This window comes from Xiphias gladius, chromosome 18 (assembly GCF_016859285.1).
Source record: "Xiphias gladius isolate SHS-SW01 ecotype Sanya breed wild chromosome 18, ASM1685928v1, whole genome shotgun sequence".
Taxonomy (NCBI): Eukaryota; Metazoa; Chordata; class Actinopteri; order Istiophoriformes; family Xiphiidae; genus Xiphias; species Xiphias gladius.
In genome coordinates this window covers 8,360,477-8,432,565 of record NC_053417.1, presented here as the reverse complement: position 1 = coordinate 8,432,565, position 72,089 = coordinate 8,360,477, and the positions used below count along the sequence as shown (strand labels likewise).

Sequence of the window (72,089 nt, the reverse complement as noted above, 5' to 3'; positions counted from 1 at the left end):
GTGGATGACATTAAGTAGATGAGATGGTCTTAACCCCTGCAAACTGCTAGGATTGGCAATTAATGTTCTAACCAGATGCCACTCATGAAACCTGCTGAAATGACTTTGAAAGCTCAAACTTTCCAACATTACTGACACTGGAACTCTCGGTTTATCTATTACAGGGAAAAACTGTGTATTTATGCACTCACATCATATCTAAGTGTTACTCATGTTCTTTTCTGAGTTGGCTCACTACAACAATTGAAAGTATTTATGCCTCCATACTACTTATTTAAAAAGCAACAGTTTAATTTACTGAACAGTGATTCACTGCATCAAATTATTTCCATCTACTTAAACAGTTAAAAAAAAACTCAGCCTCTCACTTGTTGCTCCTTGAAGCCTATTACTGTCTGGTTTTTATGGCTCAAAATCTTATTTTAAGACACTGGTTTGCACTCACCGTGTTCACATGGACACAAGAAATAAAGTTGTTTGGAGAAATCAGACAAAGCCAATACATGGGGTTTGCCATTGGTGCCTTGCAATCTGGTACTTTTTTGCTCTTTCTTTTTTACCCAACACACATAAATAATGAATTTCAAGTCTGTAGCTCTTATTATTTATAGTCAAGATCATTCAGAAAAAAAATGTATTAATTTTTAAATTTCATTATTAGATTAGTGGTTTCTGGGAAAAGGTCATCCTGTAAGAAAAGTCGAACCGGGGGGAAGCAAGTGACATATCCATTCCACCAGCACCATTTTCAGTCATCACAGAGCTGTGGTACCAGTTGATGGAGGCAGTTAATGTTTTCGCATGAATCAATGAAGTTTTAGACTTCGGGCAGTGATTCAGAGCTCCAGAACCAGGCTATTATAGTGCTGCAATACCAGCTACAACATGCCAACATGAGAATTGATGGTCATAAAAAGCTGATCTGATGCCCCTATCGGCAGGATGATATCATTTTTCAGTGTCTTCCAAAACCATGACCATTAGCAATCATCGTTAAAAATAAAACTGTGATATCACGTGACATGCTACGGTTAAGGTTTGGTTAGGTTTAGAGAGACATTGTGATTTGGGTCAGTATAAGTACTTTGTTAAAGTTAGGGGACCTTTGTCATCATGGTTACAATAATAAACAGGTGGTTAAGGTCAGGGAATGAACGTGGTCCTGCTTTAAAAAAAACAATGTTGACTGTTGGTTCGAAACAGGAAACAAACAGCGGTCTCACGTGTTAAAGTCTCGTTCTGCTGATCCATCCATCCACCCAGACCTTCTCTCCACATGGGCTTTGTCGCTTGTCACCTGATTTCCTCATTATTTCTAATAATCCTCTTAGCTACTACAGCCACTTGAGGCCTTTGTCACTTAGATGTTTTTTGGGGACGTTTGCTGAAACGACCGATACTGTCGTACTTTAGGGGCAGACAGTCTCAGTCTTTTTAAAATTCTGACCACACAGACCATATATTAGAGTTTTTAGTTACTCTTTAATGCCAGCAATTCATGTATGACAATGCATGACAACATGAATGGAAGCGTAAAATCACACACAAACACAGACACTATTGTTTGTTAGGTTCGAGAAAATATAAAGGTAACAAAATCCAAGGCAAAACATAGTCTGAAGTAATTTTACTATATTTCAGCACTAATAGAATGGAAGGGCAGTGCTGGCTGGAGTTGTCATGATAATAGGTTATCATGACAACACTGTTTACTCTGACATTTTTGACCACAATAAATGGACTATGAAAATGTGATAACTGCACATCATTGGTGGGACCACAAACTGCCTCAGGCCAGACACCTGTTTTGTGGAGATCAAGTAGCCATGTTGAATCAGGGAGTGAAAACATTGTGTGAGTGATGTCTTTTCACAAACATGAAATGATCAAGTCTTCTGTAATCAGCTGATCACAGTTGATGCCCGGTTAATAAGAGCATCCACAGTACACTATGTGTGTACTTTTTTAGGCAAAACAATAGCTCTCACATTACATAAAAAAATGGAAATGCATTAGAGGCATGGTCTGGTTAATTTCAGAAAACACAGAGCCATCTAACAAACACTAAACCTACAGTAACTGTAAGAGCCAGTCTGACTGTAATGATGAGGCTGTAGGTGACTGTGAAAGACATGAAGGATTCTGAGCACAGGGTCCGATCCTCAGAAGGGCAACGGCTGTATTGATCATAAACAGGGCAGTCCCATGAACACAGCTGAAAGGTCAAGGCGGCGGGACACTGTCTGCAAAATATGAAAATCTCCAATTTATCTGTGATTATAATCCCACCGGGGCCACCTTATGTGCAGTCAGTTAGCATCTGGATGGAAATATGTCAGACAGGGTAAATTAATTTCATAAGGGAACAATATATGTGGTGAAATAATTGCTCTCAGAGACATGCAGTGGAATTACAGAGAAAATTGTGTATTTTGACTATTAACTGCATAGTCATACATGTAAAGCTGTATAAAACATCATTATTGATCATAAAAACACCTCTAAATTGAGCTGTAATGTTTCATTTGATCTGATTTCCTGAAGACAATGTGAGCATTTGCATCTTCACATGATTTCCTCTTAACTCCCCTCATCTGCTCAAAATGCTTGCACACACACGCAATGTTGAAAATTTGTTGCATCGAATCGTATAAGTTCAGTTCGCTTAATTCAGTCATTCCCCAGTGGCTAACATTGGCTCTCATCAGGAGCCAACGTTACAATGAACAAAACCGACATGAAAGTTTTCAGCTCATAGCGAAGTGCAATTTCTCTTCCCGGCTCTTGCTAAAACATTAACGCCAGAACCAGCTTTGATCTCGTTTGACCACCTCAAGTTGACACTGGGGTCAAATATGTATGTTGTTTTTTTTTCGAATAAATTACCTGTAGAGTTTGTTAGTTAGGGAAGTTTTGTTGATTTTAAAAGTCGATCCTTTTGAGTGTGTATTTACATTTCTGTAAAACTTTAAGAAGATATAGAATATCAATGTATCTTTCATCTGCTGTGATGCATGCTGAAGATTCATTTTCAGTTCATGGACTAATGCAGAGAAAACAGTTAATACAATCAGATGGCTGTGAAATTTGCTGTCCTAACCTGTCTGCTTAAATAATGACAGGGAAAATTAAATAAGAAACATGTATAAAGTATGCTATGTATAAACTCATTTAAGTATAAATCCAAAAATGAGCTTCATTCTTGCTGTCATTTCTGGCTCTTTGATCTTCTCCCGCCTGGTTGAAAGAGAACGCAGCCAGAGAGAAAGGAGTCATCTTCTATCAGCTGAAAGAAAACAAGTCACAGATGGCGTACAGTAAATCTAGCTGCAGCTCTCTCAGTCGGCCCCATTCTTCCCCTGCTCGCTGTATTTTTAGTTGGACTCCTGACCCGCTGGTCTAGCCATTCAGAGTCACTGGGGTGAGAGAAGGTAATCAAAGTTCTGTGTGGAGAAAAGGGACATCAGGGCAATGAAGAAAGCAAGCCGTAGCCCGGAGATAGATAGGAAAAGGCGGATCCTGGATATCCTACAGTCAATCTGTGTTAGTTCAAAGGGAGAGAATGAAGTGGTGGTGGGGGAGAGAAAGGGAGGGGGGAGAGTACTCAGTGAGAGAAGAGGATATCACCTCAGGGCACCCCGCCTCTCGCCCGCCACTGCTGAACTCTTTTAATAAACATTTAACATTCACAGGGAGAAAAAAATCAATGCCCACAGGAGGTGACTTCCCTGTGTTCCCATGACTTGCGGCTAACTGCTACGAACATGCCTGACAGGTTGTGTGAGCAGGTTAGCAGTGTGGGGATGTTAGACTGACAAAGGAATTGTCTCTGAATTACATAGGGTACAGATTTATTACAGAATATTCATCTGCCTTTTATCTGCTAAACAAAGAAAAACTCAACTCTCTGTTGTACTGTCATGTTTTATGTATTATGAAAAACAGCAGTCCCTGTATATTGATGTGACATAACACAGCCCCTGGTAGCCATATTGGATGCCCAACAACCGTTACTGCCTAAGGCAACAACAGCTGATTGCATTGTTCAACTGGCATTTGTAAACCTCTCGCCACGATGAACAAGACACTGTTGATTTCTGCGCTCTTTTTGCTGTTTTAGTAATGAAAAGGCCTGGGGATAATTATGTCACCACATGCTTATAACTTGATAACTACTGGCCAGGAAGCTCCAACGTCTATGACACCACAAGTTAATATATATCCAGATCCATCTGATGCGCATTCATTACAAAATGTGACTACAAAAGTTCAAAATTAAATAAAGATTGCCAACAATGAAACTAATTTCACATAAATTCTGTAATTACTTTTTCAGACCTTCAAGCTTAATTAAGAAGCTTTTAAATAACCAATTTTTAAAACACCTAGTTGTGTGCAAATAATATCACATGGGCAGCGACGGTTTGCGCTAGCATGAGATAAACGCTTTTGTTTTTAATAACCTTATGACCCCCCCATGATCTTCCTCTAAAACCACCTTCAGGACAAACTTTACATTTCTCATACCTTCTTAATAGTCACCTTGTTAGTATTATGTTGGTTCCATCCTATGCATTCCTATTATTTACTGTAATGAAACCCTGTAGCCTATAGGGGCCACTACATGAAGTTTTAGACTTTCAGACTTGATCATTGATAGCTGATCAACTCACCACTAACACATTTGACTTAGTTTGCGTAATGACTGTATGTTGCCTTTACACATGTAAACATTAAGGATTCAATTTGCATGGCATGTATGATGCATACAAGTCAAGTGCACTTTTTTTTTTTGCCTTTTTTTCTTGCCGGTGTTCTTTTGGTATTTTGGTGACTCAACATGAACGTGGCTGAACCTGACTGTGGTCGGAGCTGCAGCTCTTCCTCAGTATAGAAAATGAAGATTTAGCGTTTTGCATGACATGATGTGGATACAGCAGGCATGGTGGAAAAAAAAATAGCAGCATATTTGCTATTGGCAGCTACACTGTAAAGATAGTATCATCCTTCAAAGTCCAGTCTCACTGTCACATAGATGTAGATTTTCTGTCCCTTTCACATCATCCAGATCCGCTTTTGGCCATCATATACTGTATACTGTATGTCCAAGACAGGTTTAATATCTGGACGTCCAGTCAGTATCATTCCCAATTGTTTATGGACATTCAGAACAGTTAAGACCACCTCTAAACCGCAGTAGATGCTCAGAATAAGGTCAAAATTTTGAGAGTACTATTGAACACCCGTGGGCACATACACATGCTCAGTATTGGATGTTCCGTTAGCCCTCTTTTAAGAGGACGTTGACAGCAGAGTCCAAGTATGGACGTATTCATGAAACATCCTATGGCTAAACGTAGCTCCTAACTGGCCGATATAGCAGATTACCTAATAAAATGGGTGCCACACAGTATGTAGAATTACCTCATTAACCCAGTCTAATTTAATTTAATTTCTTTCTTGCACTATCGTTGTAAGATTTATTTCACATTCACTAACACAGACTTGCCCACCTGCCAAGGAGTCAATCTAAGTTCACTCAAAAATATTCAAAGCACCAGGGTCAACCATGTGCCTTCTCTTATTTTAGGATTTCACTCAGTTTCTTATAATGCTTTCACACATGCACTGCAACCCTGAACTTATGTAGACATTACCCAGAGGAGCTGTCTGTGAGAATGCAAATGTCCGAATCAGTTGGACTGGACATTAAATGGACTTTGCTCCGCCAGCTCCCTAGTACCAAGTTCGTGTAATGTCCGATTGAGCCCATGTGTGAACAGAGCTGGTCATTTTCCGGGGAGAATTCACAGCAAGCAGGGGGGCGTGTTTATGACGTCTCTGTCATGCAACTGGCACAAAACCGGAAGGATACAAACATCCGAGGGTGAAGAGGGAGGGCTCATTTACACAAAGACGCCAATGAAAATGTCTAACTGGACAGACAACGAGATTCCAGAACTTCTGTCGGTGCAGGCTGAAACCAAAATCGCTGACAAATTCAAGGAACGGCACGAGACTTGTAGCCAAATTACAAACCAGCCACATGATTGCCGTGTTCCACAGCATTCTTTTTGCGTCTTGTCCTGCCTCCGATATTCTCCTTTTGTGTACTACATGTGTGAAAAGGCAACTTCGGACAATGTCCAGACATGATTCTCGGGACAATCGCCTGGACATTGTCTGGAGTTCATATGAGAAAAATGATTTTCGTAAAGGTTGCTCTCAGGAGCTTACTAGAAAGGTCTTAAACGGAAACTCAAAGTGAGGAACTTGTTTCATTTAGGAGGACCCCTAATGATAAAAAAATACATTTATTAATAAAAAAGACCTTTCAAAACATTAAAAGGTTTAACTTTATGTTAATATGCATGTCAGTGTTTCATGCATTGTCATACAGGGGGTGGAAAAAATAAAGGGCCATCTTGCAGTATAATGCAATACAACACCACCACAAACCATGACCTCAAACACAAACTGAACAAACTTTTAACACAGTGGTTACTCATATCTCAGTTTGCAGGTGTGTCTTAATACCTCAGCCCCTGAGCAATTCATATCTGGAGTGACTGAGTCACCTTAAACTGTTGAGTCTGAACTCTGCTGGATTTAGCTTCTCAATATGATCACCAGTAATGGAAATCAAGAGTGACAATAGAATTCATGCTGCTATCGTCAGACCTTTCAGCTTGTTAATTGTCATTTCATCATGAGTGATTATTTTTTAGTTTTACTGACTAACTACTATGTTACTTGAGGCAAGAACACACCTGCAAATGTCAGAGAATGATAAGAATCCTAGATGAATTCTTTTAGAGCACTCCAGCTAAAATATTCAGGCTTCTGAAACCAGGACATTATGTGTATATGCACGTAATAAGATATAATTGGGATACTCTGAAACCCTGATAGTGACCTGGATACTCTTGCCCATGTAAACACACTCAGTGTAAACACAAAATGAACAAAGGTAGGATTTTTTTTACATGGTTATTGTTTTGGATTGCATCAGATTGGTTGGAGTTCATCTAACTTTGTCCACCCACGCCCTGTATGCTCAACCACTGGATATATTTTTGACACGGCAACAAAGAATACATTGATTCATACATTTATTGGTCCCTACATTCATCTATTTCTACCAGCATGTGACTTGGGTTATCTCTCTAGCAGCACTGGCCACATTCTCAGCCAAGAGCCGAGGCAAATTCAGATAAGAAGCTCTGCCAAACAGCAGGGCTGGGCAGCTGCTGGGAAGTGTTCAGTGTCACTTATTATTACTAGCCACACAACACACACACACACAAACACACACACAGAAAGAGAGAAAGCTTAACTATTGCTTAATGCAAATTGAAATTACTATATTTTGACTTGGTTGCTGTAAAACTAACAGCATTGTCATTGTCATGTATATAACTGTCTCTTATTCAGCATTTTTGTGTGTGTTTGTATATTTATATCTGTGTGTGTGTGTGTGTGTGTGTGTGTGTGTGTGTGTGTGAAAATACCAGAAAGGCAGAATACCCCAGCTCAACAGCGCAAGTAGTGTGTGATAAAGCTATTCTATCAGGCAGCCAGTCAGTGGTTATTGCATCCGTTCCGCATCTGTGGGCTCTCTCCTTAAACTCAGCAAAGAAGCTCTGGGAGAAGCCCATTTGCGAGGAATTGAAATCACTCTTTGGAACACAGAGTTGCCTGGCCCAACAAGTATAAAAAACAAAAATCTTAAGTTGCTTCACTTCAGTTGGGAAATTGTGCATATACTGGGTCACTGTATCATATGCAGGTAGTGTTTAAGAGGCTGCCACACAGACGAAGAAGGCGTGAGCTCATGAATGTTTAATCAACATTTTCAACATGCAGTCAAAACAAGCATTTATTTTCCTCGAGTCAATATCTAGTGTGGATGGGTGGAGGATGAACTATGTTTAGCCATGTAAATGTAAGGATTAAAACTTCAGGCTAGTCTTGAGCATGGAGACGCACTCGCTGCTAAATTAATCATTCCCAGAGAAATGCATTCACAGGCACGTGTGCACACACACTCACCAATTTGCTCAAACTGAGACCCAGTTTTTTGTTGCTGGTCGCTGACAGAATGTAATGTAAAATCACTTCAACAAAGTGTTTGATGTCAAGAATAAACTGTGAATCTACAGACTTGCCATGTTTCGATGACAAGCCATCCAGCATGCTGAGTGATGGCCTGTGGATCTGACAAACGTCCGCCATCCCGGAGACATCGCCTATCCACTTCAGCATCAATCATCCCGAGGCACAAAAATTGCCCCAAAAAAGCCCATTTGGGTCTGTTCATTGATGTGTTTCCCTCAAAGGTGAGTCATTTGTTCCACAACCAGACACACTCTAATTGGATTGTAAATCTTTGGTGACGATTAATCATACGACCAGCTTCAGAGGTGCTAATGAGGAGCTATTTTAGCTGGATGACATCACCACAAATCACCTCTGGCAACTCCAAGCTCTGGGTTTTAACCCATTTTGGAGTCTTTCCTCCAGTTGCAAAAGGAATTAAATTGTCTTTTTTCTGTGGCCCCCTCTGGTTACAAGTTTTTCTGACGGAATGGTAAAAGTCCTAACTCCCACATCTGTGCTAGTCTGTGTCTGTCTGTCTGTCTGTCTCTCTGTCTGCCCCCCCCCTCGGCATCTCACTGCTCCTCTAAGTGACAGACATTAAGTTACTCTGTCACCCGAAAAATGTTTTGCCATTTGCAGACTCAATGCATAACTGGGGGTGCTAAGGATGACTGTGTTTTTACAGCATGGCATTTGACCATAAGCGCTGCGTAATATTGCGGTTCCCCTTTGCCCCTTTTTAGCTCATTATCAGTGTAATAAAATATCTTTTTGTTCTGGAGGATTAAATTCTAATCATAGATTGTAGAAAACGAAAGTTAGCATCTGTGACATCACCTCTAGGTTTTTCAAGAGGCATTATCAAGCTTGGATTTTGATTTACCAGTTAACATTTCTTGAAGGCAGAAAATCCAAAACTGGTCTAACAGTGGAGGCAGGATGGGGCTGAGGTGTGACAGTAAAAAAGTGAAAAGTACCAATCACCCAGCTGAATCTGAAAGGGTAAGACATCTGTCAATCTAGAGCACTTATTAATCACAAATGAATAATGACTAAGTTTCAGGATCAAATTATTACTTTGCAGCTGATGAATACTTTACAGTATCATCTAGCTGATAAGTTGTTTTAGGGTTCATGCTCTATATAGCACAATTCATAACCGCTACTGATATATCCATACATTTTAGCATCCATGTCCCCTAAATATTATGTTCATCAAAATTAGCATTAGAAAATACAATTTTGAAGGAAAGGTAATGGTGCTCAGATTAAGTTTTGTTTTTTTTTTAAATCATATATTAATACTGAACATAAGGATATAAATACTGAAACGTGAAGTATGAAACAGGAACAAACTGACTTACAGCATACTGTATGACTTACATTATAAATTAAATACACCCCAAACCAAGAGTCCCTCCCAAATTTTAAGTTTTTTTTTTTTTTTAGGGGCCCTAATTTAACAACACATAGCACACAGAATGTGTACCCAGATCTCCAGTGTCAAAATCCTGTGTTTTGTTTTCCCACCATCCACTCTGACCCCATCCCCATATCTACTCAGGAAATGGTAATAATGTCAAACTTCCAGGATTGGAAAGCCTGTATTTGTGAACACATTTAACCAACAAGCCCTTCAAATGATTTGAGAAAACATGTTGTTACTCAGTGATCGCCAGAACCACACATAAGCTTTTTCTTATTTGATACCACTATCAGCCTCACTTTGTAGCTGTTTCAAAAATAAAACAATTTTATAAACTGACACCTCTTTTGTTAAGGTTTGGTTAGGGTTAAGGCACAAAAACAACTTGGTTAGGGTCAAAGAAAGAGCTTGCTTTGGGTTAAAATAACTACATGGTTAAGGCTGGGCGACATTCATTGTCAACACTGACAATTTGAAACAGGAAACAAACTGATCTGTCATGTCTAGTGTTTGATGTTGTCTGATCAATCCATCCCAACCTCCTCCCTACACAGACTTTGTAGTTCTGTAATGTCACGCTACTCCCTCCTTTACTCCTAGTGGATAAGTCATAATTCCTACAGCTGCTAGAGGACTTTGTCAGTTGACGGTAAATGTAATTTTTGACCATTGGTTTAAATGACTGATACTCTAATTTTTCTTTGGTTAGCAGTCTAACAAATGAAGTGTTCTCACTTTTCCACATTCAATGGCTGCCTTTTTTCTTTGTTTGGTGTTGGTTAATGTTGCCACCCAAACATATTTGACATTACAAATTAGTAGTAGATGTATTTTGTGGGAGACTGTTGATTTTTATGTGCTCTGCTGCTTAATTTCAGCTTCATATTATAATTGTTGTCTCAGTTATATCAACCTGTGGTTTAAACTTGTTTTGTCCCAGGGTGGGTTTGGCAGATTTGATACAGCAGAGTGCAGCCTCCATTTCCTTATTGTTCAGCTCTGTATGGCCATTGGTTTAAGGATGGTATCCAGAAGAGAGTCTGACAGTGGGCCCCCGGGCGGTGCAGAATGCCTTCCATACCTAGGTGGTGAACTGGGGGGCCTCTGTCGGATGCTACATCTACTCGTAACCCATGCAGACAAGATGTGTTCCACCAGCATGTCTGTGGTCTCTTTAGCTGAGGGAAGTTTGGGCAGAGTGAGAGAGTGAGCAGCTTTGGAAGAACGATCTATGATGGCGAGTATGACCATTTTTCCTTCAGATGGAGTGAGACCGGTGACAGAGTCCAAGGTGATAGGGGACCAAGGACAGCTGGGAACTGGCAGAGGACAGAGAAGACCAGTGCTGGGTTTTGTTGGAGGTTGAGTGTGAGTGCGAGAGATCGAGAGAGAGAGCTAGCTGTAGTACCCCAGGAAACACTGCCGCTGCTTTAAGTTGGAGGATATTGGCAGCGCACACACACGGGTGACCTTGGTGGGTCCATTTGCACCTGGCCTCTTGCAATTAATTACACAGGGAAAGACACTGGAGACATGAAATTCACATTTAGCCTTGACATACAATTTATTCTTCATGATGTGTTAGAGTACTAGGCATATATGTTGCTCATGTTCAGTGAGGGATTGGGAGAAGGACCAGGATGTCGTCAAGATGTCTTGGAGGATGCCATTGATCAGTGCCTGGAGCACAGCAGGAGCATTAGTCAAACCAAAGGGCATAACCAAGTACATGAATTGACTCAGGGGAGTTTTAAAAGCCATCTTCTATCCCTCTCCTTCACGGGTGCAGACTAGGAGGTATGCATTGCGGAAGTGTGGTTTGGAGAAGACAGTGGCTCCATTGAGGTGAGAAAAAGCAGAAGTGATTAGAGAGAGATTTACTTGTTTTTGATAGTGAGGATTTTTAGGGCCAAAAAAACCCCTGCAACCATCAGAGAAGAAGGTCTAATGATTCTTGTGACAAAGGCGTCCCATAAGTACTTTTCCATTGCCACACGCTTGGGTTGGGAGGTTGTAGAGCTGACTGCTGGGGAGAGCAGCACCTGCCAGAGGGTACACACACGGATACAGTCGTATGGGCAGTGAGGTGACAGACAATGCCTGATGTTTGCTTAAGACTAGAGCAAGGTCATGACAAAAACTCCAGCACAGAGTACAGGTAAGGAGGCCCTGGCTGGGGCTGTGGCACTGAAGAAACAGGGCCAAGGGCAAAATGCAAACAGCTTGAATGACAGTAAACACTCCAAGAAACAATCTTACCCAAGTTCAAGTCGATATGTGGGCTGTGAGTCTACAGCCAAGGATAAACAAGCAACAGCAGAGTGTGAGGACTGAATAATGTAAAAACTGATTACCTAGCGATGGTTACCTGACAACAGAAGGGTCACCAGAACTGTTATTAGGTCCACCCAAGCTAACAGCAAGCCATTGAGGGCTTTAGCTTCCAGGGAGGAGTCAAGGGGGTTAGTCAGTTCCCATTTGTCGAGCCCCTAAACTATCAATTAGACTTTCATCAGCTAAAGAATATATGAGTACAGAGAGGGGCAATGACTGGGAGCACCACACACGGGTGGATCAAGCTGTGGCCAAGAAGTGCTGGCTGCTTGTTTCATCAGTATTTCTCATACTACTGATGAGCTGGCTCTTTTTTACTGGGTGTGATTGGCAGGTGACGAGAAGTGGCCAGCTTGGCCACAATGCAGACAGAACTTTGAGTTTATGCAGCGAGCCCTTTCCTCTGGGGTTAAATGGACTTGGTCTTACTGCATGGGATCAGGCTCGGTGATGTTTGCGATTTGCTGGCGGGCCTCTGGATTACTAGGGGGTTGACTATGGGAAGTTGCTGGAGAGATAGGGAAAGACACCTGTTTTCTAGAGGACCTCTCCCTACGGCACTGGTTGTCCACCTGGCTGGGGAGATTACTTTGTTGAGATCAGAGGGTTCCTCCTGGCAGACTATTTCGTCTTTTACGTTGTCATTAAGGGATTTCTAGAATATTCCTTGGAGTCCCTCGTTGTTCCAACTACTCTTCACAGTGAGAGTCCAGAACTCAATGGCAAGCTCCATCACAACACAGGAGCCCTGGCGGAGTGAGACAAGTGGGTGTGTCCTTACCTTGGACAGGATGGTCGAACAACTTGCGCAACTTTCAGGTGAAGGCTGCGTAGAAGTTGCAGACTGCTGGTAGTCTCTCACACACAAGATCGGCTCCCTTCAGTAAGTCAGTAACAGATGCAAGTACAATTAGAGGCATGTGTGGGGCTACTGCTCAAACACCGGGTACCATTGAACCAGAAAGGCACAGCAGGAACTTAGATTGCTGTCATAATGTTATGGTGTGGGAACAAAAAGCTCACTGAGGGAAAGAGGAAGAGCTGGGGGCTGGGGTAGGACCTGCGTGGGGGGCCTGGGAAGATAACTGGTCTCGTACACTGCTGAGGTTTGCTGAATTATCTTTTAGGCAAGCCATAATCTCCTTAAGAGCCTAGGCTTGTTGTCTAATGAGGATGTCTTGTTTGGCCAGGGCTTGGTGGAGATTGTCTACTTCATCTTGGCTGCCAGATCCTACTTTTGGGGCGAGGCTAGTGAACCCAAGTACAAAAACAGCAAGGCGAGGAGACTGGAATAGAATAGAAGAGTATTTGTTGCAGGATAAAGGGAATGGGACTTGAGCTGAGGATAAGCAGGGCAGAGGGGTTAGCAGAGAGTATGGAGACAATGCTGGTGGCTGGTTGAGCTGAGCCAGGGAGGAAGCCGGGCCGAGCAGAGTGTCCAGAGTGACGGAAGGTGAGCCAAGTGGGGTCCATGGCAGAATAGAAGGGTAGACGAGATGAAGGGCTGGATACAGGGGCCAGAGCAGAGCAAACAGGACTGCAAGAAAAGGAGAACAGGTTTAGTTAACTGGTAACAGGCATTGATTAAAATCTCTATAGAGTGGCTTGAACATAGACTGACAGAGCACGGGATGCAGTTGGTGGGAACTCTGCTTTAACTCCAGCTGTCTCCACTCAGGCACTCACACTCAAACTCACATAGACACACAGGGAGAGATGGGAGAGGGGGAGAGACTGCAGACCAGGCAGAGGTGGAGGGTGTGACACCAGTTCTCAGCAGTTAATACTTTAGGTAAAGGTATGGCTGAAAATTTAGAGGGCATCCTGACCAGCTGCAATCAGAGGTAGAAGTATGAAGATGCTGTGTGTTTAAGTCTGTCAAGACATTTTCCAATGGTTTCCAAACCAACTGGTGACCAGCGATCCTATCGCTCCCTTGAAAAGAACATTATTTTATGACACGAAGCAGGACACGTGTCAATTTTTCCAGCAGAAATAGAACACAGGGAAACAGCCTCTTTCCGTCAGGAAGAAGCAGCTATTTTGGAGAGGCAATAACATTAAGAATTCCAAGACCTGGATAGAGACTAACAATCACCTCCATCATGGCTGTACAATTCCATGAGAAACAGAACTTTGAGTAGGGTGGTTTGGTAGTCTTCTTAGCCCTGCCCTCACCTGTCTCAGCTACCAGTCAGAAGTAGCCAGGTCCAACCACTCCACACCGGACAACCAAGGAGCTAATCAACTTTGACTGCGCTGTCTGGGCTTGGTGGAGGCAGAGTCTCTGACAGGTGCAGGTTTGCAGCAGGGATCAATCTCACCACACTAAAGTAGCCTATCTTACTGGCAGCTGTTGGCACGTGCTGTTCACCCCATTGATTGGGCCCGTCTGTGCAGGCAGGGCTGGATAATTCTATTTAATGTATGAGGAGCGAGGGGGGCTCCAGGCTTGTCACAGTCAGTGCAGACTGATCCAACCGGCCTCATGCTAATGCGGCCTGGCAGGCCTCCCCGAGGACAGAGACAGGCTTTAGGGAGCACAGAGGAGGACTCATTCTGCCTATGCCGATTCGTCAAACAGGAGAGGAGAACTGTATCTCCAGGTGATCCCAAAAACCCAGACAGCATGAGAGAGAAAGCAAGAGAGGGACAGAAAGAAAACAACAACCCAGAGACTGAGAGAAGAAGACACAAGAGAAAGAGAGAGATGCCTCTGATCAAAAGATAGGTTGTTAAATGGAAAAACACTAACTGGCTGCTTGGGGAAATTAACATTTATTGTCTCATCAATGGAATCAGCTGTGCGTTTGTGTGTTAGGAACTGTCTCTTTCCATTTGTCTGTTTGTCCCTGTGTCACAAATCACTGATTGCATTTTGCTAAAACTTGGGCAACACGCCTGTGCTCCAGCATTTCAAAATTACAGGAATTAGTAATATAGTAAAATTAATATAACAAGTGTTATGCTATTATTCCAGATTAAAACAAGTAATATAAAGTGAAACTGCATCATTCATACTGAACAAGAATTATTGGCTTGAATGTCTTCTATGAAATATTAATCGTTCAAAGCACTACGGCAATCTACGAGAAAACCATTCTCTCATTCTTACATGATACTTTCACATGAAATGTTAACTGAAAGTGCATGGATTGAACTGAGTTCTTGTTAGAATTGACCACAATTGCCACCATGAGTCAAACTACAGTAATATTTGCTATAATATCTATTTGTACTTTTAACAATTCCCTAGCAACTTTTAGTCCATATCATATAGTATCTCATATGAACACTTTATTCAGGATAATTATGGTTTATTACAACTTGGCTCTTATTTTCATAGTTTCTTTTTCTGACATCCTCATAGCATTGTTGCCATTTTCACAGATCTCACCAGTTACTTCGGTGAATACAATGATGTCTCGAAAATAGTAAACCAAAATCGTTCAATCAGGTATTATCACACTGATCAATCAAAACCAAATTTGACACTGCTTATAGCATAAATGTGGCCCTAAAAATCCTACTAACTAAGATGACTGAGAATAGCAGTTGTACATATCTGTATTAATAGTATAAAACAGGACACTCAGCACTTTTGGACATAAAAATATATTGGCATTGACAAATCAGTAATGTCATATTTCGGCTAAACCCTGGCTTCAAAATATACATGTCAAACTTAAATACAGTCTTTGTAAATGTACCAGTCCTGTGGATTATGGTATAAACTAGAATGAAGTTATGATCTATTCTGTGATAGGCAACAGCTGTTTGCTTTTCACAAAATAGACAAAAACTAAATGCTAACATCAGCATGCTAACACTCACAATAACAATGCTACATACTGATGTTTAGCAGGTAATATCTACAAGGTTCATCATCTTAGTTTATCATGTTTGCATGTTAAAATTTCGTAATTAGCATCAAATAAAAAGTACAGCAGGAAAAGTTTTGCAGGTATTTATTCATACAACAGTATGGGAAACATTAATTCTAAATTAAAACATTTCAACAAAGTTATTGTACATTATCATCTGGGGACCTTGAATATCTGTAACAAATTTAACAGAAATCCAGCCAAGAGTTGTCAAGATACGTCTCTCTGAATTTACCAATGGCAACCACATGGCAGCACTGAAGGAAAAGTCAATTGGATTCATCGACTTAGAACCATGAATGTCTGTACAAAGATTAGAGGCAACCAATCCAGTAGTTGTTGAGATATTTCAGTTTGGATCGCAGTGGTGGACTGGCAGACCAACACTGCCATTCCTACAGGCATGCCACCAGAGTGGCTAAAAATTTATCACAAATGAGACAAATAACAGAGTTATGACAATATGAAAGAAATATAATGGCGCCAGTATTTGATGATGTCAGTGGCTTTTTCATTTAAGCTGCTGAGGTTATAACTTTGGACGAATGTTAACAGGATTCTCCTCCGAGCCTGCAAAACCATTGTGAAGGGAATACTACAGGGGTAGTGCTCACAAAGCTGTAATCAGTGCTATTATTAATGGTTGACTGCTCTAGATAGGAAGAAAAGCCAGCTGAGAAGACATTTCAGACGTTAATCAAGTAGAAAAATAGCTATTGCAGCATTTATGACTCTCCCTACAAATATGTCACTGCTCATTTTGGAGCATTTTATTCAGACAGACCATGGTGCCAGACTTGTCTTTTTCAGTAAACAAGGCAATAGTGCTTTGGAACCAATAACAAGATCACAATGACCATAAAAATATTGACAATGAGATAAAATTATATCACATTATCAAATTTTTTGTGCATATTTTTTTTAAACAGCGGATGTTCCACTGTCAGTGACCCCAAATATACCCCCAGTTGATCAGCTTTAGACCCTTGAAGTGATGGTCCTGGCCTATTACAAATACGGTCAATTTAGAAGAATTTGAACTATACTGATGTTGCACTTTATCTTATTGAACGACACATACCTCAGGTAGAGAACCATGGCATTTACTGATAATTATATTTATTGAATATTAATATGGTGATTAATAGCCAGGGGTAATCTTTTTAATATTTTTCTTTGGTTGTCTTATAACACGCTTTCACAATCCTTTTATACATACATACATAAATAGCAAATATGCAGAAAATAGTTTCCTGGTTGTACTTTGACCTAGTGTTATTGCTGTATCTGTCCATTATTGTACTTTGCTGATATTTTCTGTCCACTCACCTTAAGTTCTACCTCCAAATGAACTTGGTAAATAATCCGATTAAACTCTTGGCTTGTTTACAACTTTCCAATCATACTTTTAGTGATGTTGCCTTATTGCTAGATCTCAGTAATTATTTTGGTAAGTGTAATGCTATTTCTGGAAATAGTGGCCAAAACTACCAAAAATATTAGCATACTTATAATAAACTGGACTGAGCTGTTCAGAAGTTGAGAGGGATTGCATTTGCAAATCATTGTTTGTCATTCATCTGGACATTCCATTTTTATTTTACAATTATGTAATCAGCACAGTAAAGGTATTATATGTAAGAAGGTGAAGCAATGTACATGTATTAATCACTTTTTTTATTGCCAATGTGTGAACTATCATGGCAATAATGACGTGTGGCAATACATCTCATTTATAATATTCCGTCTAGTTCACTAACCGTTGGTGTTATCATCCAGCAAATGTATCTATGCTGACTTTATTTATATTGCTGAGCCTCTCAGTCAAAGCTTGACATTCATAAAGCTGGCTAGCTAGCTAATTCCGACGAATCATATAAATGTAGTCAATGTATCATGCAACAAGAATGGATTTCTTTAACATCACTAGCCTATATTGCGCTAGCTAGCAAGCTGATAACACTTTATAAATCCTATTTCAAAAAAACATAGGAGTCAAATATAGTCTATATAGAAATATACGTTATAGTCAAACAATACTAACAGTGCAACTTTAACAGTTTAATTTATTTGTGACAGTAATTTTATTATCTCATAAAGCCATATTAAATGATTGTTATAACTGTAATGTGAGGTTTTATGTATTTGACCAATGGTATCTTGCTTATATTAAAACGATAAATGCGCAAGTCCTCTTACATTGACATTTCACACCGTTGGTGTTGGCAGAACAGCACCTTAATGCAGTATCACAGTGTAAATGCCAGTGGATGAATGTATCAAAAAAGAACTAGATAATTATTCATCGATTAAAATGCTTAACCAGCATAGCAACTTTAAAAAGAGTTAAAACAAATGCATACAAAGCCCAGTTTGAATTCATATTCAAATCTTTTATTTTGTGCTGTTTGCCCTGATCAGTGCCCTCCCCAAGACTCACTACAACAAACTCCCTCTAGAACAAGCCCATGTTGTTTTACATTTTATTAATAGCAACATCAGAGTACTAAATGTACAGAGGACGAATCCAATGAGAATCGCATTTACAGTGCTTGCAAATACAGAGCTTAGTAGTACAAGAGTAACCAAATCAAAGTCACCTGGAAATCGAAACGTTTACCAATAACTACAAAAGGAAGAGATGTGGTTCATAAGACACAAAATAAAAGTTATACAACATTTAGCTGTCACAGAGACAGACTGGAATCCCTTTTGAGGAAGTGTGTTTTGTGTGTGTGTGTGTGTGTGTGTATGTGTGTGTGTGTGTGTGTGTGTGTGTGTTTGTGTGAGTGTTTGTATATACTATAGTCATAGGTCTTATACAAAAGTTTACAGAGGTACTCATTGATATATTAAACACAAATATAAAAAGTTTAAGAGTCACAAAGTACAAACTCTTTATTTTTATGGCGACAACACAACTTGGGTCATGTACCTTCATGGTAGGTATGAATTGAAAGTGATTGGAAGTCAGCTTTAACGAACAAACCACTGTGTCCCCATGAAAAGCCCTCCCCTTCCCCCCAAAAAGGAAAAAAAAAATCCCATCCTAATTCCTCATCCCTTAAAGTTGAAAGTGTATGTATGATATTTATGGTTTTTTTACACCTCTGTTCACCCTAATTTTGATCCGATTTTGCGGAAAACCAGCAATGGATTGATATTTGCCTGTTTTCCCAAATTCCCTTGCAGTGTCACTCATATCAGCCCTACCCTTTGTTCGGAAGGCATCGCACAGCGTCGGAGGTCCTCTGTGCAAATCATATGCTGCTACGGCAGATTTGGGTCACACAGCTAGTCTCCATCTAGCAGAGGGATTATGGGAGAATTGAGATGTTGCAAACAAAGTGTTTTTTATTTTTTCAAGTCTTTGACTGTATTGATAAGCACTGACAGTGACAGTGCCTTAGCTCTTGTGAATAGAAAAGTAAAAACATGACCCGAGAGGAGAGTCGGAGCCCTCCACTTTAGATACAGTAAGCGCACAGTACGTGATTTTTCTGAAACTATGAGAAGAAGCAGAGTGGGGAGCTACAGTTTTCTGATGTCAAAAAAATGGATCCAGTAAGATACATATCAGTCTATAGAGATAAACTTTGTCCTTTCCTCTGAGTTTAACTTTTCATTGTCAAATCAAATATTGTCTTCTTCCTGCTGAGTCTCACCTTGCTGTTTGAGGAACCTGCTGTAAGCTTTTTTTTTTTTTTTAAAACAAAATTAATATCACCACCACGGTACCATCAATGCCACTGATTTCTCTCCCCTCGCGTGAATTCTTCCGACGACATGGAAAAAACAAACCCTGCCCTTGGAGATGTTTAGCCAAAATCTAATTCAAACAACAAATATGTCAATAAGTTCCACTCTGTATGTCTGACATGCGAATGGGAATCTGAGTCTTTGCAAACAAGTGTGCAACGCATCCTTCATCTTGACAGGAAAAGCCTTGCTGATTGATAGCTTGTTTGTGCTGAAGGGACCATAGGTTTTGTGGGTTGCTGAAGAGACAGAAACGGGAGCCACAAAATATTCATTCGTTGTGAAAAAGGCATGTCAAGTCTTTGGTGAGACTCCTCACAAGCCCCAGCCCCCCCGTTCCCCCTGCCTTTTCCTGCGCTGCTCTCAGGTAATGTTTCCTGAATCAGAACTGACCAGTGGAGTGGAATAATTTTCCTCCCTCTTGGCTATAACACACCACACTCATCAGCTATCCTGAAATATAAACTGAAAAGGCAAGAAAGCAGTAAGGCATTTCCTTACATATCAGTTTGACATCAGAGGTAAAAGGAAGAAGGCTGATGTATGCCGATGTCTCCAAATATATATCATAGCTGCAATTTACATTTTTCTTTGCCTAAATGTCCTTCAGGAATGCAACCAAGTGAAAATGGTTTTAGCTAGCAGCTCCTTGCAGATTTAATGAGGGATGCTAACAACGCAGGCAAGCTTTTCAGGGCTAACTGAAGTAAAACCCTAGAAACCTGTCACCTCAGTTTGAAAAACAGGACAAAAATCAAAATTTTAAAGATTCCCTTAGTTAAATAATGTGATTTAGTTTGCTTCAAAGAATCAGAAATCAGTCCCACACAATCATTATCAGCTTGGTATAAAATTTCAACGATTCTCTACAGGGTTTGATTGATATTTTATGATCAGGTACAGTCTTATTAGCGCAGAAACTTGGCAACCACAAGTACTTTCTTTAATGAAAGACTACAGAAATTCAAACAACTAGAGCATGGTAACAAATGGTCAGTAGCCCAAATTTCTTAAAGTTTGATGTGTAAGAAGGAACTACTTCATGATACTTCAGCACAGATCACTCACTGTCTTCATTATGAAAGCTTAAAGGATCATTTGGATTTAGTGCAACTTTGGTCTTGTTTGAATACTTTCCTACAGCATTCCTTTCCGTAATTATAGCATTGTACTCACCAAGTTAATTACTAAGATCTTGGAAAGCGGCAACATCGCTAAAAAGAAGTCTGACGAGGCAAGAAAATGAGCAGAGAAAACAGTAAAACAGTTGGTTTAGTGTGTTAGCATGTCAGTCAGTGGCTCGGCCCATGTAATAACTATTGAGATATTTCAGTGTGCATCAAAGTTTTGGACAGACCAACTGACAGACCAGTACAGCCTATTGCTGCGAGCATGGCTATGAATAAGGCCAAAGTCAAAACAAACCAAAATTATCCTTTAAAAATTGATTAATGAAAAAAGTGAGTGGCTCCCCACATCACTGTATTAAGTATGATCTTGGCACTTTTGACATAGGTCGTTTTAGCAGTCGCATTAGAAAAGAAAATGCAGGCAAAGAGTACTTCACACACAATCTTCCTTTCACAATTCTTTCTGTAGACGTCTGGCCCTGATTATGTCATATGTTCATAAATGCTAATATTAGTTTTTCGCAGTCATTACAGTAAAGTATGTGAAAAATCATACATTTTCTGTGATAGCTGTAGCAAAATGAGGAATATGACAGATGAATGCAACCCAGTATAGATCAAGTTTAGTTGGTTTCTTGGCAGCTACTGTTGGATTCACACTGTTTTTTATTCATGTGATGGAACACTGTATATTAGAATTCATGTAGAAATGATGTTTAAGAACAGCAAGTCATTGGTTTCCCAGCCAACCATGAATACAGCAGAGCCGAAGATATGATCACAATACCTCTTTGAACCATTCAGCACTGTTACTTTCAGATATACCAACTGGAAATCACTCTCCAGTCTCTGAACTATTGCAGCGTCTACTGAAGTATTATACTGGTTAGCTAAAGATATAATACAAGTACTGCTTGAAAGGTCAGGTAGGAAGCTTGGCACAAGGTTAGTTTTGTGTTTTGAAAGAAATACCGTAGTTACACATGTAAACAAAGACACTATCCCCGACCTAGCTGAAACCTTCCCAAAAATGGGAGCGGCCTTGAAAAATAGAACACACCTGTACACAAATAGAAGCAAATATATAGAAAATACATTTACACGTGTATAATATACAGTAAGTTTTTGTAACCCTCTGAATAGTAAGATAACACTCTTCATTCAAAAAAATATATGTTATGTCAAAGAAGCAACTCCATAGAATGACACACACGTGAGGCTGAACTGGTATGGGTCATTCATGAGAGTGGATTTCATGTTGTGAATGGGCAAAAGCAAGAGTTTTGCACCTCAGTGTTCATCCCAGGCCATCTTGACACCTCCTGAATGGCTCACATTTATAGATGCTGATCTCACAACCTTTCTTCCCAAATCCTTTAAGAAAGTGAGTAAAAGCCCAAAAGCCACCTAAGTGAATTACTTGAGCTCCACTGTTGTCACGCAATAAAACCCACCTTCTTAATCTGTACATATTGCTGTCTGCAGCCAGAAACATTTACAATTACAGAAGTGAATTTGTGCTTTGTACAAACCCACAGCACAATAAAAGGTAGATTCAGAGGCGGCTTCCTCAAAAGCATCATAGCACAAAGGTAATCTGTCTGTCAGAGCTTGAGGTTGATAACAAAATTATTGGTGCTAAAAAGCTCTCAGGAGAGCTTTACTGTCCTTCCTGACCACGGAGTTCCCTCACCTTGACATGAGATAGTTTAAACCAATTTGGCAGCGGCTGACCGGCTTTCATAATCCCCTTACTTCAAAGATACACTGACAGAGTGTTTTCGGTTTTTGAAAGGACAAAATTAAACTTTCTCGCAGGTATGTTTTGTGTTTTCACTCTGCTCCCTTCTGCACTAATTACAAAAAACTATTTGTGCACAATCCCCCTACAGACTGGCTGTGATAGCTGAAATTCTGATATGCTAGAAATATTGTCCTCAAGCATTGAGTGGATCTGGCTCTGGAGAGAGCTAACTAATCCTTACCACACATACAGTGGGAGAATTCCCTCCCACTTACATCCTGCATTAAAACACACGATGCAGATCTTTTTGATCCTGGGGGGAACCCCCTTTGCAGCAACTCCGTCAAAGCTTCTTCCTGTTCAGTATCAGCTGAAAAACTGGAGATAATTGTATTCTCCATCTTCAACAAATTGGTTCGTGTTCTTCTTGACTTTCTAAATATAATTCAGACTTTTAAGTTTCAAAAATAATTTGTCAAAAGTGAACTGATCTGAGAGTGGGGAGGGAATATTCATCTACTATCTGTGGAAGGATTCAATTTTTCAATCTCTTTCCTGTTTATGCAAATTGTCACATTAATTATTTGAATGTGAGGCTCAAATTGAATCTGTTTCACCCTTTTATTGTTGTAGCTCAGATATGAATCATAACCAGTCATTAGGATTTATCCCATCATCTGACCAAAACCAACATATAGTGTGCAAAAGAGCTAGACAGACCTGAGGCAGTATGAATGTCCTGTCCAGCTCCATGCAGTCTGTTGTGGCTGTCCTTACTCAATCGGAGTTTTCTGCTATGGGATTGATTGAAACTATGAGCCTACATCACAGAAACCTTTTGTATATTTTTCTCTGTTAATGCAAATCAGGTTCAAATCTTACGCAACAAGTATTTGGCGCAGGCGTTGGTTTGGCTTGCAACAGGTATATTCAGATGGTTTCCTGTGTTAATCTCAGATTGGGTGGGAGTATTTAATTAACAGTGGTGAATCCCAAGGGCTTCAGGCCTCCACTGTTAGGGCTGTGGCAGATTCTACTGTGTAAAAAAAATAGACAAAACTTTTCTGTTTTTAAAATGGGACCTGTAGAAACGATATTCAATAAAGCATATACCGTTTCTTTTTTTCCATATTCTCTCTTCTCCAACTAATAGAATAGTGCTTCATATAAATATCTTTAAGACTCTTTTGCAACACATTTCTTAAAACTATTTCAAAACATATTCAAATACACTTGGAGCATTTTTTAACTTTCACATTTCTAAAAAAACAAAACAAAACAAAAAACAATGCAGTTGGAGTCAATACAGGGTTAATATAGCGCTCTTTGTTAAGTCCATCAATTGTTGAAATGTCCTTCTATCCCGGTTGTGGCACATAGTGGCATTATTGGCACATTGTTCATAAATACAGTTTCGTCTTCCACCCACAGCAGCTCCTTGGGTTCCTTTTCAAATGTCATATGTTTTTCCTTGAGACATCTGTGACGACCACAGTCTTGTCCCACAAATCCTGTAAATATACCTGTATATAATCTATATCTAAATGACTGTACGTTCCTGGAAATATGGAGTAGCAGCGTTGTGGCTGCTCTGCTTGTCATCTCTAGAAAAATAAATATCTTCACCAGTGTCCAAAGAGTGATCACACTACCTTACAAAAGAAGCTGTTTTGTGTGTTTCTTGTTTCCAACCGGATCCTGTGGAGATGTGGAGAACAAAATCACAATTATCCCTAATTGTGAGCTCAGCGCAAAAGAATACAATCACTGTAACACAGATAGGATTTTCAAAGCTAGCCTACTTTCCACTGATTCTAGGGGAAACTGGTCTCCAGCTCTGGCCAGGAAAACATGCTACGCAAACCAGATGAGAGGGCGAGGCTGTATTGAGAATCTGTACTGTTACGGCCTGTTGAACATACACTTAAGCCTAAGAAATGCATTAGGTCTGTTGAGATAATAAGGGATCTTGTGTCTTTTAAGACAACAGCATTGGGAGCATGATGTGGAGAGCTGTGCTGACTGAGACTAATGTGTGTCCAGACAACGGAGAGTCGCTGTCCTCTCAGTACGCTACCTGCAGGCAATCTATTCCTTTTAAAATCTGGGTCAATAGCAGACGTTACACCTCCCCCCGGGCATCCAGCAACACTGTGGGGCCAGAGCATGTGCTTAACTTTCATGCTTTGAATTTCAAATGCAGGCCTTTCTTGCATATATTAGCCATGCATAAAAATCTGTCAGTAGTCAAGTTAAAGTGCTCTTTTACTCCTAGAGATGTTCAAAACAATATGCTCTTAGTGTAAGAACGAGAGTGGCCAAATAAATATTAATGAAAATGTTTCAGATATGAAGAGTGAAATCATTAACTATGTGCATATAGTTTATTAATGCTGATATATACATAATTAGTTTATCTGAACTACAGACCTCTGAAACTGCACTGAACTGGATTTCTCAACCCTTTTTCATCACTGCACAAGAGGACAGAAAGAAATAAAATCATGACACAAATAACAAAACATATGCCAAGTTCCCTTCTATTCCCAAAGTGGGGCAGCATCACCACAGGGATCGAGGTGGCTACGGCTCAGATGATGATTTTGAAGGGGACAAAGTGGCATAGTACCCACCAGAGCGTGATTTCAGGAAGTCTCTTCCACCCACAGGAAGTGAACAAGGCCTGCAGCTTGTCAACAAGAGATCTCGAACCATTTCTCTGACACAAAGGCCACAGGAATCAGTTGTCTTTCAGTGGGGGAAGGCCTGTAGAGTAACATCCAAGAAGTTAGAACATGAGGTAGACTCATTTTGATACATAAGATACAGTTTGATCTTATTACATTAGCATTTTTTCAATATACTTTACACATCCTCCAAGTTCTATTAATCTCTCTAGTTAGCCTTTGGTGACACAGTCAACAATCTACCATTGTTCAGAGAGAAACACACAGAGACAGAGGTAATCAAATGCTGAGACCTCCACTTCTTGTAGGAGGTCCTTCCATGACTTTAAATAAATAAATCCAGACACTTTGATCTATTTACAACAGATTAATTAACCTACCCCTACTGCCAGCTTAATGAATCTGTTACAGAGTTTAGATACACAGAGGAAGTCTGACCATGTTAGCTCTGCAGCTTAGATGACTGTTGCTTTTGTCCACAGTGAACACTTTACCAAGCTTATTGTGACAAAACACATGTAATGATAGTTTAACCCCACAATAGGCCAGATTTGTATGTATAACATAACTGCCTTGTCAGTATAAGTGACTAAGTGGGACATACCTTAATCGTCAGGCAGAACAATTTAAAGTCAGAGTGAAATGTAAACACACCACTGACCTACCAATGTTACATCTTTTGCGTCTTGGTAAAAAGTAGCACAGACTGACTGGGCTGGTAAACATGGACATGTTGTACAATTTACTGAAATCACACTACAAGACTACTGGCTATTGAAGTTCAGTTTTTAAAATATATACAGTATATGTAGGTATCTTCCATTTGAAATGCTGTCAGAAAGATCAGTTATATGACAGACAAAGGCACTGTAAAGACTTCACATCCCATTGCCTTACGTCTATACACTGACCCAACAACCAGAGTCACCAGTAGATTTAGATTTCTGTGTGCAGCTTGAGCGTGCAGCGGGACAGCATTCAGCCAGCACTCCAGGTGTCAGGCAGATGGACGAGGAATGCGGTGACGGACAACAGCATTGAAGGCAACACATTTAGGTGTGGATTTGTTCACACAAACCTCCGACTGAAACTGCTTGTGGTTCAGAGTAACAGCACAAACACGGAGTAGAGTGTGAGGATGCCAAACACTTCATGAAGAAAAAGTAATTGTTATTTCAGTGTAGTCTTTCTCATCTGTTTGCATTTTGTCATCTTTTTTTTAATGCTTTTTAATTTCAGGCTGAAATTATCAGTGCATTAATACCTTTACAAAATTCTTATAAGGAAAAACAGTTGACATTGATTAATGAACCCAATTTAAATTGATCGATCGCTGCAGGTCGGGATGGGGATCCATAATACTTAGGCCAGTAGACTCTAAAAACTTGATAATAACAGCTATGGTAATAACTTTAGTGGACACTTCCATCCTTAAAGGATTCAGCAGCATGGATTTCCAGTGCCTACTGGCTCAAGAAATAATTTAGTGTGCATCCACGTGTTGTGCCACAAACATTTCTGGGCCAGTGTACCTGTTTCCATTGTAAGCAGACTTGTAGACAGGCGTCTGCTGAATCATCTCATCAGTGTAGATGGGCACAGCAGTCCGAACGCACTCATGTGAGCACTGCAGGCTGTCATTGTAGGCAGTGAATATGTCCACCTTGCTGGGCACCCGGGCTGGGGTGAAGTCTGTCAGGTTTTGGCAGCTTTCTTCCTGCTGGTGGATCTTACGCTGATGGCTATTGTGGCGACCATTTCCCGACTGCGCACAGCTACAAAAACACGCACCAAAGACAAAAAAACAAACATAAAATCATACCTTGTACCTTTGGTCATCTATGAGGATTTCTGACAAAAAAAAGTAGGTACAGTAAAATTAATGTGTGTATGAGTAAAAAGTAAAGGAATCTTTCCTACCAGTTTTTAAGGACGAGTGTTGTGATCAAGGCTGCAATAACCATAATGAGAGACACAGTGATTGTGATTATCTGGTGAACTGCCAAACCTGCAAAAAGAGAGAAATAAACACAAGAGCAGAAAATTACAATCATTTTGTGGAGGAAATGTTTTCACTCCTGTTGTTCACAGCAGAGAGCCATGATCTTCACTTCTCTTTTATTTTCTGTACTATACAAACCCACCTCACTCCACCAAGTATCAAGGGCAGTTCACGTAAAAAGTAGAGGCTGAAAACCCAGAACAATTTTGCTCTTCACTAAGTATTGATGACATTGTCATCCACTGCTATTCATAATTTACGAGTGATATGAATTATTCCATTACAGCACAGCCAACTGTAATGGATGACTAAGATGACAAGTTTTCTCTAAGTACTTATAAAACTTATTATTCTAAAGTCATTAAAAGAAGAAAATAAACCAAAATTATATATACCAAACATTTCTTATTTATTGAATGTTATATTCCTATGTATAGAAAGTCCTAACTCCTAAAATAGCATAGAGACCTTCCCTGTTGGCTTCCCAAATCCCTTTTTTAAGATCAATGAATCCTCCACTAGCAGCCCCACACACTAAGAGCTGGTATGCTTTTTATAACCATTTTTTTTCCCTCAGTGGTGTCTATGGCATTTCTATCGATTTTGCCCTAGGGCTTTTGTTTAAACATTAAATGGGAGCAAATTATTTGATATGGTATATCAAATAGAATATTTGATAAAAACATGATCCTGATAGGTAGTCTGACTGCTTTAAAAATGAAGGCATGTAAATTAAGGATAGAGGAATGAGGATACATACATATACAAGCATTAAAACTAATTTGACAGGGGAAAAAATTAGGAGTTCATGCTGTTCGTAAAATTTTCAAGAACTGTCAGTATTAATCATCCTTTGATTTTAGATAGACTCTTTAAATACCAAAATAAAGAAGCTAACGGCTCATGAAACTGCTGAAAGTAGACATGGCCAATAAGACAATCGAGACATTATCAAATTGAATATTTTTATGTGAATCAAACTTAAAGTGGCCACTTGTAGTTTATAATTGTACACAAGAATATAAATGCAACAACACTCCTAGTACAACTCACATGTTGTTTTCAAAATATACCGTTCACAGCATCTGCTGTATTTTTATTACCTTGTTTTACCATTTTGGGTTGATATAATCAATTTTATAGTGTATCAACTTGATTTTAAACTGGTTCAAGGTAATATTTCAAAGATGCAAACTGTTTTGATCATAAAGCCCTACAATAAAAGAATTAATATTTTTTTCAGGCTACTTCAAGCTGCAGTAATTTAGTTTTCGGCATCTAGCTGAAAACACAACATCTGACAAGTAGCATCATCTTAAACATGGCAAAATGTCGTGGCAAACATGTTAAAAAACAGTTGCCTGAGAACATAAGCATTCATTTAGAATTGTGTTTCACCTGTGAATATTGAACTTAATATAAGTCCAATATTCACTCCTTTTGCCTCTGTTTTGGGTATCAACCAAGCGCTGAAAAGTCTGTTTGGCTCTTCATCTGACAAATAATCCACTATATTCCCCTGCTTGTCTGTAACTTTGTCTGTCCTCTGTTTGGTGTTGGGCAGGTAGCAAACAGTTTCTTCATCAGGCAGCTTTTTCACTGAAAAAATAGGCCTGATGTGCCTGGAAATAAGGTTGATAATGCTGGAGTTTGTGGGCCAAAAAACAACAAGAATGAGCTAAAAGAGGCTAAATTGCTCTGTAGAGCTGAGGGCAAGTGCACGGGTGGTAAAAATGGTCTGTGAGTAGGTCACTAAAAGCAGCCCTTTTCAAATTAAACATTCATTCATTCATTGTAAATATACAAAATCTTGAACAGTGTGGCTTCACGGAACTTTAGATGCCCTGTTACATCCTGGGAAGGCTTATTTATTTCATTATTTATATATAGTAGTAATGAAATGATCTGCCTCTAAACTAAGTATCTGAACCACAGCTGACAGTAAACAACTCCGAACAGAACTTCTCCATAGGTCTCACACTCAGTTCTCGTCAAGCCCATACCCAACAACTATTAATATTCATGATACCCTGGGCTGTTGAAGATCTGCTTGCCCTTGTCCACCCACTCTTAGAAAATCATCTAACTATAAATGGAGGAATCTCTGTCTGTCTGTATTTCGATTTTCTCAACAACGGCCTATCTGATTGACTTCTAACTTTGCGTTTATATTTCTGAGGACCCAAGGAAGTGCAGTGTTGACAGTGTTGACTAAGTTTTTTGGAAGAGCAGTTCATGAGAAAGCCTCAAACATCACTACGAGGGAAGGGCAGCAACCGAACAATTTACAGAGTGCACATGCCAGGGTTTTCAGAAAGGCAGAACTCAACTGTGGTGGCACTTTCTATGCCATCACCCAGACACTATTGGAGTGGAGCAGCCAACTCCAGAAATGACGTGTTTACTCTAGCATTGCTAGGAAACACAACTATGCCATGGCAGGTGTACTGCTCAGGACCCAAGGAAGTGCAGTGATGAGTGTGAAGTTGTTTGAATGATGTCCTCAAGAAAGCTGCAAGATGGATTAATGCAGGCCAAGCCATTAGCCCCTACCGACAGGCACACTTTGAACGGGCACTTCACTAGCTATTGGAAAAAATCAAAACCCAATTCTTGTGCTATAAAAAGGACATCAGGGACACTGGTTGAGAAAATTACAACTCATGCAGACTGGATCGTCTATTTCTTATAAACACTGAATAGTCGGTAGAGAATAAAATCCTGTGATGTTTGGTGTATTTTACTGATTGATGTTGTTTAATTCTGGGATTATAAACCCATCAACCTCTGTACAATCATACGTCAAACCATAGCAATGAAAACCACGTAATTAATTACACACATATTTGTGACATCTTCCAGGTATTAGGTTTAAAGCCTTGCTTTGCTAAACTTTTTCACACTGCAAAGTATAAAATTATGAGTATTCTTTGATTACAGTCTTTTGCTTATGCACTGCATTTTAACCAGATTACCTGCCCCCTTTGTTCTGAAAGACTAAAGTACAAAAGCAGTGAAAACTCTTAAGACTTCCATGTATGCTGATCTCTCACCTTTGCCAGGAGACAGAAATCCACAAACAAAACTGTAATATACATGTTATACAAGTGAGGATTAGTGCAAGTCTACTGCACTTTACTGTATGGTTAGTGTGGTGTGTATCTGTGTGGGTTAGTGATAGAGCATGAGAGCGGCTAGGACACAATGACACACTGCAGCAGGTGACATGCTGCAGGAGGGGAAAAAAAGAAAAGCCGTCAGATGAAAATGCCCATCTCACCTCTCCATCAGCCAGCTGCCTTGCTGCTGATTCAAGCCAATTTGTCTTCAGGAAGGCTCAAAAGGAAGTGCTGCTCAGTCATTTTGGAGAAGCACATGGTCTCTCCTCTGCTTTCCTGCTGCCCAGACAACCTTCTCTTGGATAATAAACTTCTTTGGGCAGTGCCAATGCAAAAGGCAGACCAGGTCAATTTTGGATTAATGATATCTCTGGCCGACTCAGGAAAGCTTCACCTTCCCAGTGCAATCAGAGTCCCTTGCCACGGCATTAACTTATCGGGCAAGTAATTTGCATTTCCCTTATATCTCCTCTCTATCCTCCGTCTCCAGTTTTAAATTAACATCTGTCCAAGTTCAGGCATAATACAACTTACCCCTGACCTTGATCAATAGCTGAAGTTTCTGCTTTCTGCTGAGATTTGTTTCATTTTACATTAATGTCAGAGTGAAAGGGGGCACTTCTCAGTCAGTAGTTTTCAAATCCAAAGCTGCACTTGGCAAATTTGTCCTCTAATACCGCAGCTGATTAAATCACATTATGAGGCTGTATTAGGTTGTGCTCTGTCCCTCCCTCTTATGGACACTCCTCTGGCCAGGCAAAGGAAACAAGTGAAACTCATGAGTAAATTACAAACTGTCATAAAAAGTATGCAACCATCAATTGGTGAATGTGATGTGAGTGAACACACCACGCATGTTTAGAAGCCTTGCCAGTCTGTAATTTTATACTGGAGGAATCCAGTTGCTCAGTTGGTAAACATGAGCGTCCTGTGTGTAGTTTACTGATGCTATGTTACATGTTTTCAGGGTATCTAAGTCTAAACTGCTCATTCAGAGTTACTTCAGGCTTCCATTTGCAGCCAAAAATATGCATACTTTCCTGGAACAGCTCTTTACTGAGAGAAATGAACCCAAGGACATGAGGTCCTGAAACGCAAAAACCAACATCAAGTCCATTATAACCTAATTTTCAGGACCGTACGTTTAAGGGTGCAGGGATAATAGAGCAGATAATGACATGGGTGACAAATCTGAGTGCAGAGGCCAGTTCTGTTTTCATCCGCAACTGCCAGTTGGAGGGAGCAAAATTTGGCTTGGCTATCTAAAACTCATTGTGTCCTGGCAGTCAGGTTGAAAAATCACCTTTGGCAGTCACCTTGCTTTTGAGATACCCGGTTAGGTTTTGTTTGGTCAAATCACTGCCAAACAAAAAGAGACTGAGAGGGAGATAAAGAGTGAAAGGAACGGAAAAAATTAAGACAGAAAAGGTATTAGGAGAGGAGGGGGCAGCTAGGTTGTGACCTCTCTAGCAGAAGGATTAGAGCCCCCATCATTGCTCCCAGTGTGGAATAAATTTTTTACCGTCTTGTCCATGAAAGTTTGATGTACATGTCAAAGAAAAGTATAACAGTTAGATAAACTCTCCCCTTGCTATCTACATTTAATACAAGATCAGTGTGAAACTCAGTGTGGGTTCAATAAATGTGTGTGTAGCAGGTAATGCCTGCTTTGTAGCATCTTCAAAATTCCTCAGTATGGTTTTTACCATTGTCACATCACATTATCTTGGCATTTTCAGGCTGAATGCATTAAAAACATCTTATTAATCTTTATTAACATGTTTCCAGAAACAGCAGGCAGCTGTTTTCAGTGAAAGAGCTCAGATAATCCCGCTGTATGCTACCTGCTCAGCACCAAAGAGCTGACAGACAAAAGGGACTAGCAAGTAAACACAGTGGAGAATTTAGTAGCTAATGAGTCAGATATTTCCCTCAAGAGCTGGTGGACACCAAAAATGCACTGAAAGGAGACTGAATATTGGACTTGGGGGAAACTGGATGTGTAAAAAGAGAACATTTTGCTAACACATTTGCCGTAATAAGTTAACAGGGTGATAAAATGTCAGTGTTGTGTTTACAGCTTGGTCTGCTGCCCCCAAGTGGCAAAAAAAAACCTGAACCTTCATAGCTACAGTCAGAAAAATGTGGACTATATTTACAGCTCAACACATTTCTTGAGCTGTCAAGTGGTAATTAGTACCGTGTTTATGGAAGACAATACACTCTTGCTGTATTTATCTCTGTACCTAATAAATTCAGTCCTTTAGAGGTTAAAATGATCAGCCATTGTTCAGTCATGTGTGTACAAACAGTTTTCCGAAAAAATGACTTTGGTTGAAAAGGAAAAGATGAAACTGGTTGCAGGTCTCTGAACTGAAACTAACAAAAAAAGTAGTCCTAGTGGCTTTATGGAAACAAGATATCCCGAAAAGCCATTCCAATGTGAGGAACACAGACTTCTATCAGAGTCTATGGCAGTAGCTCTTACTACTTATGGTCACTAGCCTGAAAAATCGGCAATAACTTGAGCTCTTATTTCCATACACAATATTTCCCATATACCCACAATATGTGAATTTCCTTTTCATCAAAGTGATGAAGAGCATTTTAACACTTTGAATGCAAGACAACAGACCTTTTTCACAGCAGACATTTTGACTTGTCACATTAGCCAAAGTTACTAATAACATTAACAATGGCTCTGCTATATTCAGGTGTCTCAGTAAGTCATGACAGTGTGATAGTGAGCCAGCATGCACAATACCAGGACCCTGAAGCGGCTAAATTGAATTCAGCCATCATTAATTTTATTATTTACACCTGTGTTTTTTCTACTGTGACATGTCACATGGAAAAATCCTGTTACTCAGAGTCGGGTAATATATTTTCTTACCCTGCCTGAATACACATAGACTGGATGAATAAACATTCTCATAATAAAATGCTGGACTAATGATGAGGAAAAGAGAATGACTAATTTTTATGCATATATAAATGAGTTATAGTCAATGGCAGGAGTCTTTAGTTGTGTGTGTTTGTGTGTGTGTGTGTGTGTGTGTGTGTGTGTGTGTGTGTGTGTGTGTGTGTGTGTGTGTGTGTGTGTGTATACACCGTCTATATGTAGTTGGAAGCCCAGTCACACATCCGTTACAAAGTGCCATTTAAGGCTAATGGTGCCTACACCCACTCAGTGTTGGCTTAAAAGCTCCTGAAAAATGTTGGAAGAGCCCCTCATTTGTAAAACAGAGTTACAGTTTAGAAAGGTTGAGCCACTTCACTCCCACACACCACAAAGCACTTTTGTACAGGCATATTCAATACACGCTAATACGCTACATGACCCTTCCAAGATCGTCTCTCCCACAACCAGGCACCTGAGCAGGGCAGGTTGGGGGAAGACTTCCGTCAAAGGCGGCCTGCTGATTGTTAGGAATTGCCAATTAACGCTCGTGTCAAAGTGTCAATCTGGGCTGATTTCCACTGAGTCACCAAGCAATCTAAAACACTTATTGAAGAAGAGGGTGCTGATAGAGGGAGAAAGAAGGGCAGGACATAGAGAGAGGAGGGGAAAGTTGAAGAGGGAGAGATCAGAAACAATTACTCTACACACCTTTTCTCTCAATGTCAAAGGCATCACTGCATAATTCAGTCAGGCTGGATGGCAAACGCTAGAATGGCCAAAAAAAGGTGGTAGCCAGAGTATACTGCTTCAATAATGGCAACCCTTACAGGAGGATACACTTGTCTTGTGTGCCTGCCTGTGTTAGGAAGAGTGGGGAACACACAGTAGCTCATCCTGTTAACAACAGAAAAATGAAAATGACTGCAGTTTTCAGGTGGGTGTAAAATGGCATTGGTGCTAAGGCAGCTTCAATCAACCATCCTGAAATCTGTGTAATGTCATGTTCGTCAGAGGAGGTATTTTTTACCAAACAATAGCTTAGCTACATTGTTTAGCAGGTGAATGGGCACTGAAACACATCATGGACCTTCAATGTTTTTTGAATTCCAACTTGTCTGCACACTGTGTCACTCTCTGTCTTTCCTGTCAACAAAACAGAAACTCTCTCAAAAGCTAAAATAAAGAAACTCATATTAGTTTTAAAAAGGGGTCATATTGAAAGTCTACCCTATCCCTTCAGATTGACAGAACAATCTCCTGCATCCAAAATAGTGTCTCAGTCAACATCTGCACTTCTCTTCCTTTAGGCGGATGTGTCGAGCCATGAAGAAAGAGCTGAGCAGCAGAGACGGAAAGTGAAACAGCATCTGCTCAGTCTGGCCCCTTCATCTCCTCTTGGCTGAGTTTTTTGTAAATCGGGGACAGGGGGTTTGACTCTGCACGCCTGTCACCAGGCATCAGCATTTAAGTCCAGATTTAACGAGAAAAAAGGAGATTCATTTTTACCCACTTTATTGGGAGTCAATACAGAGAGTAATAGCAGATTTATTGGATTGCCATGGTAACTGTTGGGTAAAGTGGTTTCTCTCTGTCTCTGTGTGTCTCTCACTGTTGAAAAGGCTGTATTGTAGCCTACGCCTCTACAGGTCTAACACAGGTCAAAATGCTGCATTTCAATGTTCACTGAGCTCGCTTCTTTAAAAATAGATTCCAGAAACACTTAACATACATTTTACATGTGCTCACTTTGCTCTACAGTGGATGTAGACTTACTTATTTACTCCATTCATTTAACCCTCCACTCCTTTCACATACTTCAGGCTGAGTTGTGAATTGTTCCCAGATGGATCTATTTATTTTAAAAACCTGCTGGCTCCTACACTGGATATCATCTTTTACTCTAAACATCCACTAATTGTGTCTTTTTCAGGAAGCCACATGACAGATCTGTAAAGCTTCACTAAATCTTTCAGAAACGCACCTTTTGCTTACTCCAAACAAACCTCTAACATTTAACCCTGCAATTCTCAGACCGTATAACAAGACCCAAGTTATAAGTAGTGACTTTACTGGCCGCAGTTTTAATCATCTCATATCCATAATGGACCTGACAGCTCCATCTGTGTAGAGTAGAAGGGGGTTGCAGTTACTAGCAGCACAATCACCAGGAACAATCAGTGAGCATCTGGAGGCACCACAGCTCTAACCCCCCCAGTGCCCACCACCCACATCCTCCTCGTCTGACACCTTCTGTATGATGGCCATTGTGCTGTGAGAGCAGGATCAACAGAAGTCATCCACCAAGAGCTGCGGCATACAGACAAACTCCTATTCAAACTGACTGAGACATGCACAACATAACTTCTGATGTGAGTATGTACACTTGTGGCACATTGTCTCAACACAGGACATTACAAATTTAATTTAACCACCATGGCCGAATTGTCTATGGCTACTTACAGGCCTGCCGTCAGGGCGGTCAAAGGGTACAGATGACTCCGGTCCAAGGCCCAGGGGGGGCCTACTATGATTGACCATTAAATCGGATCAAGTATGACGATATAATTACTGACTTATATCATTGACAATACAATTTATATGTATTTACATATAAACATGTGTTTAAAGCACATTTCAACTTGTCACCATCTGATACCCCCCCCCCATTGTTATTGTGAAAACACTTGGCCAGTCAGATGTGCTGAGCACACATGTGCCAAGAACTGACTGGCTAAGCCAAAATGCCGAGTCACCAACAATCAGGGGCTCAAATTTTTTTGTCCGACCTGTTTTGTTTTAAGGTAAAAGGAGGAAACGTGATACAGGTAATTAGAGAATTTTACTAGTGGATTGTTTGTAGTTCAATGCCATTCATCCCCAGACATCACCTGATGAACAGCTCCTCGTGCTACGTTAAACAGTGGCCGTCCACCATGACGCTGACTAGTTAGTTTCACTTGAGTGAATTAACTAGCTAGCTAGTTAACATTAATTCAGTTCATCCAATGTCAGAATAATAAATTTTCAGTGAAAGTTGAAATACTATTCCTTCAATTCAGTTTGTGTAAAGGGTTGAAATGCATGTTAAAATGAGGTACCCCGATATATTTTTATTGTCATTATAAGACTAACCTGGTGGAGGCCAGTAACATTTGCATATAAATTTAAATTGACCCTGTGTTTACTACTGTCACTGACACAGGTGGAAAAGAAAAGACTGCATTAATCAAAGCTCAGCTTTGGGAAGGGAAGAGATACGGGACAAGATGAGGTGACTGAGAGAGAAAGAAAGAGAGAAGGTGATGGAGATGAGAGAGGAAGAGCAGGTACTGCTCACTGTGCCGAGGATAGGATTAGCATTATGTCCCTGTGCTGTTCAACAAAAACAAAAACTGACTGACCTAATCACACATACACATTTCTATCATTCCCACTGACATGGTTTTAATGCAATCGTTATCCAATTTTTGCCCTCCAAACATCTTAAAATGCACATGTAACTTTCCCTAGCAAGCTCAATTTCTGGACCTCTATATTTCTCTACCTTTGTCACCACAAGGCTAATGGCCATGAGCTTATTTGAAACTGACCATGTTGGTATTAGAGCTATGGGTGGGTGCCTGGTAGTGGTGGTGCTGGAGTGGGTGTGGATGAGGGCCACAGTTTGGAAAATTTTGTCCCCTTGTCCATAATTCCTAATGGTTGGCCTGGGTACTTACAACTATGGCCAGAGAATGACAGCCACCTAAGGTTACAAGTCATTAAACTTCAATTGAGACCTATGTGTGGACAAGCTGACTCTTATAAAATAAAAATAAATAATAAAATAAATTTAAAAAACTTTCGAACTTACATTAGACAAAAAGCAGGTAAATGGTATGTAAAGTCTTTTTACCCGATTATGTTCAACATTAACTTCTTTATACTTCTTTATTATTTTCCACAATAACCAAAAGAGTTGTTCCTTTTGTTGTCCCGCACTATCAGTGCCAACAGTGAGTGGGAGTTAAGACACATAGCCTACAGTCAACAAGTGCAACACAAACAAGCTGTGGCAAGCTGTCATGTATTTTCTCTGTGTCACTACGTAGCTGGTTTCCAATCAAACCGAACTGGTCGGCCAAATGTCACAGTACAAGAATAGAATTACCGCCTCGCGGTTGTATGCCTCTGCCAACCACTCAAGTTGCAGTTTACATCAATATCTGTCCAGAGTCATAAAATAAATGTAGTGAAGACTTGGAAGGAATTTTGGGGAAGTGGTCTCAGGCTTTTGGACCCCACTGTACATGGAACTGGAAATATTCTCTTAAAACAAAATGTATAACAGTAGATTACAGAAGATAACAGCAGTAGAAATTTACATTATGCCTAACTGTCATGCATATTATATGAAAGGCACCAGGAGTTTACCCACCCTTGTTTTTTTCTGTATGGGACCAGCATTTATTCGTTCCTGTCGACCACACCTATGGCCATAATTGGACGTGGCTTTTAATTGAGTACCGGTTTTTATTTGAGGAAATACAGTATACAAAATTTTCTATATCACATTATTGCTGTTGTGATAAGAAATTCAGCATGCAATGATGGCAGATTTTGTAGAATTGTTTTTAATATTCCCTTATTCCAAAAACAAATCACACTGACCTTATTCACACTTACTGATAGGAACAAAACGATCTGAGTGACACTTGACAGTCCAATTACATGACAGATTTTCCATTTGAATTAAGATCAGCATTCATCTGTCATCGTTTCTGCAATAGACAAAATATAATTTATAGGCAAAAGAAAAGCAAATAAATGACCAAATAAATTGGCACTGAAAGAACTGAATCACACAATACTGATAAAAATGCTACCAACAAAACTCAAACCACTAATACTGTATTCACTATTCTGGCCCTAGCTGGTATCAGATGGTAATATTGTGAAAAAAATTAATGAATAAGTGAATGTCTGGACATGGTGAAATTCCTCTGCACCATGGTAAAAACAGGTAACTTAATGAGGAGACTCAGAATGATCAGATTCTGGCTGTTAGTCCAAATTGTGTATATGTGTGTGTTTCTGTGTGTGTGTGTGTGTGTGTGTGTGTGTGTGTGTGTGTGTGTGTGTGTGTGTGTGTGTGTGTGTGTGTGTGTGTGTGCGTGTGCGTGTGCGTGTGTTTACTATGCAGCGTGAACATCTGACTTAATGTGAGGAGACATTTCATTTTAGGAGGCAAGAAACTTTGACAACTTTTCCAGTGTACTCTGAAGCTTGCATTTCTACGTCTTTTCTATCTTCATGGTGAAACAGGCACAACAGGCTGTCAAAGAGGCATCATCCCTTGATGCATCAATAATTAGATTGGATCACAGTAAAGCTGGAACCTTGAACCTTGATTCAGAATATCATTCACTGTCTACTTCAGGAATCATTTCCTTTCCTCCTCTCTGCCTCTTTAAACAAACAACAACTTGCACCCTTTTATGACAGTTATGTTAAACCCCCCAAACACACACACACACACACACACACACACACACACACACACACACACACACACACACACACACACACACACACACACACACTCACCACACAGCAAGAGATGATTACAGTCATGATACACACGTGCCTTATAGAGCTGAAACAAAGTCCACTAATGGCCTGCATTTGTGCTGGTTGCAAGAGTATTCATGAGTGATAGTGAATTAGTTCACACAGTCCATTTATTGCAGGGGTGAAAATACACATAATGAAGTCTCATAGTTACTGAGAGCCTGACTTGCAATGAAAAATGGGCTGATGCATTTATGTGAAATCATGAGTATTCTTTTCTAAAAACATATATTCTAATTTAGATGTATAAAGCAATACAAATAGAAACCATAGTAAAAACAATAATAAATGTTGGTCACCGTTCTGTATTTAGTACAGACATTTAATGAGCAAACTGTCATTTCTACATCAGCGCTTTGTGATTGCAATTAGCTGTGAGTGCTGTGGATCTCGGAGTAGCTGGGTTCGTTTCTCCCAGAGGTTAACTCTAAGCTGATACTGGATGAGAGAAACAGAGAGAAAAATGTTGCGAGACACAGATACACACTGATTACTAGAAATAATCAAATAGTGAGGAATTACAACAGCACTTGATTTGGCTGTTGGTTGGTGGACATGATAATTTGTGTAAAGCTCAATGACACTGCAACTGAAAGTGTCCCAGGTCACACTGGGCACGGATCATTTGGGGTTCATGGAGTTGCATGTTTTGTACCCTTCCCTGCTTGTATCTGAATGGTCAAATTGCAATGTGTCAGCATTGTCATGAAAATAAGTAGATTTTACATCATTCACCTGAGACAGATTAACTTGGCACAGCAAGTGTAAGCCTGGATGCCCACAAGAAGCAACAATGGAAAGAAAGCCACACACAGTAGCCACAAAACAGCTGGCATAGAACCACATGCATAGAATTTATACTTCATCATACTGCAGATTCAGGCCTGTTTATGCAGAAAAGCAAACATACATAATAAATACACAGTCTTTGCAATGGCAATTTTTCAGGGAAATACATCGCAATTATCCTGACATTGTGTGTATGTGCAACCTGCCTTTGGGTGGTCTGGTACAAAGAAAAACATCTTTCAGAAGTGTCAAATCAACCCTTTTTTGTTAAGCAGTAAAATATTTTATGAATTATTAATTTATTATACAATTTGGATGTCAACTCATTTGACCACTACAATTAAAATTGTGCTTATTAAAAGGCAGTTTACATTAAGATTTTAATATGCAACTAACACGCTACGATGATGTGTCTGAGGATACTAAGGTACTAAACAATATTCCTCTTCAATCCAATTTACACTTAGCCACTTCATATTTCGCGTGTGGATCGGCATGGCTATTTGATATAAAAAAGTCATGTGTAAATGCAACCACCAACCATTCAATAGTAACTGAAGGCTTGTTGCTCAAACCTTGATGTAGCCGTGTTCCCAGATCTCAGCAATTACTTTGACTGATGATGACCAAAACTTCAGAAATAAGGCCTCAAATAACTAAGAACTGTCTTTCCTTTTGAATTGAAATTAATACATGCTGTAATAAATCAAGACACAAGCAGAAACTAGCTGAGTGAAATTGTTATGTGAGATCTGGTTATCACCTTAATCTGGTTAAGATAATCAGTTTAAGGTGTTTGCATGAGTTTTTCCCAGTCTAAGTTTGTATTAATCAGACTAAGATTGGACGGCATGTATCTATAAACATCCTCAAAGACAAAAAAGGAGAAATAAGAGACAAAGTGAAGCACCTCTCCTTCAGCCATAGTTTCATTTCATCAGCAATTCAATGCTGTACTGTTGGTGTGATAATTATATCTTGCCTTGGGGCCAATATGAGGCAGACTTAGAATAATGTGTTGTGAATGCAAAGGAAAAAGGACGTTTTCTACAGGAGTAAAGTACCCTAGCTTTGCTTTGAAAAGTGATTTTGTTCATCTGACCTGATGGGACACAGTTTGCTTATTGATACAACAATGTTCATCCAGTCGGAAAAATCAGACTTTTTTTCCCACGTCAGCTTTCAGTTAGGAGTGGTGACAGATTTCCTCCAGGATACAATATCAAGCCATCATTTTGACTCATGGGTGGTCTCACACTCACCTCCCAATCAAGAGAAAATGAAGAGATCACAACAACGCTGACAAGACAATTACATACTGCCATTTAATTTCACATTCAGTATCTGCACGTCAGTCACAATGACATACTGTATGTTTATACCACTAATATCATTGCATTTTGTCGAGAGCTGAGGGTTTCTCTTTTTTAATTTGAAAGGGACTCAGAGGAAACAGTAATATTAGCAAAGCGTTCCTTGTTTGCTTGTGGTCCCAGTCCATTGCCCGGTGCTGCTTATCTTAATTAAATGAATACTGTAATTATGGTATTACACAATTACTCGGGAAATTAAAGGACATTATTACAGTTCCTTTCCAAGTTAAAATGTATGCATGTAGGATCACCAGACACAAACACTTTGTACAGCTCGAGAAAAACAGCATAATTTAAGTGTTTGGAGTGAAATGATTTAAAACAGTAAAGTCCTAAAACAGCACAAATCAATTGTCTTGTGAATTTGGCTTGACTTCATAATTGAGCTAATAATGAAGTCAAGCATGAAGCTTTTTTGTTCAGGACTTCTGCTGTACATCCTTTTTCATATCCTCCGTGCTTTTAGACATTTTTCATTATAATTGAATACCAGGTGGCCAAGGACTTTTGATCAGCCTTACTGTTTGCTGACTAATTTTATGACATCTGTATTAAGGCATCAAATGGGAAAGCTTTCATTAGCATAGTGCTTGTTCAGAAGTTCTTAAACATGACTTATGTTTTATGACTACCTCTATGGTCCATTTAAAAAGCCATGTTCCTCATGGACAATAAAATGTTAAATCTAATATGCCTGGCTGGAAGGTTTGTGTGTCCACAGCACAGAGGGACTGTCAATAAAAATTACATATGCTCATGTACAGTATTTCAGGCATGAGAGCCACAGTATGGTCCAGGAAATTCACTGTGAACAAAGTGATATTTTCCTAAGTTGCAATATTATAATAATCAAAAGTAGATCATTAATTTTGATCATTATTCATGTGCTACAATGAAAAGGTGAAGATAGTTTGTCTTGGAATATTATTAGAGGAAACAGGTACGAGAAAATAATGATAATGATGATGATGATGATTATTATAATATATATTTTATCTATTCTATGATGATGATGATAATGATGATGATTATTATTATTAATATCTTATCTATTCTTCGCAATTTACCACCATATGGAATTGGTGTGCATCATGCCACCTCCATGACACATAATGTTTCCAGATGCTTCTTTTAACCTGCTAGCATAAATGATAAAATGATGAAAATGTGGTCCCATACCAGTCTCCCACATGTGAACACACACCAACTCCTTTTTTGTGAACACACAACCCTACTAGAAGTACTATTACTGGCAATCAAACCATGGATCTCTGTCGTGGTGGTGGGTGAGAATTTTGCCCCAGTTTATGACCACTGAGCCTTTTAAAACGATATAATTTTGTCCAGCATTCAGGTTTCTTCTTACATTTAGACTTTTCTGAACATACTACATAAAATAATCCTTTATTAATCCGGGGAAATCTGCAGTGTTACAGCAGCAAAAGGGGAAGCAAAATAGCAAGAGTATCAGTATAATAAAAATTAAAGAAACAGAAGTAATTAAAAAATTGAGTAAAATAAACATGAAATGAGTAAAATAAATGAGTAAATGTACATACACCTGCAAAGTAGGCACACATTCAGTTGATGCATTTATTGTATAAATTGGCAAAAACTAATCCAGTCTTTTTGTTTTGAGCTAGTAATAATGTGTGTACATTAATCTGTGGGTCCATTTGGGCCATGGGTATACAACATTTAAAGGCCCATTTCTGAATTTGAAATTTTAAGTATACTTTTTGGAAGACAAACTGAAGCCAAACGAACGCCTGTTTATCTAGATATTGTTTCTGGAGAAAAAAACAAAACAAAAGAAATAATAAAAAAGAAGATTTCTTTAGCATAATCTCCAGTATAAACAATGAATTTCACACTAGATGATCAGATGTATAGCTGTTTTATATGTCTTACCTGGTGGGTCCCCATATGGCTTTGGTGGTTTGACAGTCTCGGAACTGATAGGGGCCTTGGTGGTGCTTGGCCTCTTGGGCTCTGGTGTGGTCACTAAAGAGAACGTCCTTTGGGAGGGCCTGGTTGTAGTGCTAGTGGTTGTAGCCACTGTGGTAGTTGAGACCCTGGTGAACTGCGTTACATTTGGCTCTGGTTTGTCATCGCCATCTATGCTGTCTGTCCCTGTGGGCCCCCAGTCGATAAATCCGGCCACCGTGGTAGTCCGGCCCTCCTGAGACTTGTCATAGCTGTCCCATTTGAGCTGCCTCCTGGCTCTAAGTAACAACCTCACTGTGTCTCCTCTGATTCCACTGGATAAAGCAGCTGGAGCTTCTGCTATTACAGCCAAAGGGTCACCTGTCTTCATTTTAGAGTATCTCAACCGACACTCCTTACACGCTGCTTGTCCTTTATGTGCTGGCTTCCGATGTTTTTGACCCTTGACTTTTGGCTCTATTCCTGCCCTGTTGTCTTGGGGAGGAGGGATAGGGTTGATGAGCCGGCGAGCCAATGGGCTCACTGTTCTCCAGTGAAGCTTACTGGGCGTGTCCCAGAGGGGCTGCAAGCGAGGCCGTGAGCGAGGCACCAATTTGGGCGTGAGTTTGATACCCAGACCCTGACTGAGGGGACTGCACACAGAGAAGTCCAGGGTGAGGTGGGTCATGGCCAGCAGGATCCACACCCGGTGCCCCACACAGCTGCCTGGCCTAAAAGTAGATGGACTGCAGAGGAAAGAGAGAGTAAATGAGAGAAACTTAGAATCAAACACAGTCAAGTACATATTCAAACCATACCAATCAGGTCCCCTCCCACCTTTTTTAGCACCTTCAACAAAATGGCCTATTGTAAAGATTCACATCTGTATTCACCCTCCATTTACACTCCAGGCAAAGTTTTACTCATCAACTTCTTAAACTCCGACTCAATTAAGCTTCAATAATAATTAGCTTCACAGAGCGCCTCTTAAATTACAGTATAAAGGTCAGACAAAAAGTAAATGTTGTAAAACATGTGAAAGATTATGGATTTGCACTCTGGTTTGCTCTCAGCTGTCAAAATCAGTAAGGAATTATCCTTGATGTTACAGATTCATATCAACGCAGGGATGATTACACTGACAAGGTCAGCCCTGGTTTACCTGATCATCATATTCTGCATTATCTCCCACAGACACAAATTCATCTGATTCCCAAAGGGCAATTTGATTATGCAGTGCAATGATCAGGGAGGTAACACACGATGCCAGCAGGAGACACAGCATGATAAGTATATCACAGAAATCTTCACCTACACAGCTACGTCATTAATTCATTCAATATCAGAATTTGTCCCGAAATATCCCTTGTTACTGAATAAACCTCACTTCTGCTCATCAACGAGATGGCCAAGTGATAGATAGGCAGGCTGTTCAGGCTAGGACCCTGCAGTCGACTGATTTTACAGACAACCTTCAGTGGCCCCTGAGACAAAGCTACACATTGATTCCTAAGGGAGGGAGCTCATTATGTGCTATCTTTCATCTCTGCTGTCCTTGGCCAATTTTTGCCCACACGGAGGACTCATTTTGGAAGCATCACAGAGGTGATGATAGATGGAAAAGTGTGAATGGGTTCATCGACTGTCAGAGGCAGCACCAAGATGTCTGTCGATCATATAATCACCAAGTTTTATTTTTACAAGTCTCTTAACTATCGTCTAGCTACACTGTAGTGACATTTGACGAGACAAACTGGACTTCTGTTGGTAATGTAGGTATTTTGCAATTACTTAGTCATAAGTGATTCTTCTCACATGCAAATCTACATTACTGTGTTTATTAAGTAGGAATCTTCAGGACATGGAACAAAGACTTAGACTGCACTAGGCCCTGTAAGTTCACACCAAGTGATCTGATGAATGATAATGGCTCTGCTATTGATTTGAAATCATTTTTGTCATCTGTAAATGATGGAGATGTCAATTTTAATCAGAAATTCAATATATATTTTGAACAGGTCAAGTCGTGTACTGCAGTACATCCATATCCAAATCAAACCTCTAATTTTGTATTTTATGTATAAATAAGATTTCATAAAATGCAACTGCCTGACAGTAATGTTAACTTGTCACTTTAGTGAAGTGGCATTTACACTGTGATTCTGAACCAGAATCCACGTTTAATTTAAGTTGTGTGCAACCAGCAAAAACCACTAACTGAGAAATAATTTAGAATGGCATTTTAATTAGCAGTAAATGGTGACTGATGTGGTCATGACAGAGCAGTGACAAGGTCATTGTGTTATTGACAGTGAAAAATATGGGTAATAAATTGTCTTGTGAGTGTTTTGGCCCTGACCTCAGACTGAGATCCTGGCAATTTCCCAATCAGCACACTCAAGGTAACTCGATTTTAACTCCCCGGGACAAATTAATGAAATATTTGATAAGAAAAGTGATTGTTGCTCGTCATGAACAATATGATCTGGAGCAAAGGGAAAAAAAGACCTGTAAAATGATTAATGACCATGTTTATTAAGAAACGTGCTTCTAACCTCTGATCTCCAATTGCCAATGCTGTCATAAGGTTTATAAATAATGTCATACTTATTCAGTGTAATGAGTAGTAGACAGGTGAATAAAGACACACAGATGAGACACACTGAAAGCAAGCTGGGTACTGACCCTCTACACAATTGTACTTTCTAACAAGACCCAAGTTAACATTACTGTACGTTAACACTGCGTAACACTGTACGCTTTTGTCTATTTTTCTTGAAACTGTATCTCTTGCTTAAGAATACCAAATAAAAAAGTAAATCTCCAAGTTTCCGCCCAGTTAGCAGTGATATAAGTTGTTTTATGATCGTTTTTACTGCTACACCAACTTATTCTTTAGTATCACAACTAGGACCAAAGCTTTCAAATAGAGCTAGTTTGCGAATATAATGGCCTCTGGTTTGCTCTTAAGGCCACACATCATCAGTTTTATAAACCTCAGCCTGTTCTTCACTGTTTACCGTATGGTGAATATGCTTTCCCATTCATCTGTTAACATTCCCTCAACAGACTGTTTTTATCTGTTATCATGTTCTACTTTTTGTATGGACGCTGTAGCGTGCCCCCTAACTGTAGAGACCTGATTTATGTAAAAGAATTTGTTAATTAATGACAAAAAAGTTAACATGACATTTAAATTACATAGTGTATTTAAATCTTCATAAACTAGATAGTAAAATGTGCATTAACATGTTATCAATTTCATTTCAACATTGTTTCTTTAAGTGATGTATACCTTTATGAATTTGTACACAGACTAATAAAACTATTATTAAAGGTCATGTAAAATTGACATACTTGCCATTTCATTTACTAATCCAGTTTATATTTATTGTCCTCCTTGCACTACATACCTGCTGTTGTAGTACAGAATTTACACATTAAGATGTTAATTTGCTGACATTCAACCAAAAATAAAACAAGGTCAACCCCAGAGAGGGGTAAAAGAGCCTTTACTGTCCACCTGTTAAGTGTAAAGCTAAGCGCTGGGTTTGATTTGGACGAAGCAGAGGACATCTCACATCCCAATCCCCAACATGCTTCAGCCTGCAGACTGCTAAAGCCAAAGACCATCGGTTAGCAATTCATCGCGTCTGTTTTCGAACTCTAACATAAACAACATGTCTAATTATAAGTGTAAAGAACAAACTATGTATTATGTAATTTAAGCATGAAGTAACTCATTAATTGATTTAATTACAGACTGAAGCAAATAGCAGACTCTACAGTTTTTATCTGTTAACCTGTTTTGAATAATATTAAAATAAGTAGCTAAATCGTAATTATTTTCTTTTTAGTCATTATCATCAATTATCCTTTTTTTTTTTGTTAAAAATTGTCATACATATCTAAATTATTGATGAACTATAATTAAATTATTGCTATTGTTTCTAAACTCATTTTAAATAAGCCAGTACAGGGCATGCTAACACATATTTTCCCTTTTATTGGCCGGTCTGCATAGTAAAGTTCTCTTTTGGTCTTGATACTTACAAATACACAGACAATTGATTTAATTCCAGCAAGAACAGCACATGCTACTGATAAAATGGTCGGCAACTGATATTTTCGAAGAACTGTAGTTTCAAAATTTAACCACTCTCTAAGACACTCTCACATGCCACATGATGAAAATATAATTTGAAAGTATACTGAACAGATGGCATATAAAGTGTAGTATTCACAGCATGAACATACCAGATTGCTTTCTGGTAGGACTGTGTGTCTGGTGTCCTGTTTTATAAGCACATGCTCCATCATATCGTCATTACTAACTTAAAACTATAGTTAAGCCCTAACAATATGGCAGGAAATCCCTTTACTGGAGATCGTGACATCCCCTGATTCTGAGCTGGAACTGCCCCCACCTCACATTTTTATCATCACAAAGCATTGTGATTGTACATGCAGCCCATGTTGGACATACAGGCAGAGGGATTTTCTTGGAAAAACCACATTTAGCTGGAAACCTAAAAAACTGATATGTTGGTGGAGGAGGGCCCATTCCTATGGACATGTTTACTGAAGGACCGGAGAAAGTTAGAGTTGACTGTAAGCTACTTTATATTCAATTTTCCAACAGTATTCAGTGACTTAACAGGCTACCTTCGAGTCCTGGATCTCAGTATGCCAAGCCCATTCTAGAGCCAGACAAACAGGGAATGAAATTACTCTGTGAAGTTATGGAGAACCGTTAATTAGCATGTCTGTTGGCCTGGAGGACTCGGGTTTGAAGGTCAGCTAAACACGAGCTGGAATGATGATTTTAACCAGGAGTTGACAGACAGCAGATGAAAGAGGCAGCCTGGGCTTCTGCTCACACACACACACACCAGACAAGTCAAAATCTCAATGCATTGCATGTACACACAGTCGAGTCTCTACCATCAAAACACACACACACACACACACACACACACACACACACACACATACACACAGGAGGAGGTGTGTGTGTGTGTGTGTGTGTGTGTGTGTGTGTGTGAGTGTATGTCATCCCAACCTCTGCTGTCCATCAAACTCAATATAGAATTTCAACAGAAACCCAGTGATGTAAGTGCATACAGTATGTTTTAATGTGATATTTCAGAGCAATATATTTGGATTATGCTTCTTAGCCTAAATACGAAAAAGCGCTGGGGGAGGGTTCACCAAGCTTGACTTCTCCCTCTCCTCTGTGCCAGTTTAAGCTGTACTACATTCAGTAAATCTACTTCCAACTTATTCTGCAGTTTCCCACAAATGCCAGTGTCAGGGGGGTTAGGATTAGTCCTTGACAGACACTCAAAATTAAACACATGATCTTTATGGTTGGGAACCAGAGTCTGCAGCACGTAAAGTAATTAGGGTTTAAAATAATTAAAATATCATTGCCATATGACTGAAGCTCTAATTTATACAGTTAAATTGCATTTTAGAGTTGGACATAAATAAATAACATTCTGCAACTATGTTTACGACATGCCTATGGCCAAAAGGGCTGTCCAAAAAGGGCAGACTTGCACATGAAAAAAGCTTTTAAACCAAACTTTTAAAATAAAGTTTACAAAGTAGAACTGAAGATTTTATCAGCAGAGTTACAGCACAAAGTGTCTGTCTCGCTAATGCTGGAAACCAGTGGATATTTTTCTGATTTACTGTAACTTTCCTCGTCAAAACCAGCACTGCACTGCTGTGCAAACAGGGAAAAAATTAGACTGAGTAATCCATTGCCCACAATACTTAATACCCTTTTCCTGTCCTTGAAACTGGAAACCTCACATAACCAACATAAAGCCCTCAAAAGACCAAAATGAATGAAGAGTCGCCTTTGAAGTCTGTGAAAAAGATTCACAGCATAATCCTGAATCAAATGCTTGAGCAAAAGGTGAGAGTGGTTAATAAACAAGGCCATTCGTACTGACTCTTATGCCATGAAGATACAGGTTGCCTTGCATAAGAGGATGTTTTCTAAATTTCACGTCAGACTGTTTACATGTGAAGTGCTCTACTGTGGCTTGCACTTTTGTATGACCACCGGATTCAAACCTATGGTCTTTCATCCTTTCATGATCTGTGAATGAAGCCAGAGCAGCGTTTGAGGGTTCTTGTTCCCAACAGCACAATGACTAAGGCACTCTATATGAAATAATTACATTTCTCTCTCTCTGCTGCATGTAACACCAGCTCATATGGAGATGTTGACACTGATCTTAATGTACACCAGTGACAGCAAAAGACTCTCTATACTGTGCAGTTGGAGGATCGCTGGGTCTGCACTAAGTGAATTTATGTGAGATTTGTCAGGGTGTGATCAAACTGCTCTACACTCCCAACACAGATAATCCGCATAACACTGAAAATGCCAATGAGAGCCTGAATAGTTTTCGGGTGTAAAATCAGGTCTGCTCAAGAGTTACAACCTAGCTGTTATGAAAATCCCATGTTGACCCAAGCCTTATTCATCATCTTACTCATAGACTACAGTCAACACTGTTTTCTGTGTATCACTTTGTACTAATACAACTGTATTCTCTGTGTATTAACTCCACTGTATGACTCATCTCATGTTTAAGTATGAAGTCAGCGATGATATGATGCAGAGTTGGTTAACCTTCATATGTGCAAATGCTTATTTAAGCCGACTCACACATGTAGAGGAACCAATGTATCATTCTATATCCACGACAGCTGACCATGCATGCGCAGAAACACAGACTGAATAACAAGCACCAACATAGATACCGTAGGTATGCATTGCTGGTTCTAATAATTAATTTGTGCTAATACTAAATATAATTTAGGGCTGCAACTAACAAATATTTTCATTAAAGATTAATCTGCTGATTATTTTCTGGATTAATCCTTTGGTCTGTAAACTGTCAGACAATAATATATATTTTTTTATTTATCACAATATCTCATCCTCTGATTGCTTTTTTGTCCAACCAATAGTCCCAAAACCAAAGACATCCAGTTTACCAAAACATATGACAAATAAAAGCAGCAAATCCTCATCTTTTGGTTGAAAAATGATTATCACAGTAGTCCGAGATTATTTTCTATCAACTGACTAATCTATTTATCAACTCGTGATCTCAGCTTTAATATGATTTAATATTCAGAACACCATATTTCGCAGTGGAGTGAGCATGGAAACAGAATGTGACAAAATATTTTGTTTTCACTTAAAGCCCCCAGACTAGCTTTTTCGGAGTTTCTTCATCAACAAATGAAACTGACTCAGGTTTTATCTCCTGACCTAAGTGCAGAATGTCAGGTGAGGTGGTTGTATAGATCGTAACTCCTGTCTCTCTTCAAAGATGGTATTTGGTGTCAAAGATGTGAATGGCCTTTTCTTTCTCTGGCCATCCACTGACTCCCAGTGGATATTGTGAACACTTTTGGTTTGGTGTTCACAGAACAAGCTCCAAAAATGCTACCAAGCAGACCTTTAAATTAAGATTCCAGCATTTTGTCACGCATTTTCCAGTTTTTGTTATTAATACTTTCGATGTATTTTGGTTAAAATGTTGGGACTGGAATAAGGTATAGATTTGTAGTGGTAAATATGAAAAAATCAGAACTATAGAAATGTATAATCTAATTATGCAAGCATGTGATAATATTTGGGCCAATTAGTTACCATTTTATCTCCTAGAAGAGGAAATTTCAGGCTTGCATCATGTCAAGCATCTTGAAAAAGCCGAACAACGGCCAGTGCCTGATGATTCTGCTCTTCCCCCTAAAAAGATCAAAGTAGTTGAGTGCTGTATAGGCTATTATGCACAGCAATTCTGCAAATGCTGTGCCAGTGGGGTAAGATAAGCAAAGAAATAAAGGGCAGGGTATAGTCTTTGTGAATGAGGCCAAACTTTAAAGGCTCTTCTGAGGCCTTTTTAAAATGCTTCACAAAGCCTTGATGTTTTAGTAATCAAATGAAGTCAAGCTTAACAAAAAGTGGCAAAACAGTGAAAGGGGCAATGTGTAGGAATTGGCCAACTGCCGAATTCCTACTCCAGCATATTATATTATATATATAATATTATATATATATCTATATATATATAGATATATATATATAGATATATATAATATTCAAGCATATTAACAGAAAGTTGGGGTGTCCGCCAGTGACTGGCCAAGACAACCTACAGGAGGCTGTACTACTTCATCCTCTCGTGTTGGGCTGAGGGAAGACTGGACGCTACAGTGACTCACTATCACCTCTTGAGGAACAAAGTGGTATTGGGGCTAGCTAGTTAGCATGCCAACATCAGTGGATACAGTATCTCTCCAACAAAATACTGCAGTCTTTGACAAAATGTCAAAACTGTTATTTCTTCACACTCGGTTGATAATCTTAGTTATTTTTTGAATGTTTGAAACTAAAATATTTTCATATTGCCCCACTAAGAATACATTAAAGCAGCACTACACATAGGGACTATTAAAAAGTCTAAATTTAGGGCCAAATTCCTTCCTTATAGTGTATATACAGTTAGGTACATAACTACTGGGACAATGATACAATTTTCATAAATTTGCTGCATATTGAGAGTTCCCGTGAACAGCTACCAAATGCAAATTCTTCACTTGGAATCAACTCCAGACATTTTATCTGCTTCATTTGTCATGATGCTGACTGTCAGTAAATTTTCCAATTACTTCTGAGCATCTAAAAATGAGGGACAATGTATAAAAATGGCTGTAATTCCTAAACGGTTAATACAACATGTTTGTTAAACCACTTGAATTAAATCTGAAGCTATACGCTTCAATCACATCTTGATGGCTTCTTTTCAGATCCATTGTGGTGATGTACCAAGGATAAATTAAGAAAATTGTGTCACTGTCCAAATACTTATGTACCTAAAAGTAAATAATTGTCTTGAGAGTACAAGGGGCTAATGAAGGATTATCTGACTCTTTGAACTCATCCTTTGCATCATATTAGACCCGGTAGAACAAAACTATTATCTCTGCAGCTAATCAGATATTGCACCTAATTATTGTCTTTGCACTGTATCTCTGGCCCACTTCTCATGTCATCATCACACTGTGATCACTTGTGCGAAGTAGGTCTTAATTAGAACTTCTTGGGAGTTTGCAGAAGTGAGGCCTCAGCAGATGGGCTTCCCACCTGAGGGAGGTGAAAAAGCATGCCTTCTTCAATCCCCTCGCCCTGCATCCCCAGGCTGCCATCAACAGAAATTTTATCAGCATGGTCTCAACAGCCCAGCCACTGAGTACACATAATTTTCCAGCCAACTCAGGCATTGAAAGGTGCCTTGTAGAAGGTGACTCCACCTCTGTTGAAAAGCTAGGTGTGATGGCAGACAGAATAAGCTTTGCTTTTTTTTAAACCTCTCAGTGGGGTGTTTCCTGCCCTGGGAAAGGTACTGCTATTCAGCCTTATGTTAACAATATCAGAGTACAAAAAAACCAAACAGTGTTTTTATTCAGGATAGCACTAGCAATTGATAGAGCATTTACACATTGAACTATGGTATCCATGTCTCTCCCACACAGTTCTAAAAACAGTACTTGCAAAAAAAAAAAAAAAAGAAAAGATCCACTGGGGAAAAGGTTCACCAACTATAGTTCATGAAGTTTCAAACTGCAGTGGGTGGTTTTCTCTGGTGGGTCCAAATAGACACAGCAAGAGGTTAAAACGAGACTTTGTGAGCATATACAGGTGGATTGCAACTCAACAACAAACTTGTTTTCACTTTCTTTCTGACATTTTATATGTTTGTTATTGTGTTGACTCCAGGAATATTAGTACATGCATCAGCTTTCTGGAATTCTTTATATTCTTTATACACAATAATATTAAAATAAATTGTTAAAAAATGTTAATGCCTATAATCAGCACAGCTGACCTGTTTTTTCACAGTCAATTTTATGCTATCACAGATGCTGATTTTTGTCAGAGACAGTGTGGACATTTTCCTAGTTGGGGTACCCTCTAGCTGTATGCATTCAACCGTAGTCATTTTTAAACTGATACAAGGACATTAACAGACACATACATTAAAAACTAATCCATTACTTCATTTGATCTCAACAGAAGTGTTTTAAGTCACTATGTTGTGATGAATGATTTTCCCCAAAAAACTTGCTTTACCTTATTGAGGGGAAAAGTATGGAAAATATATAATGTTGATATTCCTGTCTAGTTACAGCATGTGATTGATGAGAGCACTGATATGTTTCAATAAGATCAGTGTATATTCTCTCTACTGAGAAATGGATTTTCTGCTACAACTACTACTGTATTATTCTCTTTGTAAAAGGTAAAGTAAAATATGACTTTTCACCATCATTTACTTCTCATTTGTGGTTTATGCTTAGTATGTTCTACTACCGCTTCTCAAAACAGTTTTTGTAAAGGGGATTATTTTGCAACAGAGGACTGTTATAAATGTTATCTGCTTATCCATTTTGTATAAAAAAATAAGCTATTGTACAACAAAGGTCAAATGAATATGTGGGGAATGCACAAACATAGTAATAAGCCTAAAGGTTTGAAAATCCATTGACTGCTGCAGATCACTGCCACTGGTACAGCCAGTGATAGGAATGCAGTCATTGTGTGTGTGTGTGTGTATGTGTGTGTGTGTGTGTGTGTGTGTGTGTGTGTGTGTGTGTGTGTGTGTGTGTGTGTGTGTGTGTGTGTGTGTGTGTTTGTGTGTGCTAGAGTGATACTGCAGTTTTACTTAGTTGCAGCTGTCAGTCACGATGGTAAGTTGCCAGTGGTCACGTTGAATATTTTCTTTGAGGTGAGGGGACGTTTTTCTTGTATACATCTTTTCAAGAACATACTATAAAGGATATTCTCCACATAGCTGTGATTCATGCTTTTGTGTTGAACTGATGTATCATAATAATTTCTTAGATACTGAAGCCTCTAGGCTTAACCAAACACTTCAACTGAGTAAAACAGATTCTACTGCTGGTTTCAGCACAATAAGGATAACTTAATCAGCATCTCCAGTGCGTAGACAATGGCTATTTTTAGGGGGGGTGGTAGTTTTTAAGGTCTTATTCAGGTTTAGATGGGCGTAACTTTTACGCCAATTCCTGCTCTCTCACTAAAAATGTGTAGTTTATTTCATTAAAGCAGAACACGAAGAAAACCAGAAAACAGTAATATGTTTCCAAGACATAATAACTTATACTCATAATAACTTTATATGGGACTAAGAAGACTCTTCCTAACCCTCCTATAATGATTATCGTAATGGTATCAAGCAACTAACACCACATACTGAGGGAAGATGTTGAAGAATATGATGGTGATCTTTTCTTTGACAGTGTCTGCACAATAAGATATGTTTCCAGTTGGAAACATTCATTCTTGTATTCAGTTCCTGTGTGGATCATTGTATGAGACGTTATTTATAGCCAAGTTGTGTATAAAACATGACACTGTCATTGCTTTCCTCAAAAGCCTCCGGGGGATGTGTGGGTTGGTTATGTTTTCCTTTAAAATCATACATACACTTTGAGGCCTACTATTAAGTAGCTCCAGTAGCTATGTTGCTAGACTGAACAACTTTAAAGGATTATGGATTGAGAATAAACTAAAGACAGTGGGATGCTGGTGAAAGCTACTATAATGTGTTTTCATTCATTCCACCTGCCCTGATCCTGCCATCGCAGCCTGTTCACACTGGGGAGAAGACTTTTAAAATAGAGATGGGGGGATATGGAGTATGCATTTGCATTACCCTAAGAGAGTGACAGAGATGGAGAAAGAGAAAAGAGAACAGGGAAGGAGCTGTGTGGCAGTCTTACCCCTCTGGGGGGTAAAAACTCTCTGATAACATCCAGGCCATAGAGCAAGGACACTTCTCCTTTCGCATGACTCACTGTGAGGGTAGTGAACACAGGAGTACAGATTGTACGCCACTAGCAAAGCAAGCTGCGTTCCACAGCTTCGTAAAAATTACAACAAGCGTGTGTGTACATATTTTTATATACACAAACAAACACACACACACACACACACACACCAGTGGCTGTGTATATACAGATGGACGACGCGTCTCCACTGCTTCCCACTGTACACCAGCCCAACTCAACCACGAGCACACCTCACTGAACTTTTGACCTAGCTTGGCTGCATCAATCTTGACAGTCTGCTGCTAGTTGTACTAAGACTGAAGGTTTGTTTTTTGTGTTTTTTGCATTGTAGATCATCCTTTTATATGCCCTGTGTCTGAAAGACCTAATCCAGTAGGGTGATGCTGGATTTGGATTTCCCACAAAAGTCTTGATAGCAAAAAAGGATTTTTGTACCGTATGTGTTGTGCACTCTTTTCACATTTTTAGCCACCACACTTGTCAGTACTGTCACAGCTCTTCGTCTCCCTCTCACTTCCTTTTCCATCTTCTCCAAATCCTGTGCTTTACCCCAGCCTTTCCACCTGACGGACTTCCTCAATTTTTTTTCCAGGTGTTTTTCTTAGGGTCAGCCAAAAGTTCAGGCTTCTGCCTTCTTTTTTTGTGTAAATCATTTTTTTTTTTTTTTTTTTAAACTCTGCTATGCATGCCTTTGATTTATAGTAATATTATACACTATTAGCAGAACACACAGTACATGTGAAAGAATTCCAGAGTAAAGTTTTTGGCTCAACATCCAAGTAAAGACCAAAACAAATGCATTTCTCATATTCACCTGGTGCAATAACAACAGCTTTTGAGCTTATCCTTAAACACCCAGTTGAGTGGCAGTTTATGCCAATAAGATTAAAAGGCAGGATATAAGTAAGGTAAAAGGACTAGAAGGATAAGGATACATAAGAGAAGCCAATTACACTTTCAGTATTATTCAATCAGTATTGACTTGTCCATCTCCAAGTGTAACTCTTACTAAAACAATTGCAGGTTTCACTGGTAGTACATAGTGTGGCATTTTAGACGTTTTACTTTTTTCATCAGTTGTTCATTTACAAATTACTCCAGAAATATAGTCCAATATTTAGAATTGCCTTAACAATGGACAAAGAATTGCTACACAAGCAATGAGCCCTCCATGTTGTCACTGGGTGGCGCTGAGATCTGAATCTTAGGGCAGCTTCTGTAATCACATAAATAAAGACAAAAAATCATCAAAATTAGTTCTAGTTAATTGTGAAGATGCCCTGGCACTCCAGAGGCCCTGACAAACTTTAGCTTCTTAGTTTCTCTGCTTTCTTTAGAGCCGAATTACATTTTTTTCAACCTACACCTACACTAATTTTTCATATAAAAGACGGGTGAGCTATTTGCAATAAAAAAACAACTAGAATAAAGTGAAAGTCAGCTTTATATACTGATGTTTTAAACATGCAAAGAAAGTGGAGAGTTCTTGCCAGTACCTGTTTAAATTCCTATTTAACTGGAGTCACATGGTACAGCAAGTCTAATACGTTATTAGTTTACAAATAAACTCCTGATCTGAAGACTGCAGAATCCCCTTCATGCATAATTTGTAAAACGGTCATATGATCACATCATGAATGGGGCCACAAGGATTCATTTCTAATAAATAATTTTCCTAACATCAAAATACTGACTGAAGTTTAGTTTAGTAGCCAAGTTCAAAAGACTTACTTACTTACAAGATTTTGACTAGTTTTAATATACGTTACAAACGAGGATAAACAGTTCGGCTATGTACAGACAGCTTTGGTAAAATTAATTAATTGAAAAAAAATTAAAGACTTTAATTATTAATGAATTGCATTGTCTTCTATTCAGGTCTTTGTTAATAGTTCTAAATATCTCCACTAGTTTGTTTCTTCAATTTTGCAGACATCTGCCATATTATCATGGACCACAGCACAGTATGTCAGAGTATTTCAGTCAAATGGCTGCAATAAAAGTAGGCAATCAATATTATGAGTTCAAATTCTAACTTTAATTTTACTGCCTATACATATCTGGAGACAGGCAAAATATACTGCTTTCTTCCAGATTTTCAATAAACATTTCAGCCCTGCACAGGGAGCTGAGTATAATGCCCAGTGATCGGACTACAATAACGTTAACGCTGATTGGGCAGGACAGATGACTTTTATATAACTGTTTCACATCAAAACAGTTTCAATACCTCATCTCACATCTTAGTTAATTGCTGCATGTCTTAAAATCATTCTCGCCTGTAACTTTACAGTCAGCGATGCAGAACAAATGGCTGTCAGTAATGTCAATGGGTTTTTCATTCAAGTTCAATCACACCGGAACGATTTCTTTAGGAAGAATAAGTTATTTCAGATTTTTACACTGTTACTTTGTAAAATAAAAAATAATTAGTAACTGCTAGCTACCGATCACCTGCTTTTTTCCACATACCTAACATTAGACTGCTTTTTGTCTTAGCTAGCTAACTAAATAACATTAACTTAATTTTTAGCTTTCAAAACACAAATTTAACTTACTGCAAAAACTGCAAAGATCCTTTAGATCCCTCAGGTCCGTTAGTGCAGTTTACTGCAGAACAACACATTTTGTCGGTGCGAAAGAGACAATCACAGTTATGCAAAGTTAACTACACTTAAGTTCTCCTCTCAACGTTCCTAACCTTTGTACAACTCCTGAAAAGAAGTCCACAATTGACTCTGCAACTACTTAACTCAGAGCTGCTGTCAATCACAGCTGTCAATCATGACGTCACATCCCCTTGTTATGGCTTGACTTTTGGGGAGCTGTCATGTCGTCCATCTATATATATTGATTTATTGACTTTTCTGAAAAACATTAAACATGTTCCTGGTTTACTTTCTATAATCTACTGCAACACTTGCTATTAGAAGATGAAACCTTCTTGAGCTTTACAGAGTTAAACAATAATTCATTTGATACGTTCCCTTTCTAGAAAAGCGAACTGCAGGACATTCTGTTGACTATGTTCAAGTGCAGGATTTATTTGAAATTCTTTTAAGTTATTACAAATGTCAATAAGATTTGAATGCAGTTTTCTTGCTTTTGGAACACAACCCTCCCGTTCTGGTTTTTACTCTGGCTCCCAATATAATCAGATTGATGTAAAATGCAATGGCCTGTGTTCCACTGTTATACACATCAACGAACAAAACTGTCATCTACAACGGAAATCTTAAAAATCTGTATACTTAAATTCAAGTTAATTAATTTTTTTTCTCTACAAACAAAAAGAAGGTGTTGTTGTTTTGGTGCATCGGCAGCTCAGAAACGTTGTACAGCCTGACGTATTATTTCTAATCCTAGAAAATAATATCCACGTCTAAGTGAAATCTCCATTTCTACAGTAAGTGCACCTCTCCTCTGTGCAGGAAACACATCCATCTTCCGCTCCACAGATCACTGCTTGGTCAGCTGAGACTGATGAATATACAGTACATAAATGACATCATGCACTGTCAAACTGTGATAACAGACCTGAGCTTTCAATAATAGAGGAGGGTTCATGCCAAATTAGCGTCACGGTAAAATCACAAGTGCATGAAGTCTTAGGGAGCTGAAAATGCTGTCCAACCTGCGAAGACTAAACTGACCTATTGGCAACACCATTAATATACTGGTAGTTGCCTTGCTTTCTTATAGAAAACATCATTTCACATTTAATGGAAATTACTCTGGCCCCTCTGGGATTAGTGAGGGAAAACTGCTTTTTTTTTTTTTTCTTTTGCCTCAGCTGCAGCATATTGGGAAAATGAGGGCATGATAACAGTCTTTCTCTGCCCTTCCCAGTTCCATTAATTCCAGCATGTAGCTTTAAGAGAGTCTGACCCAGAATCATTACTGTTTTCAAGAGGAGGTCAGTAGAGATGTACTGTAAAGCCCAGACAGCCTCAAGTAGGGAAGCTCTAAACAACTGAACTTAACTACTGCTCTCTTTGTATAAGAGAAGCACTACAACCAAAGGTATTACACACTATCAAAATAGTCAGGCTGGACAGTATTTTTGATAATGTATTACTGTGTTACAGTGATGCTTTGGTTTACAGATCAATAAAAATAGAGTCATTCAGTCAGGAATCTGTTCTTTTAAACCAGTATAAGTATTTCATTTCATTTTTTAATTTACTTTTACTGCACATTGCTTGTTCATTTAAATTTCAAATACTGTTTAAGGAAAAATCAAGATTCCCCTGCTGTATGAATAGGGACGGGTCCCTGATGAGCAAAACAGACAGCACATCACATGTATGCTCTGTCTGAGACATTTTTTTTTTTAAACAAAATCTTCCCTGCTTCTTTATAGTTTGGAAGAGAGACTGACAGATTCACTGGTCAGGAATTACCCGGACTGAGTTGGACTAAAGTTTGTTACAATGGTCTCACCAGAGTGAGGTTTGGCTGCAACTTGGGTGCTGAATGGGACTGCAAATCCCTACGTCAAACCTTAGCCTGAAACCCAAATGTTAACCCCAAACTTCAAATACAGTCTGCAATAAAGGCGTAACGTGATGTTATACCATCATCTGCCCCTAAAGGAAAACCTAACAGCAAAGGCAGAGTCAGACAGGACTTTTAAAAAGATGTTTAACACTGGAATACCCACACCTGCGTTCAGAGGATCAAATTAGTTCATCAAAATTGGGACCGCTATAACAGCACCATTAACATAGGCAACTCTTGTCATGGCTGACCTGTAAATTAAGTGGAGCCCAACAGCTGCAAATGACTGACAGAGTTCTTTGACACAGGATGCTGTGAAATATTTTTCAATAAATCAATCATTAATAATCACGTGAACTGGCTTAACATGATGTCTTAACATTTTGAAAAGCCCATAGAGATACATTACGAGTGCTTTAAACATCTTGGGCGTTTTGGTTTGCTTGCAACAAGCCAGGGAATAGTCTGTAGTGTTTGATTTCTTCTTCGTTTTCTTTTAATTTCCGACATACCAAGCACGGAAAGTGCATTGCTGCCTCCTGCGGGTTAAAAACAACAAAGCATTTGGTCTTTGCAAACAGATTTGATGTACGTCTTTATTTGCATATAGAGCAGGGAGGTGAGATCCGATCACAAGTGGTGACACATGTGGAGACGCATTTTAATGGCAGGTGTGAACTGACATACGTAGAGCCGTCCACTTGTGATCGGATCACCCAAGGCACATGTTAATGCCAGATCTGAACAGGGCCCAGGTGTCTCTTGAGAGATTATGCCTAAATTGACTGGAATCACCTCCCCCCTTGCACAAGATAATAAAATACACACAAGGGAGTGTGCTCATGCATACAGTTTGAAAGAAACACCAAACTGTCATTTAAAAAAATATACAGCCATTACAAAGGCTGAACCTTTCAGAGAAATGTGTTATTCATGTGAAAATATGGCAGGGCTGCCTTTCCAGTACAATAAATTCAATAAACTGTTAATGATAAAGCAAATTGAAAATGTCAGAAGGTATACAAAATGCTGAAAGGAAGTCTCTAGAAACCTTGATGAATGGTGCTGCATATTGGATATTTATGAATTATGAGGCTACAAGGTTTGTTCCATTATTTCATTTAAAACTCATTTTAACTGGCACCTGGCCCAAAGTCCTGGACAAAATAGACTCTGTTATGACACTAAAGGCAAACCTTAGCACACTGTTGAATTAGTGCTTCAAATTTCTTCAGACTCAAAAGTAAATTCTTCACTAAAGGAAAGCAAGGCGTAAATCATCACAATTGTCTGCAGGCCTTATCATGTGTTAATAAGGTAGCACACCTCTGTTATCAAAAACTAACATTCTCATACAGTGCAACATGCAAAGCATTAGGACTTCTCCAAAAGACATCAGCACCTCGTTTATCCACCATAATTTTCACTGACAGTAGCATATTGTGGCAGTAGCTCAATAGCAAAATGCTCAATTGTTATTTGAATCCAGTTCTGATCATTTTTTCCTTTGCTTGGCACTTTTTTCCAACCCCTCTTCTGCCATTGTGCACAGCATTTCTCAGGGATGAGGCTCAAACAGCCTTTTTATTTCTGAGGGAAGATCAGGGGGATGGCAGATTACGGAGGTTAAGATCCTGGCGTCTGAAATCTATCCTGATTTTGATCCAAACAGCTGATGAACATGATCTGTGTGTCTGTTTTTCAGAACCAGGTGTTACTTTGGCATCACTACAGATATGAGTCGAATTGCATTATATGGTTGTCATAATCCATAATTAATTAATATTATATCATTATCAACAAATCCAGTGGGGGAAAAAAACAAAATCAGTAATAAGTTAGTCCAACTCTCAGTACTTCCGGATTTCCCCAACATGTCTGTGGTTATCAGTCCCAAGCATGTTTGTTTCAAACAAAGATGTAAATCTTTAAAAATTGGTCACAAAAATATTGTTTCATATTTTCACTTAAAGGCTAAATGGTTTCCTAAAGCAGCTGGACACCATAGTTTGCAGAAAACATTACTTAAACAGAAGTTGGACTATTTTATGGCTTGGATTAACACACATTTTTCTCACTTGTGAGTATTTACAACAGCAGGACAGTGTACATGGATGTGACTCAAGATAAAGTAAAGTTCCAATTGAATTGCGGGAAGTCGATGCCTAGGGATTGGGTTCGATAGCTTTTTATGAAAGTAGGAATCCTTTCAAATCCCTTATTGAAAATTATTAGGTGTACATATCAACATTTGAAAGTAACTCAGCCTAAAATAATTGTTGTACATCTCAGAGATGTTTAATCACACTTCGAGAAACTGAGAAGGAAGAAAAAAAACAGTTTTAAGTGGCAGCCTAATTAATGTTCACAACCTGTACCTACAACAGCGCAATACATGAAATGCTAAAAAAAAGAATGAGTATAGATAAAAGTTTGATAAGAGATTTGTTATAGCTGAACCTAATTTATCCAGATAATTTACAGACCACAAACCCGATCCAAAATGGAAGTGGCTATCAGAAACCATGGATGGCTGAGGAAACAAGCTCTGTCAGTCTTGGGATACATGGAAAACACTCACGCTAAATTCATTCATTCCCTCTATGCTGCTGTGGGCCTAGACTGCCGGGGGACTTCCCATGATGCACCGAGCTCCTCTCTCCTCCTCTTCCTCTCCATCTGTACACATTCATATCCCATCAATGCTCGTTACTAACTTCTTCTCTCTCCCGTAGTTTTTTCCTTTCTTGTCTCTCTCCTCTCTCTTCCTGTCGCTTTCTGCTAGTATCTCTGCCCCTGGTGTTACAGAGACTGGATCTGTGACTGCAAACCACCTACTGCTTCAATTATTATGATTATCATTACTATTATTAAATTTAGTTTTATTAGTACTATTATTCATCCTATTATTATAATTATTAGTTTAATTATTATTGCTATTATTATTATACATCTTTATGTGGTACCTGTACTGTGCTATGTCCACCCCCCCCAACCCCGCCGGTCGTGGCAGACGGCCGCCCACCATGAGCCGGGTTCTGTTCAAGGTTTCGAGGTTTGGGTCTCTGTAAATATAACTATAAAGAGTACGGTCTAGACTTGCTCTATATGAAAAGTGCCCTGAGATAACCTCTGTTATGATTTGGCGCTATTTAAATAAAACTGAATTGGACTGAATTGAAATTGAATAATAATAAAACTATACAATATCACCAGCTATATCTTTTAATGATCAGATAAAATAAATTAACAATACATTATTATTATGATATCTAAAGTTATTTTATTTAGTTATTTGTGATGAAAATAATAATACATCTTGATATATTGATTAATATATTTTACCTGACACAACACAGTTAAAAGGGTTACTATTAGTCATTTGACTTTAGTAATATATTTACTGAGCTCATACATTTCTTATAAGGAATTGCAGAGATAAAAAAATCACTTAAACAATATTCAAGTGCTACATGTTTTCTGATTATAGCCACTCACTCACTTGTACAGGCACTGGATGCTCAAGCAATCGAGAATTTGCCCCTTGTTGTTGGTTGTGTTTGTACTGCAGCTGTGGAAGTATTCGCATTTCACACAGTGTAGCTGAGGGGATTGATCCTCCGTCCACTAAAAGGAGGAGCTGTGATACCTCTGAGTCTCTATTTGCAGCCTGTTGAATATGCAATAATGCATTTGTTGGAACTGAAGAGGGCTGTGTGCTCAAGCTCTCAGACAAAGCGACAGGGCAAATACAGTATAATCCAGCACGTATTCACATGCACACACACACACGAATGCTCGAATACACACATGCAAATGGCTCTGTGGTGGCAAGGTCTATTGCCAAGATACACAGGAACCAAATTGCTTATTCCCACTATTTTGTGTTTCTAATTTGTTGATTATTGTGGCTAAATCCTCCTAGATGCTGCTCCAACTAAGTGACATGCTACTGATATCAGCTGACTCTGATAAGCATCGAGACTGGCCAGGTGTTCACAATGGCTGCTCTCACCGATCAACAACAAAACACAAAGGACAGACAAAGAGAGTAAAGATGATTCTCTACCTACACAGAATCATCTCCGTAGATAAACAATTTTCTGTTTGACCTTTTACTGTGGAGGATGGCAGTGTGCTGCAGTACAGTACCTACGTTCCACTGGACTTCTATAATACATTTTACCTCTAAACATCTTTGCATCATGAATCAAACTGCACTGTTTGGAATTATCTCTCCGTGTTGGTTGTGTTTTGTTTTTTTTCAGAATATCAGCTGCATGCAGTTGTGTTACTTTGAAAAATACAGGCTCTGAGGTGTAGGAGTTAAGCTCTCCTCGACAGATATCCAGTATTAGGGAGATAAATACCACAGTTGGCTCTCGTAAGAGTTCTAGAGATTTATGGATTGCTTCTGTGCAGCAGGCCTCTGGGAGGCAAATATTCTATGATTTCTTCCAAATGTTTTAGGAGTGTGCAACACACACAAACGGACTCCAGCCATGCCTGCAAGGATTAGTTGCAGCAGCTGCTACTATGATTGTAGTGTAAGAAACATTGTTGCATTGCTGAGGTCAGAGCATAATTCATAGAGAAAAAAAACAAAAGAGAAAAAGGGTGGAGTGTGTATATTTATGTACGTGGTTTGAGGGTCCAAGATGTATCAGCCAAGGGTGTTGCATCATCCCATTAATTACTCCCATTGCACAACGTCCTCCACTACACTGTACATGACCCACATGCTCTGGAAGATAAGCTGGGTTGCAAAGAGCATGGGAATGTGGTGAAAAGGAAAAAAAAGAGGGACCAGACAAACAGGACAATGCTCCAATCAACTCAGCCCCTTACTGTCAAAGCTTTTATTTTGCCTTACGCCATAACCCAAATCAATTACTTTTCTTTCTTTTATTCATTTATGAAGTATTTTAGTGGAAAGTGGCCCACTGAGAGACGCCCCCCCACGCATAGAGGAGGCCAGTTAGTGAGAAGGGCCATCACAGATAAATCTGATCCTTTGTAGAGGCAGTATTGATCCAGCCAAAGCTCACTACATGAATCAAGTATGAGCTCTGTGCTGTTAGTTCCTTTACGCTGTGGGATGGATGTGCTTCAGTGCAATAGAGAGACACACTTTTTCATGTAGCCCCTACTGGACAAGCTTGTCATTAAACCCAATCCGGTTCAGGGCTGCCGGCACTAAGGTGTGAACTTGGACTTGAATTTCATGAGAAATGAATGTGGGGATTTAAGTTTAGGAAGCAAGCAGTGTCATTGTTAGCCCACTTAATAGCTCCCAGTTCAAATTCAAGTATTTTAGTATTATCAATTTTCCAAAAGCTACTCCAGTCCTCTCATTTGAAGCATCCTCTCGGTGGAAAATGAACTGAAAGCAGTTATGATGCAATTCTACCAAGTCTCCACACCATTAATTGCTATGCCAGTCAGTGACGAGTCATTTATAGTTAACCCCTGTACTTATTAACTGCTAGTTTCTCTCTTTTTCTCTTGTCTTTCTCTCTTAATGGTATTTCCAGAGTGGTCAGATGAACCAGCATCCATGTCTGTTTTGTCTCTTAAGCCGTTTCACAGGGACAACCTGTTCTGGTCCTTCTGGATTTAACAGACTGCTGAGCACAGGGTGTTTACGACACACGCGCGCACACACACACACACACACACACACACACACACACAGACACGCGCATACATATCTCCAGAGGATAGGTACCCAGAGAAGCAACACAGCCTATTTCACTGCAAATTAGGTTAATCACGCTCCAGAGAGGCCCAGTTAATAACCCTCATAGAGGCTATTAAGATGGCAACTAAATCACAGGAATATCTGAATATCTGATGGCCTCTTACACCGCAGTGCCATGTTTAACCCTGGAGTTCTTGGTAGAACTAGCTCTGAGGATGATGACTGGTCATATACACCCTAAGTAGCTGTAGACGGATGATGTCATGCAAGAGCAATTGTTTCTCACTGGAGAAAACACCTCAGTGTAGAGTATGATATATAAGGAGGCCTGGTTCATTAAGCTGGTGATATTAATCAGAATTATACTATTAGTCAGTTTTGTTTTTTCTATGGGGATAACACACAGAATACTAAGCGCATCACCAAGAATATCAGTATGAAGATGTAATTCCCAAGCTCTTCTAGCTCACGATGCATCAAAGACACCTTCTTTCTTCTTGTGGCAGTACTTTAAGGTTTCCTTTCAAACTAAGACGCCAATCACTTGACATTTTTTACATAAATTTATCCAGGCCAGAAATAGCTAGTCACGTGAAGCTATAGCCACCTGTCCTTAACAGTCTTGTTGTAGGCAAGTGGAAAACTGACAAATGAAGGCCTTCAGAAAGGCAACTGGTGTCGCTGCCAGTAATATTTTGCAGCCGTAGTGATCCGAGGCCTCATAGCATCTACAGTGCCTCAGTGGTATGAGAGCTCACCATGGGGAACCTAAAACTATGTGACATCCATGAAGGATAGAGCCCACAGATGCTGAACCAGAGAGTGTCTCAAGTGAGACTCTCTCTGGCGTCTCTCAGTGGGCCACTTTCCACTAAAATACTTCAAAATGTATTGCTCTATGGTGCAATACATTAATTTGTCCCAGCTTCACAAATGTGAGGATTTGCACCTTTTCTCCTATATTATTGCAAACTGTATATCCCTTTTGTTTTGACACGTTGGTCGGACAAAAAACAAAAAAAACAATCTGCAGACGTCCACTTCGGTTGTGGGAAGCTGTGATGGGCATGTTTTACAATCTTTTGACATTTTAAAACTAAACAATTAATTGATTATTCAAACTTAATTGCAGCTCTATAACATTTTTTGGTGTTACAGCAGAAGTTGGCTTCACCCTTATTCTACAGTACGACAGGCCAGAATAGTTAAAGCAGTTATCAGACTATGGAATATATTTTGATATCCATATATATCACATTATGATAAAGGTATTATAAATCACATATCGAACTAACAAACTGATGTTCAGTTATCTGTGTTCCACTATTCAGCATTAGCAAAAATCTTACATATTATTAGAAATACCTACACAACCTATTCTCCAAACTTATTCTTTTAATCACAATTTGCTTTCAATGGTTAGTTTAAATAACAAATAACATTTTGTGAAATGATAACAAGATCTGATCATATCCTCATCATACCATTCCACTCCGAGTCAAATAATAATCATACAGAATTATCACCCAACCCTAGGCCATAAGGTGTTTGCTCAGTTTGCTCAGAATACATGAGGCATAACAAAAGTGGTCATCTTGAAAATCCTTGGTTTTAAATTCTTTCGTGACCTCTTCATCCATCTGTCCGTCCTGTGTTGCTAAAGTCAGTGCTGTTGCATTTACGCCCACATATGCAGGTTCTGTAGGTGGTGTTCTTTGTCTATTCCGACAGGACCAGTCTGCACATGCTCACTGCCCATGTCTTCTATTTGCTTTTCCGAAAAAAATATTAATGTTTAACTCAAGTCATACTGAAGAGAAATACTTTGTGTTGCCACCAATGTCTGGTAATAAATGATAATCACAAATAGAAAAAGCTTTGATGGCAAGGAAAAAAATCTGAAACATGGTGAATTACTACAAACAAGAAGTGGCTTCAGTCCATAACAGCAGTTGCCATACATCCCACATCCCATTCTGACTTTCCACATCATGTCAGCAAGGGAAGTTCCTGCAAAATGGAAATAGTTTTTTCCTGTGCCTCTAACCGATACAGCTAGAGACTTGGGACCTAAATACATTTCATTTTATCATCTTGCACAACTGCCCTGTGTACAGCGTGTATTGCCATTACCCTGCGAGGTCAGCCCAAAGATGTACAGTGTGTGTTAAGCATAATCAAGGTACGGCCGCAAATGGGCAAGAATTAGAGCTACCGGTGGGAATGAGATCCAGCAGGTGGCAAGAGAAATCTCACCGCTGGCAGGTTTGCTCTCATTTCACAGCGTGTCATTCCCTCTAAACCTATTTTACGACAAATGAATTCAATTTTAGCTTTTGTTTGCAGACTTCCTAAGTAAGTCAACGTCCGGAGACTGGTCTCCAGTCTGCTTTGGCTTAGGGATATAATTTTATTTATCATAAAAACAAAGCAAATATCCATTCATTGTTTTCTGTTGTATGACTGTTTCCTTTTAAAACAGTTTTCATTATACTGTCGGAGCAGGAGGGAAGGAAGGGCAAAGTGTGAGTGGTTGTTGTTGAATGGGGTAAAGCCTACCTCTCCATCCAGCCAGCCTAGATGCTCTATATCCTCTCCTCTATTCCTATCTCTGTCTACTTCCATATTTGGGGGGCTAGACTTTCAAAGCAACAAACTCAAAATGTATTTATAAATGCCTAATTTGTTTGTGTGATTTATATGTTCTTTTCATCTGTTATTTCACCTACTAACCACCTTTTTTTTTACTTGCGAGTGCCTATGAGAGCTGGGAGCGCGTGCACGCGTTTGTTCTCACGCGCGGGGCGGAGCTGACAGACCTAACCTTGAGCCCGTGTATGCGCGTGCGTCCGGGAGTGTATGTGTGTTGCCTGCGCCGGGCTGTTGGCGACCCCCAGCGCACAGGATGCGAACTTTTCGATCATTTTCTCCCTTTAAACATCACAAAACGTAACCATGTAAAGCCTCGGCCTCAATGTTCCTCGGTGTCAACACTACAACGGAAAATAGTCGGTGCATTTAAGGAACTTCGGTACAAGGGCACCTTCCTTCACATGTTTTTTTTTTTGTTTGTTTGTTTTGTTTTGTTTTTTTTGTTCTACAGACAGACCTACTGATAGACATGTAGTCCAATCGCCAATTCCTGCAGACTCTCATAACTTGCAGTGGCGTAGATTAAAAAAACTGAGACAGCGTCGTCAAATGTGAAACAACATAAAACAACATCTACATTTTTCGGTCCCCCCAGGCGTTGGCCAATTACAATGTAACAGCTGTAATGTGAAACGGAATTGTTCGTGTCTTACCTGCGCGCAACACTCCGTTTTATCCACATTTTTCTCGACTGCCGAATCCGACTCAGTCTTCCAGGTATCCTCCCATTTAGATGGGTTTCCACCAAAGTCGACAGTAGCTGATGAAAAACACTCAAGTGACGGACCTTACTCCAGCTGCCATTAACGCAAACATTATTTAAGCCATATCCTTCAACGTTGCGCACATCAAATTCCTCCAACACCGCTGCCAAATCCCACTAAAATGCCAGAGCAGTAGTTAGGTCTCTGTGAAGTTGCTCGCCAATTGTTCTATTGATGACAATCTTCCTCGATATCAGTTAGACGGAGAGGGGTTACTCGCGTGCAGGCAGACAGGTGAGCGGGAAACCAAAAGAGGTGTCCTCAAACTTTGCCTTCACGCATATCTTTCATTTCCCCCCTCCCCCCCGGTTGGAATGACAAAGCTGTAAGATGCGGAGACCAAAAACAAGGCATGTAGTTGGCATCCTCTCGCTGAAATGACAGCGCACCTTCTCCTACATAGTTGAAAGGCAGATGATAGTCCCAAAAAAAAAAAAAGGGAAAAAAAATGGGGGTGGGAGATGAGGATGGTCGGTCTCTCTGAAGCACGGATGAGACAAGTCACCGACGGCAGGGGGTCCTCATTATCTACTCACATTTGTGGAGGTGTGCGGAGGGGGTTAGATAAAGTTTTTGGGAAAAAAAATTAATCAAAAAAAGAAAATAGGTGCAACTGAAAATAGGAGGAGGGGAAGCGACGAAGGAGAATCCTGGAGGTTGCGAGTTGTTTCAGAGGAGTTGGAGAGAGGGGGAATGAGAGCTCGTCATTAGAGAGGAGGGGAGGCTGGTCCGTCTCCTCCTGCTGCTCCTCTTCTCTCAGACTGACGAACGACCTGCCTGCTGAGCCCCGCGCTCCCGTGACGTCATTTTAAAGCCAAACATGTCATGTGCAGCCCATATGTCCCACGTCATATGGGCTGCACACTCATGGGTATGACAAGGGGCAGCAGCGTCCAGTACAGGTCGGAAGCTGTACAGCTGCGTGCATACTGCATCGAAACAGCTGGGGCACAAACTGGAAAACATAAAGTACTGTGTCAGATACACATGTCCACATCAGCCTGCAATCAGGACCTGCTGACAGGCCCCTTGTTTTCTGATCATATTTGATGTAACCTTTTGTTTGAGGCATGCAAGGCTCCTGATGATCTGGGCTTGATCTGTTCTCTCCCTTGCACCCAAGATCAAGTACGGATTCACCTAACCAATGATAATCTCGAATTTGCGGAATATTAGTTCCCCCATGCCCAAAAATTTAAGCGGAAACACCTCAGGCTAATTATGATTGTAATTAATGATATAATTGATACTGGCAGATAATATCAGTGGCATTATCAATGGTTGATACGACAAACCAGTAAAAAGGGTTTCTAGATCGGTTGCCACTCTGGAAAAATAACTGCAAATGAAAAGAATCAGTTAATATTTCTGAAAGAAACAATGCATATTCAAGACACAATTACTTTAATTCAATTGTATAAATGATGTTTTAAAATAGTCTGATAACATACATTTTTTGGTTTCCAGAAAAATGTTGACAATCCCAGTGGAAATTGGTGCAGCCTGAGTAGTGCAGCAAGCTCATTTTTCTCAGCGTCCATTGGTGGGACAGGCGGTAGCGTACAGCGAAGCAAGCATGCTACAGTGTACAACCAGTTTTTGTCCAACCACTAGGGGGCATCAAAGTAAAATAGTTGGTGCATTTAAGGAACTTCGGTACAAGGGCACCTTCCTTCAGATGTTTTTTTTTGTTTTGTTTTGTTTTGTTTTGTTTTGTTTTGTTATTGTTCTACAGACAGACTTACTGATAGACATGTAGTCCAATCGCCAATTCCTGCAGACTCTCATAACTTGCAGTGGCGTAGATTAAAAAACTGAGACAGCGTCGTCAAATGTGAGACAACATAAAACAACGTCTACATTTTTCGGTCCCCCCAGGCGTTGGCCAATTACAATGTAACAGCTGTAATGTGAAACGGAATTGTTCGTGTCTTACCTGCGCGCAACACTCCGTTTTATCCACATTTTTCTCGACTGCCGAATCCGACTCAGTCTTCCAGGTATCCTTCCACTGGGGGGCACCAAAGTCAGACAGCGGCTGTAACCACACAAAATTTGCAGTTAGTTTGCTTGTTTAGGTCCCATTGGTGGGCGTTTTCCTGGGTATAGCCATTTAGTGTGCTTACGCAAATGCTCTGCCTATCATAAGGCATGGGGAGCACTGCACAAAATACACTTTTGCACTTCAGTCAGTATCAGCTTGCACACAAAGCTATTATGTTATTCAAGTCATATATTATTATCTAGGTATTATTGGATTTAAGAGTAGAAAATCTCGTCACATTGGTGCCAAATTTTACAGATGCAAAAGTCATTTAGAACAGCCACATTAAGTTTTTCTTAACAGTATTCATAATTAGTATTATGCCTTCCACTCTTTCTTTCACCCCTCAGTGTCTTTTTACCTACACATACTGTATTTTTGTGTTACGTACTGCTTATCTTCACCAGGCAGCAAAGAAGTTCACCGAGATGGGAAATCGCTAGTGCTGCAACAAGGACATGATGCCTAACCAGCTTCCCACCAGAAAATACTGTCATACAAAATGATGATGTTTACATGTTTATAAAAGGTTATTTGGTGTGAGATGGATGTGTAGTGATGAAGTCAGAATTCAGGAAAACTTAGACGTCATGATCTATCACATCTCCCTGAGTTAAGGTCTTCTCCTAATATTTACCAGCTGAATGCTAAAGTGAAAGGTACTGAGTGAGGGATGCTTATATCTACCATCTTTCCCATATTACATGATGTAAGTGTCATCCTGGAGGCTTTATACATACATGTGCAAGATGTCAGTGGTAGGCATAATCCCATTACATTAAAATTAATGTGCTGATGTGACCACACAGGATGACAGCTGAAAATATTTCCTATGACAAGATCAGCTCTTGCGTGAGAAAAAGAGAAGGTGTGGTGGCCTTTCTTCTACACATCGCCGTCAAGGTGTCAAACCAGTGACCACATCAGACCTTTTTTGGCCTTTGCGACTGCTCTAGCCTTTCCTGGGAAAAATATTACAACCCATTTATGCTTTCACGACTGTTTATGCTTGCTGTAATTGAACTTGTTCTGTGCACACATTCCCAAGGTTCATATTGTGAGCCTGCAAAAACTAGCCCTCCCTTTGCCTCAGGTGTTGTTGTGTAGCTGTGTCGGGCTTTGGCTCACACTCTTCAGGACTGATTCGATCAGTGTGTAGTATGAACACAGTCACTCGTCTCCCAATCAGATGAATTGCAGCTGTTTATAAAATTGATTGCTCTATACATGATGAGGCAACTGTCCTCCCCCACTAATTGCTGCCATGAAGCACACTTCTGCCAAATACCATCATTACCGCATTAGAGTGTACACATACAGTACATACTGATCCAAGCGGATACCTCTGTCAGAGGAAATGGTCGGAAGCGCCGTAGCAGATGGAAGCTGTCAACGCTCACTTTCTCTCCGTCACCTCCTCCATCTCCTTCCTTCTCATTCACACTCCCTCTCCCACACTCACTGTTTTGCGTGTCATCTTCCTGTGTTGCATGTTTGTGTATTTACTCCCTAGTTTTTTTTCTCTGTTGCTTCATGCAAACAACGTAAGTGTGATAAAGTGTGAACACGCCTATTTTGCCTCAGAGACAGAGTCACAAGTTGTCATGCATGTCCAAGACAGTGGGTGGCTTCAGCTCACATGGACCTAAACACAGCATGCTAAACATCTGTTGTGTAAGCCATTAACACCCCGCCACGAGAGTGCAAATTAAAAGGAAGAAGGATTTGAGTAT

At 39.6% G+C, this 72,089-nt stretch overlaps 1 protein-coding gene across 1 annotated transcript; it reads right to left on the bottom strand.

Annotated features, from left to right (window-relative positions):
• Nucleotides 1-23,941: 23,941 nt before the first annotated feature.
• Nucleotides 23,942-68,593, bottom strand: ajap1 (adherens junctions associated protein 1). Its single transcript, XM_040151824.1, has 6 exons — nucleotides 68,202-68,593; nucleotides 42,771-43,531; nucleotides 26,985-27,072; nucleotides 26,597-26,839; nucleotides 25,011-25,143; nucleotides 23,942-24,075 (listed from the first exon to the last, which is right to left on the bottom strand). The coding sequence occupies exons 1-5, from the start codon at nucleotides 68,228-68,230 to the stop codon at nucleotides 25,071-25,073; spliced, it is 1,194 nt and encodes a 397-aa protein (XP_040007758.1). The 5' UTR covers nucleotides 68,231-68,593; the 3' UTR covers nucleotides 23,942-24,075; nucleotides 25,011-25,070.
• Between the last annotated feature and the right edge of the window lie 3,496 nt (nucleotides 68,594-72,089).

Bases quoted from the DNA above. Each gene is read 5' to 3' on its own strand.
- ajap1 (XM_040151824.1), bottom strand. From the start codon at position 68,230: ATGTGGATAAAACGGAGTGTTGCGCGCAG. The intron at 27,073-42,770 runs GTAAGACATATA...CTCTTTTTGCAG, and splicing joins GCCATATGGGGACCCACCAG to GTTTGGCAGTTCACCAGATA. The intron at 26,840-26,984 runs GTAGGAAAGATT...GTGTTTTTGTAG, and splicing joins ACACTCGTCCTTAAAAACTG to CTGTGCGCAGTCGGGAAATG.